This window comes from Megalobrama amblycephala, linkage group LG14 (genome assembly GCF_018812025.1).
Source record: "Megalobrama amblycephala isolate DHTTF-2021 linkage group LG14, ASM1881202v1, whole genome shotgun sequence".
Classification (NCBI taxonomy): Eukaryota; Metazoa; Chordata; class Actinopteri; order Cypriniformes; family Xenocyprididae; genus Megalobrama; species Megalobrama amblycephala.
The window spans coordinates 34,724,565-34,796,653 of NC_063057.1; the positions used below are offsets into that span (position 1 = coordinate 34,724,565).

A 72,089-nucleotide genomic window follows, 5' to 3' on the forward strand; every position below is an offset into this window, starting at 1 on the left:
AATATAATTATAAAACCGGCAGATAAGGGAAATGCCGCTGTCATATTAGATAAAGCCCAGTATATCTGGGAAGGCCAACGACAGCTGGTGGTCACTGACCACTACTGTGCCCTCCAGGAACCGATTTTCCCCAAAACAAGAGCGTTTGTAGAAGAAATATTAAATGAGATGGTCGAGAAGAAGATCCTCAGAGGGGCGCAGAAAGAATATTTATTGGGGGACAGCAATCCGAGACCGAGACGTTTTTATTTACTCCCAAAAATACATAAAGAACCCCAAAAGTGGGGTAAACTGGGGGAAATGCCCCCCGGCCAACCCATTGTCTCTGATTGCAGCAGTGAGACCTATCACACTGCAGAGTACATTGAACATTTTTTAAACCCCATCTCGACGCGCCACCCGAGTTATCTCAAAGACACATATGATTTCATAAATAAAATTAAAAATATTATTATATCTCCTAACACTCTATTATTTACTATTGATATCGACAGTCTCTATACAAACATCGAGACTGAGGCCGGCTTAAGGGCCGTGGAAAAGTGCATGCGGCAGTACCCGGACCCAAACCGACCTGATAAATATATTTTAAAATTATTAGAAATTAATTTAACTAAAAATGATTTCGAATTGGACTCCAAATTTTATTTACAAGTGAAGGGCACTGCCATGGGCAAGAAATTTGCCCCATCGTACGCCAATATTTTCATGGCTGAATGGGAGCGCACTGCACTTTCCACGGCCCCTAAGCGGCCCCACTCTTATTATCGGTTCCTAGACGACATTTGGGGAGTGTGGACCCATTCGATGGCAGATTTTTTAGAATTCACTGATCACTTGAACGGCCAATTAATACAAATGGAGTGAAGTACAGTTAACTCCACATGGAGTTACTGTAAAATAACTATCCTTTCCTTTCTATTCTCTTCACAAATATTTACATCTATACAGAATCTTTTCAAGAGGTGGAGATCATTTCTCTTCTTTTTCCCTTCTTATATCTATGAATATGCATGATCATCTTTGTTTTGTATGATGGACCGGAGAGTGGACAGTAGGCTATCGATGCGGGCATTCCTGATCCTCAGTTTCTTACACATGTGGAGCGGCCAGTTGAAAGAATGGACAGTGCACAACCATATTCGGGCTCCTCTGGAGCTCGATTATTGGATTTACATAAACTGAACCTTAATTTTGTGTGGGAGGTGCTCAGAGCTCAAGCTCCTTCAGTGGCATGGTGTGGTGACAACTAAAAGCATCCTTATTTTCTTTATCCATACCTCCTGATCTTGGGCTTCACAGATGTGTATACCTTTTTGCATATGCATTTGTGGCACCAGTCATTGAAAATTCACAACTGTCTGTTTTCTAGTTGAGGAATGGGAGGAGAAAACCCAGAAAGAGAACAGAGCTTCTGTGGCGGTGAAAGAACATAAAACGGCAGCATCACTAATTGCAAAAGATGACCAGTTTATATTTAAAATTACATTATAACAGCAAATTAAATATTGTGGATATAGTCAAGACTACTGATCCGTGTGTTTTTGTTTTTATTTCATTATTAATACAATTTATTTTCCCCAGTGGTTTGGTTTGGTCTGTACTTTACTTGTCAGTATCATCTCTTGCAAAATCTCAAGTACACAAATTTGCTCATAGTCCACTTGGCATTTTCTTCATTTGTTATTCTTTGATCTTATAGAAGTGGGTTTGGTAGGGCTTCCAGCCGAGAGCAAAGAGTGAATGAATGTGAAATGGTGTATCCACATACACCTTTTGTTACAATTATATTACAATTACATTTGTAATATCAGGGTTGCACAAATAATGATATCTCATAGAACATGTAACCATAAGGGCTAATGCTTGTCATGATTTGTCTTTATAGAACATTTTTGTCAGCATCAGCTGAGTCACGAGTGGAGGACTGGATGGAGAAACAAGGGTGGACATATAACATCCCCCAGGGTTCTCTAATACTGAAGCAGTGGAAGCTCTACAGGACCGTTGACTCTGCCCTTGACAGCAGCTTTGTGACAAATGGCCAACCGCAGCCTTGAGAGGCTTGTCAAGCAAAATCAATTCAAGAGTTTGTGAACTTCACAAGGAATTGCCTGGGGTCAAGGCATCAAGAGCCACCACACACAGACATGTCAAGGAATTTCAGTTGGGATTTCGGTTGTAGAGGAAATTGGATTTTTAGGCTTATATAGACTAAATTGAGCCCCATTACACCATGCCTACTAGACGCTTATTCTCATAAGTGTGCTTACCTGAAATATATAGTGTTTAAACTTATGTCCACAAGCTCTTCGCTACAGATATTGCAGCCCTCAGCTTCACAGCGTCATGGGGCTCAGATGTAAGCCCCACCAGTATGCAGAGTTTAACTGCACAGTGGATCGACACAGATTTCGCTGCAGATATGCTGCTGACATTGTTGATTGTCTGCTTGAACTACTACAAATGAAAGTTACAGCACACAATGACTGTCATCAAAATTAAACACATGAATATTGCTTCATTAGACACTAGCATTGTAATCGGTTTAAAAGTCCAATCTGAATGAAAATGCTCCATAAACAACTGGAGGGTGGTACATATATGTTGGAAAGCCTTTATGCACAAAATCGATTCCTAGCTGCTCATTGTTAGTTAATGTGTTAAATACAGTTAATAAGACATCACTGTAAAGTGTTACCTATTATATAATTGATGAATAAATACTTCTTGGTCATACATAAATTATATATCTATGTTATCTTCATTTCTCCCTCTTTCACCCCCAGAGTCAGAACACCCCTGATTATGAACCCAACTGCCTTCCCACAACCCTCATCTTAATTCGGCCCTGACACCTGCAGAGGAAGAGGCCCTTATTTCTTATTTTTTTGGATGGCAGACCATGGCTTCACAATTACAAGATCCCTAGTCAAAGCACATGCTATTGAAATCAAAGAGAGTGGAAGATCCAAGAGCACCACTGTAAATCTGAGAAAGGGCCAAGTGATATCTGGTGGTCCAGGTTCAAGCCCACCATTCTGAATTGACCTCACAGATGGCAGAATCCCAGGACAGAGCTAGAGTCCATGGTGCTACACTAGAGGCCATTGAAGGTTTCTTCATCCAGTCTGAGGTCTTCTATGTGAAGCACGGTTTGGAGGACAAGTCACTGCTTATCTACAACTGTGATAAGACTGGCTTTGGAGACAAGCCTCGGTCCAGGGAGAAGGCCCTGTGACAGACTGAGAGAAAAAGACATCTACCAACAGACAACCAGGGAGCACATCACTGCACTGCTGTGTGAATGCCTCCCAAGCAATGCCTAGAGTGGATATCGACAGGTGGTGCTCTCTGCCGTAGAGCGATCCCACCTGGCTCAGGAGACCATTGACAAATGGGTCCAGTGTGATCTGTGCCATTTGTGGTTCCACTTAGAGTGCACAGCTTTAATATATTATACTAACCTGGGTAAATGTCTCCATTTCAATAGCCCGGCAAGAGAGTGAGGGTCACAACAAAATGAAGGACGGAGCTTTTTTCAAGAAAAACAGTGCTACAGTATGAGTAACATCTCAGTGAGAGAATACAACCATAAACCATGTCTCAGCACACAGGAGACATTGAAATTACAACCATCTCAAGGCAACTCTGTTCCCACAACATCCTCCATCACTCAAAACTGTGAATTAATCGGCACACAAATAACAAACACTTACATATGTCCGTTAAAACATTGGTAGATAACATATCTCTATCCAGTACAAAAATACTTTGTGCAAAATGTCAATCACAATTCAAATCAACTGCAATAAAAGTTCAAACCTATGGAAATCTGACACCAAAATCTACCTCTGGCAACATTTTTAAAGCAATCATATAGCATTGTCAGGACACTTGTAGATTTAAAACGTTGCAGATCTGCTGCTGACATGGTGATTGTCTACTTGAACTACCACAAATGAAAAAGTTACAACACACAATGACTTTGTCATCAAAATTGAACACATGAATATTGCTTCACTAGACACTAGCATTGTAATTGGTTTAAAAGTCCAATCTGAATGAAAATGCTCCATATAATAAAAATGCCCAAACTGAATGAAACTGTAATTGGTTTGAGAGGGGTGGGATAAACCGAACAAAAAATAAAAATTCTGCCATGTAAACGTGTTAATCCGATTAGTTTGCATCTACATCATGAGCACTCAAAATAGCTCTTTGGCTGAACATAATTTAATCATAGACAGCGGTTCCACATGACTGAAGCAAGTAATGCCAAATAGAATCAACCATGTACAACTAACTAGAATCAGTGGTGTTCATTTAACTTGAAAGATAGTGATGTCCAGTTCACGAACGAATCGTTCTTTTTAACCGGTTCTTTTCAGTGAACCGGTTGAACCAGTTCACCAAATCGGTCTGAATCGTTCCAAACAGTTCGCATCTCCAGTTAGCAAAAAAAAAAAAAAATCCACAAATTACTAAAGTTACTCACTTTTTGATGTGCCTGACACTACCTCTCGAAATAAACCAACATCCCGGAGTTATTCAGTTACTCCAACAGTACACTGACTTAATCTGCTGTGAGAGAACTGATGATGATGATGAGCACGAGCAGCAGAGCAGATGATATGATATACACGGCCTGTCACCGTTCTCGTTCTCGAGTCAAGAACCGGTTGCAACGGTTTTCGGATCATCAGTACACAACCGAGAACCGCTTCTTTCGGACATGTCCGATTTGAGAACCGGTGAGCTGATGATACTGCACATGCGTGTAATTTTACAAGAGAACGAAATGCACGTTAGTCAAGTTTAGTCATCGGACAGTGAGATAATATAATAATACATAATATAATGTTTATTGTGCTTTTCCAAATACACCATAGCAGATTAATAGCATAAAATATTGTAACATAATACTGTACATAATAAACTACATGCCAACATGAACATAATATTTTGTAGGCTACACAGATCAAACTAATGTTCAGAAATAGTTCTACAAATTAATTTTTCTAAATTAATGTTATTTAAAAAGCAATACAGTAAAAGTTGTGCAGTTGTGCTTAAGTTATTTTTATTTATTTTTTTTAAAGATTAGAAACAATTAGATTTATCAAACTAAACATTTATTTGTTTCATAAATAATCCATGGACAGCTTATATAATTTCTAAACAAGGTGATATAAAGATAAAAAATTACGTAATCAAACTACAGCGAGAGCAAACAAGCGACTCAATCTCGTTCTCGAGTAGAATCGGTTGCAACGGTTTTCGGATCATCAGTACACAACCGAGAACCGCTTCTTTCGGACGTGTACGATTTGAGAACCGGTGAGCTGATGATACTGCGCATGCGTGATTCAGCGTGTGATCTGAAGCTACCGAACAGTAATGCTGCGTTCACGTCACCTCGTATTTACCGGAATCTTGAAATGACAACACATGACGTTATATTCGGAGCTGTTCACGTCCTTTTGGTCCTTGGACTGGGAATTATGCGTTTCCATGGCACCACTATCAACGCCTAAATGAATCTACAGTGGTCAGGTGGTACAAGCGCCCACGTGGTACATCTGGGAGCTTTCAGAAAACTCCCAGCTTACAAGCTGTAACTACGATCTCTACGAGGACGTGAATGCTTTTTACAAGCTAGAATCTCGTAACTACAGGAATTACAAGGCCGCGTGAACGCACCTTTACATCACAGCACCTGTTAACTAGGACAACTAATGCTAGAGGACTCGAATGAGGGGCCAGTCTGGCGAAACTTACGTTTATTTAATTACAAATAAATCATAAGGTAAGAAGATAATGGTTTCTGTGCTGATGAAGACTAATTTATTCACTTTATAACTGTAAAACTTTGTTTGCACATCACTGCCTGTATATGTGTTTGGATGCTTTAGATGCAAAACTAAATTGTAATAAACGTTTCAGATATAATGTTTTAGTTGACTGATGTTATGGTTACTAACTTTATATAGATGAATCATTTCATCCCGGCCCGCGATAGACGACGTCATCGCGGATGACGTCATTACGTCGGAGCGTAAAAGAACCGGTGAAACGTTTTTTTCAACCGGTTTTTTGAATCGAACTGTCCAAAAGAACCGGTTCGCGGAAAAGAACCGAACATCCCATCACTATTGAAAGATTGACTTTTATTTCAACTATGATGGTAAATTTACATATAAATAATCACACAATTAATGCATTCTGTTTAGTCCTGTGACAAACTAAAATGAACTTTACACATGATATTATTTCAGAAATGATACTGACTTCCTCCAAAGCTCTACTATAATGCTTGTATTAATATTAATACAATTTGAATTCTTGTTAGCTAAATTCTTGTTCCTCAACCCAAGCACAAGCGCCACACTTCACCACAATGGTAACCCCTAAAACCACTAACAAACTTTTAAATACCAATATAATAGAACATTGAACATTAACAAGTCTCTCCATTTTCTCTTCTTGCTTAAAAATGCAAATACAAAAACACTTTTTCAACATTTACTCTCCCAATTCAGCTACTTTGCAAAGCATGATGGGAAGTGAAAGTCCTGTTTGACTGGGTTATTCAAAATGGCGGCAGCAAAATTAAACTGGAGTAAAACTGAAACACCACATTAAATAAATACATCCGAAAGAAGTCAGTTTATCATTACTACGGATCTTCATCCACATGCTTCTGCTTTTCGTCGGAGGGAGGGGTAGTATTGAGATGCACTAATTTCTTTCTTTCATTTCTTACAGACTTGACAGGAAAGCGCGCGCACACACACACACACACACACACACACACACAAAAACTTCAGGATCTCCCACCAAGTAGGGTACATTTTGCTTACTCTGAGTATTATGAATTCAGACATCTTTTGTCACATACAGTTTTTTGCCTAATATATAGTAGGGAAATATGCAATTTCAAATGCAGCCTTTATTTTGGGTGCTAGAAGCGGTGTTTTTACTGCTTAATAAATATAATCACGGCACAACAGTTCACATGCTCGTCGTCTCTTAATTAGGACTTGAAATAGATAAATATTAAGTCTACTCTTTAAAACAATGAAAAGAAGATATGTAGGACAATAGTATGCACATCAACCTGATCACTTCATTTATCAATCTGTTCATGTGAACACTACGTTCGGATTCATCAATCGGAATTCACTCCGACTGAAACAAATAGTGTGTGTATGTGAACAGCCACAGAGCTCCAAAACAGATGAAGATGACTGTAGAAACACAATATGCAGAGCTATAGATAAATAGAGATGGAATACAACAATCTGATTCAGGATTAATTTCTTTACAATATGGCTCAAACCATGAACAACAAAAGGAAAATTGGCTGCTCCCAACAGCACTAGATCTATTGTTTAGGACACATTTATATTAAGGTCTGTCCCACAGACACAAGATTAGCTGAACACTTTTAGAAGGCTGACACTTCATTATGGGTCCTGAAGAACTGTGATTCACTACTGTCTATAAGAAACTATTCTCTGATCAAGAAATTTGATCCAGCTGATGTTTCCGAAGAAACTTCCACCCAATGATGACTACAGGAAAAATACAGGAACATCTGACAAAAGCACTGAAGATCATCAAGTAAACATCTCACATGCAGCTCTTTTAGTGAGGAGCTGATCTACAGGGATGTGGGAACGAAGAGAAATATAAGTTTGAAGAAGTGAACATATTTACATTCACATATTAGACTTTTCCCCGTCTCTCAAATAGGCACAACTGTCTCTTTAAACATTTGTTTTTCTTGTTTGGTATATTGTATGGAAAAAACTAAGCTTCAGTACATTTGTTTCTGAATCCCTGAAGCTTTTGTTCTGCACTGAAGATTTTTTGGGGGGCATTAAACTAAATGGACTTAAAATGCATTTTTTGATTGGAAACAACTTGAGGTTAAAAATTAAATAAGTTACATCATCAGCAAACATTATTGACAAAAATAACAGACAAGTTGTGCTGCACACATTTCAGATTCATCCACACGCTGATTAACACAAGAGCTTTTAAAATCTCTCTCTACAGCAGCACAGCTGCTCACAATAATTACTAGTGTCTTCTCAATGGTGTAGAAGAGACACCAGAAGTATCCAGCAATCGATCCCTAGGTGTGTTTAACCAAATTCAGAACCGCATCCTAGCATACTACTCTTACTATTTCATCCATAGAAAGATATTGTAAAATTAGTAGTAGTACTATCTCAATGTTATATTGTGACATGTTTTTCAAAATTAAACTGATAATAAATACAGACCCCACTTTATTGGTATTTAAATACATAGAAGTGCTGTATTAAACCGTGCAAATTGAGTTGGGGTACTCTGCTGTTGTTTAGCTTTTGGTTAGAAGTTACTGTGTCGGCCTGGAGTTACGGTACTCTGCCTTTTGTTTTACTGTCCATTAAAGTTTGCGGTGTTTAAATTACGGTGTAGCCTGTGTCATACATCTGCCACTGAAGCAAATCTGACACACACAATACCTGAATAAAAGTGTAGGTAAAACAAATAGTTGAGAGGTTGTTTTTACTAATAGCGTTTAAGGATGGACCGTTGCTCTCGATGGAAAATGATGGTTGATGGAATTGATACACAGACATCAAGCTCAAGGTAAGAAACTGTGTGACACAAAAGATGAATTAGACAAACAAATTACATAGATCACAATCTACTTCATTTAGCTAGCTAGCAGCATATAGCATAAATAGGCTAGTCAGCTGAGTAAGCTACCAAACCGCTCCATTTATCAAAGCAATTGTAAATCATTGAAAATAAATGCCATGATCACTAGATTTTATACAGGTGTCACTATAATGTTTTCGTAAATGATGGTCAAAGTCAAGTTTTAGCTCAATTTTTTTTTTTTTTTTTTTTACTAAAACATCTAATTGCCCAATATCTAGTGTCCTGCCTATAATTAATTTGGCTGGACAACTAAAAATCTTTAGTCATTTTTCACACAATTCACACAAAGCCAGAGCTTTCTCTATCCAATCTTTTTTTCAAACAGTGTTGTCTCAAGAAATATATAAAAAAAAAAAAAAAAAAAACACAGACCACATGAAATCTGATATTTTTTATTCTGATTTGGTACTAAATCAGATACATGTCTGATATTTTGCAGTGTGACCTCAGTCCAAACAGCCATATCAGAATTCCTGCAACTTGGCATTTGTGACAGTTCTGAGCAGATGGTAGTCACTGCAAAGATTTTACATATTGGTGGTTGTTTGGTCACTCTATGAATAATCAGAATCAGAAGAAAAAAGGTCTTAACACTTATTATTTGTAGCTTCAAATGAGCTAAACATATTGTAAATATTTAAAATATTGCTCTTTCTCCTCATCCTCCTTATTGCCTGTTCACAAATTTGCTGGCTTCTGCAGCACATTCCCTTATAAATGAACACAAAGGCTGACATCAGTGGTCACTTTTTCTTGATTGCATGCAGGTCAGTTCAGGATTGTGACCAGTTTGCACTGATATCGAGATTTAATTTTTTTTTTTTTTTTTTTTAAATAAAATATTTTAAATAAAACTAACTTTGGGCAATAAATCCAAATTGAGCATTAAGGCTTGCTGTGTGAACACAGACTGCAATTTTGGTCAGTGCCTCTTTTTTTTAATGTCTGAGAACGTTTCTCCCGATGATTTTTTTTTCGTCTGAGAACGTTTCTCCCGATGATTTTTTCGTCTGAGAACGTTTCTCCCGATGATTTTACGTCTAAAAACGTTTCTCCCGAAGCCTTTACGTCTGAGAACATTTCTCCCGTTTTTACTCTGAGAACGTTTCGAAGCCTTTACGTCTGAGAACGTACCCCGATGATTTACCTGAGAATGTTTCTCCCGAAGCCTTTAGGTCTGAGAACGTTTTATTTTACGTCTGAGAACGTTTCTCCGAAGTCTTTATGTCTGAAGTTTCCCCGAAGCCTTTACGTCTGAGAACGTTTCTCCCGAAGCCTTTACGTCTGAGAACGTTCCTCCCGATGATTTTACATCTGAGAACGTTTCTCTCGAAGCCTTTACGTCTGAGAACGTTTCTCCCGAAGCCTTTACGTCTGAGAACGTTTCTCCCGATGATTTTACGTCTGAAGCCTTTACATCTGAGAACGTTTCTCCCGAAGCCTTTACGTCTGAGAACGTTTCTCCCGATGATTTTACGTCTGAGAACGTTTCTCTTGATGCCTTTACAACAGAGAATGTTATTTCACCCGATGCCTTTACGTCTGAGAACATTTCTCTGATGCCTTTATGTCAGAGAATGTTTCCCCCATGCCTTTACATAATGCATGTCAATGGTAACAAAATCAATGAGAGTAAAAAAAAACATGCACAGACAAATCCAAATTAAACTTTGCGGCTCATGACGACACATTTATGTCCTAAGACACAAAACCATCGGTTTGTGTGAGTTACTTTTCATAAGGGCAGTTTTACAAATGAAAAGGACACACAAAGATCTTCACATACCTTAGCTGGAAGTAGAAAAAACAATAGGCACAGCTTATGGTTTATGTTGTATGTGATCCTCTCCTGGGTATGTAAAATCATCAGGGAAAAAATTATCGCTGCAGACTCTCAACAACTTTAGTATGTTAATTGGTGTATTGATATCCACCCGAAGAGCAATCAACCATAACTTCAGGTGAGCAAGCTCAGAAGTTGGGAATATGTGGAAAGTCACCACTCCCGAATGAGTTCGCACGAGAGAACGTAATCTTTTAGTTTTAGGTCAGTTTGAACAATCTGGATAAGCGCAAGTAAGTGCCATTTTGATTAATTGTCGTACCTACAATGTTTGTGCACTTTGTAAACAATGAGTGACGTATGCACGAGAGGTCACTTCTGACGCTTGCGTAAACTACGCCAGTCACGTACACACCTCACGCACCGGATGCCGTGCACAAGGCTTTTGGACATGGAGGTGTATTAGAGATAAAAAAATTATATAAATACTGTTTGGTTTCTCGCACAAACTGATCGTTTCATGTCTTAGGACATCAATGTGTCGTCACAAGCCGCAGGGTTTAATTTAGATTTGACTGTGCATGGTTTTTTTTGACTCTTACAGATTTTGTTACCATTGACACGCATTATACGACTTGGATAAACAGTTGGATAAACATCAAATTTTAATTTTTGGGTGAACTATCCCTTTAACTTGATCCCTCTATGTCTGAGATATTTGAGATGGATTCTGGCCAAAAAAAAAAAAAGACCTGACAGCAAGTCAAGATTAAGTATAAGAACATTTTGCAGGCTGGTAAGTGACTTAATTGGTGAAAAGAAATTTACAAATTAGGTGAATAGTGTCTACTGACATTTTATTGTCTGTACTGATTTTAGCATTTTAAAAAGGCTCATATTCACACTGAACCATGCCCGTAACACAATGTATTAATCACTATTTTTTCTCTCTAAAGCTCCGAGCTGACAAGTGATGAAGCAAAATAAAAAAAATAAAAAAAAAAATTCCAAAAATGTTGTGTACATAGTTATTGATCCAGTGAAGTAGAACTAGAATTTGGGAAGATAACCACACAGTGTGTGCTACCAATACCAAATAAATTGCATGTACTCATGAAAGAGTGACATACATTATCCTTTATTAAAGGATACATTTATTCTTTATGTATCCATAAAAACTTTGACAGCAATATGAACAGCAGTCTTCATAATAACAGTAAAATAACAGTAGGCATAATTAAATGAATGATAGTATATCTAGTATTTTAATGCAGGATAATTAAAATGATGCTACATATTTACAGAAGACCATTACAGTGACTGTAAAACACATTAATTTCTAGTAGGATTGACAGCAGAACTAACCTGTAAATCAGTAGGATTAATATTAGCCTGGTTGTTTGCCTGCACTGGAGCAGGCTAGCTGCAAATAATTAATTTCCATAGTAACTTAATTTAGCTTAATTTAGTCAGCTTTCATGCAACTGAGTCAGGGCTAAATTCAGCCAGGATAACTGGAAAATCCCATCTTAATCCTTTATTAGTAATCAGTGTTCCCAGGTGTAGGTCATATATAGAAGCCTTATATTAACCCTAAATTTAAGCAGGAAGGGAAAAAGGAAAGTTTGAGTGGAATGAATACTTGTTTTTGTTTTTTTTGGTAGTGAAAAGAATTGTGTGTCTAAGAATATTTAAAAAAGAGAAAATGTTTCAGTACAAAGAAGAAAAATATATTTTTTTAAGTAAGAACTGAGAAAAAAAGATCTTTTGTTTTGATTTGAAGTTACAAACCCAGTGGGCTGAGTTGGGTAATCTCTTCTGATGTTGAGTTTGAGATTTGGTCCTCTCCCAGTACAAATCCTTCTTTGCATAGACACACATTGACTCTTTAGGAAAGAGCTTGCACCCACTTCTTGGCATAACCTGATTTTGCAGAATTCAACATGTTCCTGGGTCAACTTTTGTTGATCCTGGGATAACATTCAAATCAATCAGATTTGAGGGATAAGTTTACAGATTATGTCAAGTTTAGGCTTAAAATCATGAATTAGTGTTAATACATCAGTGTTATTCACCTATCATTTCCCTCTGAATAGGGTTAAGACTAAATTTTAAGACTTGAATGTTGTTCCAGAATCAACAAAATATGTTGACCCAGGAACGCATCTAACTCAGTAAAACAGGATGTGCCACTACTTGACCGTCACAACCCATCATCAATCCTAACATTGAACAAAGTTAAATGACTTGAAGTTATTCATCTGTCAAATTGTGATGTATACAAAAGACTAATGTTGATTCTTGAAATTATGAGATGGCCCAACTTGAATCGAAGACCTTTTTTTGGGCATTCCATCTCTTGCAGTTTTGAAGAAGTATTGGTAGGATGACCTCCTTCATATAGTTGAGTTAAAGTACATATTTCTTGATCCTTACTGTTGCTTGTTTCAGAGGGGAATTCTAGGAATACTGATCCTTCTGGTGACAAGTAATTTAAAAGCCAACAAGGTGCTTTAGTAATTTAAAGCCCTCTGATCCTAAAAGTAAGGCATCTTGGTCAACTTTTGAGTCCATCTCACCCAGTTCTTTGAGTGATTGCAAGACTCTGAGATTAGTTAAATTATAGATAGAGGTGGATGAAAGGGGTCAAACCAGGAAGCTGATCACAAATTTCAACTGGTTGTAAGCACGTTGGAAATCAAGACTAAAAAAGAAGTCAAGCTTCTGCAGTTAGATATATGTGGTGTGGGAGTGGCCTCCTTCCTAACCACAAAAACATGTCCGCCTAAAGTTGTCTTTACTGTGAAAAGTGGCGAATCCCATTTCCCTACCACAATATAGATCATAGATTGATAATGTAGTCCAACTGAAGTGGAACACACTTTCAGTTGCTTAAAAACATATTAATGGTTCAAGTCTGATAACACTGTATTAAACATAAGGAAAAAGTCACTAAAAATAAAGCCATAATCACTTTGTGAAACATTTGTCCACATTACCACATAGCTATCTGTGGATAATGAAAGTGTTGGTGAAAACAATTTCCAATAAGTGTGGAAAGATCTTTCTGTACCACTTCATATTTTTGTGTTGTGTAGTACTGTATCAGCTGATCAGACAGGTCAATGCCCCCATGTATTCTTTGTAGGAGGTTACAGGTGTAGGACATTGAAATGTCTTTGTCTTCCATGTATCTTGTGCTTTCACCCTTCTCTGCAGTGTCTCCATTATAAGCAGAATGAATGGTGGAACAGACTGATACCTCTTGTGTATCCATCCACTACACAAATACAAAAGGTTCATCCTGAATCCATTTGATGGATCCCCTGGCAGATATTTCACAGAAAAGTCTACAGTGTATCCATTTGACAAGTCTGCAAGAACAATCAATTTTAAACCCCACCTGGTTGGCTTGGTTTTTTATGTACTGTCATTCTAGTGTTTGCTTTGCATGCCACCATTTTCTCATCCACAGCTAAATTTTGTCTAGGATGATAGCTTTGCAAGCATGACGAATAGTGTGCATAAGGGGTTTGACCCTGAACAGACAGTCATGTTCAGCTCTACCCCTCTTTCTGTCATTCTCCTTGTCTGCATCTGGGCTACTCAATTGTCCATCATCTGTCCCTTGCCATAACAGTAGCTTGAAAAGCACAGAGAAAATAATCTTCTACCACCATTAGTCCGTAACAGATCTTCACCATGGCCATGTAAAACAGCAGCACAATGTAGCGGTACATCACATTGATGCTGAAATCCGTCAGTTTATATTTGCAGCCCTTTGGAGTTGCCTTGGCAGCCTGAGCAATTATGGTTAAAAAAGCACTTTCTGGGAAAAAAGTTTGAATAGACTCATAGGAGAATGTGAGTCAGCAAAGCTCAGTTGTGGTCCAGTTTCCTGTGCAGAATCTGTGGAACCATGTCAACATCAGTCTATGTTTTACCATGACAGAAGAACTGCTTGTTTGCCTTGGTTCTCTTCAGAACAGGTGCTTGGAAATTTTCATTGTCGCATGCAAGTTTGATTCTTTACCTTGTTTTCACATTCATTTTGTGGGAAAATGACATCCCTGTGGTATTTATGGTGACACATACTACAGGTCCATGGCATCCATTTTGCTTCCCACAGGGAAGATGGAGTAATTTTATGAAATTGTATGTGCGAATAGCCTAATATTACGTGCAACAAGTTGCACCATTGAACATTTCAGTTGATTTGGAATGTCCCTCACATGCATGTTTTTGGCAATGGCATATTGGACAAATCCACAATTCGCACCAAGGAAAACAACCAGAAGAATATTCACATTTTTATGATATACGTGCATATACCTCATCTTGAGCAATTTGTTCTCCTTTGTCGTCTTTGCATTCTGTTCTGCAATCTCTATCCTGCTTTCTGAAAAGTAAACAGTAAGACAAACTCTGGATGTTTTAACTAACAATTTAAGTTTTCCTTTCTTGCATACAGTTCACAGCCTTTTTGTAATGCCATGAGTCCTCCTCAGTTGCACATGTCTTAGCACAAATAGTTAAAAGGAAAGCATCAGCATTCAGTAGAGTTTGCTGAAGAGCTACATCAAGTGGCATGACACTGCTTCAGTAATGCCCAGCACAAGTCTCCTTGGTAATTCATGGACTGCAACGTGATGCCTATCCATGACTTCCTGGTCATTTATTTTTCCCTGGTTTCTTAAAGATTCATAAAGGTGTTCACAGGTTTTCATGGTCTGCCAGGTTTTTTTTAAGACTTTCTGGCAGAACCTCAGCTTGACTTGTTTTAAGAGGAAGCTGTGCAGGCTCTACCTGCAGGATGGAGTGGAACCCGACGGTTTGCACAAAGGCACTTGCCAACCATCATGCCAAGTCTGCCTTTTTTTATGTGTAAGCGACAACCTCAGCCATACTTCTTTTAAGAGGGAGTGCTATCAAGATGAATCTCTGAGGTTTAGAGAAGAGTGACCTGTTTGTGAGGGTGCCTATATCATTTACCTGCCACCACCATATGGAGAAACATTCCTCAATTGGGTTAAGGAAAGTGGGGTATAGGGGTAAACGTAGTATGATAATTTGAAGATGTGCCTGAAAATCATGCTTGTGCCATTTGAGAGTGGTAAAAATGAAAGCTATCCCACACTATTACAGCTCTCCAGACCTGATTAGCTATAATGAAGGCTATAATAAGAGCTAAAAATAAGAGCTGCATTATATGACCCAATACAAGGTCTGCATCCTACCACACCCTCTTCCAAAATAGCTGCACACATGGTGATATTGACTCCATAATGTCCAGGTATTCAGATGGTTCTCCTCTTTCCTTGGTCAGCTTTGATCACCACATACTCCTTGGAATGGTTTCACAGATGATTCGATGGAGTTGGGATTAGGTTTTGGATGGAGTTGGTATTAGGTCATGTTCATTTAAGGCTTTTAAGTAGCTGTAATGAATGTGCCTTAGGAAAAAAAAAAAAACATTTTACTGGTGTATATCTTGAGACAAAACAATAGCACTGACATATTTTTATATGTCCAGTCCAACTGGGTCATGTTTTGTGGTAACTGGTGTCAAACTGAACTTATCCTGAAATTTTCATGGTATAACTACAAAGTTCTGTTATGAAACTCCTAGATGGCGCAGACTAATAGATCCTTTTAAATGAATGTGCTTGTAATTACATTGTTAGCTATGGGGCGCAGCTGATTTGTTCCTGCTGTATCAGTAGCCAATAAGCTTGCATTCTCGACCTTCAAATACTTGTGTAGCATTTGCCTTTAGTGTTGCACATGCACGGTTTCAGAAACCCTTCACCTTCCCTAGCTCCACCTGTATAGATCTGCTACAGGAAATTCATTTTTATTATATTGTACAGTAGCAGCATGTCTTACTTGCTCACAGCAGTGTGTCGTGTATGTACTGGCAGTAGCGAGCCCTGTACTTGCTCAACAGCAATAATGAACAGCAGTAGCAGCAATAAAAGCAGCAGCAGCTTAGCAGATATATACTGCCAAGACCAAACATATCAACATTGTCATACCCATTACAGAAATATCAGGTTCCATAACTTTGCATCAAGAGTAATTCAACAGTTAATTTTGAGTAGTTGCATCAACTGATAATTAAATCACTGTAATCAAACAAATAGACAGTCATCTCAAATGTAATGGTTTTTAACTTCATTAACGTGAATAATTTGTGTTAAATTAGTGACAATCTTTAAGAGGAATGGAATTGAAATGGATCAGAAAAAAGCACACTAAAAAGTACACATCTAATCAGCCAAGGCATGCAGTGTGAAGGTTTTAACACTTTATTCATGTTTGATATGATTTACAAATGAGAAGTTTAGAGCAGTCAATTTGCAGTTAAGTTAAACATTGCTTATACATAAAATAGAGCAGAAGTAAAAAGATGCCAAACATAACATGCAATTATGGGAATATGCTTTAGAGAAAAACTAGTTAAATTCTATTTGCAAAGGCAGCATTTTACATTACAAATGCATATACAAGCTCAACAAAAGCATAAGAATTAAAAGTAGGGTGTTTCTTAGTTTTTAACCCAGCAGTGGGATATGCTTAAGCAGTTTGGAGAATGGAAATTCATCACATGCATTATATACTTGTATGTAGTTGTGTATGTGTGGAAGTATGCATGAAGTTATGTGTACACAGGCATGTATGAATTCATTAATGTAAGTATCAAAATTTTTGAATTGGGTTGATGAGCTGTGTGGTAACTTCTCCATTAATTCTTGTAAGTCTTCAACTGATGGAAATAGTGTGCCGGAGAACTGTGTAGGTGATGGTGGTGTACAGGTTATTTGAGGTTTGACATGGTGCAGGGTATGAGGTTTGATTCCTCTTGATATGTTTGTATTGTCCTGGAGTATTGCAATAGTTACGGGCTGTAGAGGAAGCAGGTAATCTATGACTGTGTGGTAGCATGTTCTGGAACATCAATAACAGATCTAAGAGATCTAACAGATTGTTTTCAGTATGCATAGTTCTAATGTCAGTTGGTGTCAATTCTGTGTGTGTGTGTGTAGTGGGTTATGGATGATGACTTGAAGAAAGTGTTGCATTTTTCACAGATGACTTTTGAGGTGGATAACTGCATATCTGGGATTTTCTGGACGTGCAAAACCTCAATGCTTGGGCCAATTATATCTGCAGTGAGGTTATGATAAGTGGAGTGTTGTAATGGGCATGTGTTATCGTGACAAGTGAGCTGAATCACTTCAGTGTCATCTGTTGAGATACAGGTTCTTCCTTTAAACTGACGAATGGATACATTTGAGATGCTAACTTGATTCATTCAACACATATATACAACTTGAAGGTGAGTATTTCTCATCCACCTTTGAGTTTTTGCATTTACTTTCTGTTATGAAGTGCTTATTGTCAGTATTTCTGAGATGGGGATGTCTTTCTTTTGTGGAAATTGTTAAATTTTAAGTGTAGTCAATCTGACTTAAAGAGGATATTGTTGATTTGTGGGTGTATAGGCTGCCATGTGCCCCTGATGATGATTTTGTGATTGGAGATTCAAGATCAACAAATGCAAATGGAAAGATATTGATTTTAGTCTTGCCTTCATTCTTTACTGCTTTAAACAGAGCATAGATTTCTGGTTTGAAGTCTACAAGTTTCTGAACTTTGTGTTTTTGCTGAAGTTCTGCTTAAAGTATGGTCGTTTTGATCCCTGTTTTAGTCGTGATATGTTGTGGATGTATCCCACTACTGACGGGGGGCTTACCTTCCAACCAGTCCTAGTAATTGCTGGAAGTTTTACATGGTAAGTAAGGTAAAGTATATCTTGTTACAGTGAGGATGCTTATCCTAACTTTTAAGTGATCATTACATATTTATTTGAAACAAGAGAATAAAAATTGGCTCATTTCATATCTTTGTTACGACCCCAGGTCTAGGGTTCAGGCGATGAAACATGGGAAAATAATCAAGCAGATTACTTTTTAAAAGGATGTTCAGATTCTTGTTCTTGTTATTGTGAGGTTAGAGGGAAACCCAGGTTTACCTGCAATAATAACTTTAGGGCTAGGCGAGGCCCAAATTTATTTTCTTATCTACTTAACTTGGCAATAACAGCAGAACAGTACATAAAAAATAAACGGCATCTTGCCCCTACAGTATTCATGACTCCAGCAGTTTGTACTTAGGTTACATGCACTATATTGCCAAAGGTATTGGGACACCCCTCTAAATAATTGAAGAATGGGTCACTTTCAGGAGCTCAGTGAGAAAGTATAAAGTAAGTATTGTTGTGGGGTTGCTGCGCTGTGTGATAGGTCCTCCGTCATTAATTCCTCTAAGTCTTCAACAGATGGAAATAATGTGCTGTAGAACTGTCTAGGTGATGGTGGTGTAAGTGTTATTTGAGGTATGACATGGTGCAGGGTATGAGGTTTGATTCCAAAGGGCAATAAAAGGGAAAAAAGGTGTTTAGTGTCAAGTGAAAAGAGCCATATTTACAAAGGAACAACTCTGACAGGCTGTGGATCCAATGAGATGATATAGATATTCTACTGCAAAGTAAAGATGTCAAGGATCACTACCTTGTAATGTGTATGCTGCATACTTCTGATATTTGCCATATTGCACACTTGGGTGCATAGATTAGATTATTGATAATCAATAACTTACTTGATTTGTCTCATCTGAGTTGCAGTATGGGCACTATTTTCTACATAAACTCTTGCACCCATGAGATTAAAAAAACTTAAAAGTACTGCACCTTGGTACAACATTACTCACGCTATAAAGAGAGAAACTCGTAATCTTAGAGCACAAATGGAAAAAGCTAATTTAGAGGTCTTTAGAATCACATGGAAATCAGTGGCATAACTTTGTTTTAAAAAGTTGGTGGGACAAGAATGTGTATGTGTATGTGTATGTGGGTGTGTGTGTGTGGGGGGGTGATAGTTTGATAGTTTCCCTACATCTGCTACAATACAATATGTCGTTAGTCTCGAGAGTATGTACATTAGTTATTAAATACGATGATCTGCCATTGATAATTATGTCCTGATGGACTAGTGGCAGTATATCCGTTTAGGGTGCAAGAAGTTCTTGGTTCTAATCCAACCATGTATGATATTTTTTTTCTCATTAAAACCAAAGATGTTCATCAGTGACTTTATATCAAGAGCAGGGACACGTTTGTGTATTTTGTTTTGTGATTTCAACGTAACGAATAGAGAGTCTCCACAACAGCGATAGATTGAAGCGCTCATCCGTGTGAAGACTGCGCAGTGTGCACGAGCACCGAGAACCCTGTTGCACGCGCCTCTGATAACAGCGGCAACGAGCTCTCAACATGATTTCAAAAATAACACATCCCAGCGCCAAATCGACTATTATTAACACAAATTGATAATCAACTAGAGGTGTTTATTTTGTATTAGATATCCGTGAGATGTTTCAAAAAGTGGTGGGGGCAATATCAACCCTTTCAAAAAGTGGTGGGGACACTCTTGGCCCAAAGCCCCGGAGAGCAGGAGATGGCCGAGGTGGGAGAAGCAGGCGAGCCCGCGGCTCCCACTAGGCCGCCCTGCGCGGCATTTTCGGAGTTGCTGGAGGTTATGGAACGCGCCCCGAGCAGACTGCAGCTGCCCTGGGAGCGCGTGAGGAGGGAACCCGCTCGCAGCAGGTTAGACGATCGTTTTCTCTCTACCCATGACCCGGCAACTCTGGCGAGCCTTCCATTCCTTCCCGATCTTCATGTTGAGATCGAGAAGGCATGGAAGAACCCGTTCTCGGCCCGAATCCATCAGCATCAGCGAGCTAACTTCGCTGATGTTGAGGGATTGGACGAGAATGGGTACGTGTCGATGCCTCCTGTAGAAGAGACGTTTGCGAACTATCTCGCTACGGGGAGTGCACCGACACTGAAAGCTCCGGCCCTGCCATCCAAAGCGTTGAAGGTGACGTCACGTTTGAATGGCAGGGCTTACGCCGCTGCAGGTCAGGCTGGTGCGGCGTTGCACACTATGTCGGTGCTTCTGGTGTATCAGGCTGATCTGCTTATGGATCTCGATCAGGGTCAAGGTCTTTCCGCTGAGGCGGTCGCCGAGTTGCGTCGGACCACGGATTTCGCTCTGAGGGCCACCAAACAAACTGCCGCCTCGATCGGTCGATCTATGGCGGGCATGGTGGCCACGGAGCAACATCTGTGGCTCAACTGCGCGGACATCGGGGAGAAAGAGAAACGCTTTCTCCTCGATGCCCCGGTTTCGCCCACTGAACTTTTTGGCACCTCCGTGCAGGCGGTGGTTGAGAAGTTCAGGGAGGCGAAGATGCGCTCCGCGGCGTTTAGATCTTGCATCCCGCTCAGATCCAGCTCTGGGCCCAGACAGCCGGGAGGTCCCGGGCTGTCTCGAGCCGAGGCTCAGAGGCAGGCCCAGAGGGAAAGTGTTGCCGCTCGTGCGCCTCCTCCTCGGAGTAAGTCACAGAGACGGCGAGATGCCAGAAGGAAGAAGCAAGATCTGAGGGAGGTGATCGAGGAACGGCGCCAGCAGCGCCGGTAATCGATCTCCTCTCTCGCGAGGGCTTTTTTCTCACCCTCGCTCTTCCTTCGCCTCCCGGTAGCGTTTGTTGACATCTATATGCTGCTGGCTTTACAGTCGGGCTGATGTTGTGGGCCTATGATGAATATATTTCTGACGGCCCGCCATCTGGCTTGATAGTGAAAGTGCTTTTGGGCTTATGGAACTTTGGATTTTCCCCTCCGTGTGACGAATCGGGGAGGAATCTGCGTTCTACGAGCCGCAGGAGGTAAGCCAGGTCCATTTTTATTCTCAATATAGACCTTGCTTTTCCTGTATAGCCTCCCGTGCATATAGTTGTCATTTGTTCATGTTTTTAAGGGGTTATTTGGGCAAATAACTGTATGTTTGGCTGACTGTTACTAGCAGGCCCTTTATGGCCACTTTGTTGTTTAGCGTTGGTGTAGTTTCTCGGCTGATACTGTGTATAGCTAGAACTAGCTTTCGCTATTTCAGTTGTTTATGTGTTGGCCGGTTTTTCGGCCACCTAATGCTGTCGCTCGCGCTGCTGTGTGTTTGGGAATTTGTAGCCCGAGTGTAGCTTGGTCTTCATACAGTCCTTAGCTAGCGGCTAGGCTAGAACTAGGTTAGGTGTGTGTTTGTTTACATCCCCCTGTTATGACTATCCCCCTGCGGTTGTATAGTTCCTAGTTCTGGCCTCCTTCTGAGGAAGTTGCTGGCCGTTTTTGCCCATATTTCCCCTTCATATGTTTATGCAGGCGTGTTATGTGAGTGTGCTTGTGCTGCCACAGGTTACACCTGTTTTCTGTGATAGCAGGCTTTAACCGGCCTCTATCTATGAATACGGTGTTGTTGTTGTACTCCCCGGGTAGGGTTTGTGTTCACTGAGTGCATCACCTGTTGGATTGGACACTCAGGATGAGTGTAGGGAATTTTGTTTGCCCGACCTCTCCCGGTCGTTTACACCACAACATCTGGGGTTCATTGCTGTTTGATTGTTGGCTATTTGTTTTTAGCCTCTCTGTTATGCAGCTTGTTTGGATACAGCGCTGTTGGTCTACGATGCTATTACGCTCACGCTGTTTAGCATAATTAACATTGCCTGCTGGAATGTGTATGCCTAGGCTCAGGTTGTGTAGCTAGTTCCCTTAAATTTGTCATTTTAGGTTATACTGGCCCTTGTAGCTAGGGCCCTGTCATGACCACGGGCTGGTGCCACATGGTTCTTTAAGTAGCAGGCCGTTCCAGGCCTCTCTTATAGCTTCCTGTTGGCCCAGCTACGCTGGTCGTGTACGGGCATCATTCCATGATTGAGTCATACGTTACTCTGTTGTTGCCAGATGTTTATGGAAGTCGTTGGCCCCCTTTGGGCCTCCTTTCATGTTTTAACCTAGCATGTTGGCACAGCTTGTTGGGTTTCTGTATGTCTCATACCCCTTGGGTGTTGTTAAATGCACTAGCTATTGCCGCACGCTTTAAGGTTACAGGCCGCTTTCAGGCCTTCCTTTGCTAGCATGTCGGAGTTTAGCTTGGTACTCCTCTCGCTGAGAGTAAAAGATGTTTTTACTGAGTATGTGTGCGTTTATTCCCTTTAGCTCTAGTCGAGCTAAAATATTTACCTGTCTATTTAACGGGTTCTATTTTTGCTCCTAGAACTTTAGTGGCCGCTGGCTGATGTCGCGTGTGATGGGTAGGCCGTAAAGGCCTCCTGTTGAGCATGCTGACCTTTGACAGCAAATGAGATGGTTTTGCCGGCTGGCCGGGTTTCGGGTTGACTATGACCTCCTGTGTAGTCGGTCTGTTCAGCCTGAACCCTGATAACACTGCCACGAGCTGATGCCACATGCCTGCTGAGGTTATAGGCCCACGGAGCCTTCCTTAGCGCATGATGGCGTATGTTGTACTCCTCTTGCTTAACCTGTTAACCTGCACTGGCGCGCTGATGCACCGAAGCTTCTTTGTTTAAATTAGCTCAAATTTACTGTTAGATTTAATGTAATTACCTTGACAAACTATACATCATTAAAAAGATCTAAGACTCGAGCTTTAATTTTTAATCTTTATTTTATTCTCAACATCGTATAGTGACCGTTATTTGTTAATATGCGTCGGGAGTTATGAATATGAGAAACAGAGTCGTTACCTTTTCATTGAAATATGAGCGTCAGCTTCAGCCATTGAGAAAAAAAACTCTGTACGATCATCATGAAAAAACTCCACAAAATAACATCCCTTGGGGCTTTTAGCTTAAAAGCATGCACATTTGGAGAAATATTGATGGACTGTCATACGTTTATGTCAATTTTCTATACAGAGGAGTAATATATATTCAATTTTTACCCAAAACATGCTGTTGTCATTATATGAGCGCTGTATACACTGACTACTGTGTGTTCAAACCATACCAGCAGCCGGAGGGCGCTCTGTGCACTTAGTCCACAAATAATACATCATGAACAAGAGGCAGTCATGTGACATACACGGAACTGACAGAGGCTACCAGACATCGCTATAATCATTGATATAAACATACAGAACGTCACTTTTGAAAGTAATAAATACACGATTGTGACGATATGTGGTTTATCTGTGTTCTTCACGCCATGTCAGGTATTCATAATAGTAGATTATATTTATAATGCAATGCTAATCGAGATAGCTTTTCTCATTGTGCAGAATAGCCTAAAATTATATATTTTCTGTCTGATTTTTGATCCAAAGCCACACCACGTCACAGAAGGTTATTTAAAACAATCGACTAGTAAGTTTGGAGAAAAAGACGTGGCTTTAATCTTATAAATTGTCGTGTTTTGTTGGTGTGCTAAGCTAATATGCTAACGAGCCCAGAGATGCACCTGTTCTGAGCTAATGTAAATAAATCATTTTGAATCGTAAAGCTCACTTTTTTCTCTCTTTTTTTTTCGAAGAAGGGCATTAGATACAGTTTGAAAGAAGGTGAAGTGAGAAGTTTGGTGAATGAAATGAGGGATTAAATCATCTTGAATAGAACATCAGTAATTATAACAGGGTTGCCAACTCTCACGCATCTGGCGTGACACTCATGCTTTCAGCATCAATCTCACGCTCTCACGCACACGCAAGAAATGTCACGCCAAAATCCATTCTTCTCCCCTCTCAATCCGTTACTTTCTGTTGATGACTAGACCACAGCGCCGTATTAATGACAGGAGAGGAGTTTAAGGCCCACAGCTGTTACATCTCCCTACAACGTTCTCACTGCAGTATTCTCTGATCGTTGATTGGCTGAAAACCTTGCACCTGATACGTCAGTTGCGTGTGAGAAGTTCAGAGAGAGTTCGGAGCATAGGTTCGGAGTCGGAGTCGGCACGTGTGAAAGTTTGGAAGACAATGTAAGCAATAATAAAATGGTGAGCCTTGTCATACAGACGTAGCCTTGCCTAATCAGTCTGTGTGCCGAGACTAAGTTACAGACTTCAACTATAGTTGCAAATGTTGTCTGACGTGCGTTATGATGTGGGCTAGCTAAATTGCTCAATAAAAATAGTCTCATGTAGGGTCTGAAATTAACACCCGCCAAGCGCCAAATGCGGGTAGATTTTCCGTTTGGCGAGCAAATCTCAAAAGGCTATCCGCCACACTGGCGGGTTAATGTTCATACCAAAATATGAAATTTTCAGCGCGCACGAGCAGAGAGAGAGAGAGAGAGAGAGAGAGAGAGAGAGAGAGAGAGAGAGAGACAGAGAGACAGACAGACAGACAGACACCCGGCCGCGCGCACTCAATATACAGAGCGGCCAAATCGTCAAGCTTCCCCGTACTTTTTGACAAGCGTCTTTGACAAAGCGGCCAGAGCTTCTTTGCAGCTCAAGTCGGCGGCGGTGTGTACGTACAGTTAACGCTCTATTTGTTGAGGGCGCTGAGGAAAAAGGATATGTGAAGCTCCTGCCACTGGAAGAAGCGGTCGCCGCCCATTTGTGGCCGCGCGCCCATCAAAGCCGCGCAGAACGTCTTCAGCACTCCCGGATCGTGCACACTCCGTCGCTGGCGCGGCTCCTGCTTTACACACCATGGCCGTTATTTTCTCGAGAAAAGGAGTTTTCTCATAGCGTTTGCAACGCAATACTCGTTCCCTTATCTTTCAGGGAACCGAGGTTACGTAAGTAACCGAGTACGTTATATACGTTTTGTTATATAACAACCGATATGACAACTTTAGCACATTTATCAGCTATTCATTCATTCAGTGTTTTCCATTAATGACCCTCTGCTGCCGCCACCGTTTCATAATGAACTGAAAATTTAAAACATACTATGTTTGCCAACGAACTAAAATCGAAACTGTGATATGGCTTTGTGCCTTTATAAAACAGCAAAAGACAGTGATTAAGTATATATACAGTCTGTCTGTGCTGCGTGTTTTAAAGAGAAGCGAGCGCATTTGCGCACGCGATCAGCTGGTGATCTGGTGATCAAAAAAGCTCAAGGATAAATCTTTTAAAAAGAAATGAGTACAAAACAAAAGTATTGTAAAAAAAAAAAAAAAAAAAAAAAAGTTTGAACCCTTTTTAATGTCCAGGTACAAGTCAATGCTGTTGAATTTGCACACTGTACATGGGTTGAAGCTCTTAATTTTGAGTTTCCAGAGTGCACCAGATTGATGCATTTAACCTTAAAATGTACAAAATTTTCTTACGGGGGGGCATGCCCCCAGACCCCCCTAGCGGAGGTACATCCAACAAATTTTTACAAATTACAGTGTCAAATAATGTACATTTTCTGAACAAGAATACGACAACAGAAGCTCCTTTCATGTCAGTAAAGCTATTAATAGAAAATTGAAATGTCTTTGGACAAATATAGATTTGGGCTAAGCCCCTAATGTTTACAATGTCTGGCTCTGCCCCTGTCAGGTAACAAAACTGACAAAAATTTACCAGGAACTTTTAGACCCTGGTCCCTACGGTCAAAACACATGTAGTACCAAGCCAAAGTCCCTAGTCCCTGCGGTGGAAACGCGGCTCTATTATCTCATCTTTATCTCATGTCCCAAGACCATTTCAAGCTAGCAGTTAAGTCTTTCATTAAGAAATTACAATTAGATCAAAATAAATGAGCAAATTACAGACCCATTTCAAATCTTCCATTTATGTCGTCTTTTATCTATGGAAAAAAAAACCTGAATTCAGGAAGTCTGGATTCAGGCCCATCACAGAACAGAAACTGCTTGTTATAATTGCAACTGAATAGTTGACATAATAGACATTTGTCACATTGTTGTGGTAAAACAATTGAATATAAATATTTATAGAAAGCACACATATGATGTGTGTGATTTTATTTCAAATGTGATTTTAAAAAGTGTAGAGACATTTATAATGCACAGAATTTTAAACAGTGTATTAAATTATCTTTTAGAATGTCTGCTTTAGTAATAAACTCTGGACCATATTGATTTGCCAGGACACTCTACCTTCAGGAACAATGAAAATTGTGTAAAGCTTTTCATGCTCATCATAAGCTTCTCTGCATCCCCTATTTCCCACCTATGTTTCTAATAGATGGTAGCACTTCCACTCTTTCTTCTGTCTCATCCAGCCACCTCTGATTTTCTGATGGATTTATGAGGTAATTGTGAAGGAAGCATGCTGCAGTGACTATAGAGTCTGTATTTCATTGCTTTACATTCATCCTTGTATGGAGTACCTTTCACCTGGATGATAGAATGCCAAAAGCACACTCCACAACCATTCTTGCCTGTGACAGTCTGTATTTGAAAGTTATTGTCTTGCAGGTATGGATATCCGGTGAAGGGCAGAAGACTGAAGACAGAAGACGATGGGAGGAAGACGCAGGTGAGTAACTGGTAAGTAGTCCATGTAAGTCTGACGAGACCAGACGCAGAGTGCAGGGAGTAAGCGTCTTTTAAGGGTGTCTGCTGATGAGGTAAAGGTGCAGGTGATCAGAACTCCGCGGATTGTGAACGAGTGGGTGGTACCCCCTCCTCCACGGGCAGCTACTGACAACCGGATGGGGCAATGACGATGGGGTCTACCTCGATCCTGGGGAGCAGGGCGGTCCAGGTGGTTTGTGTGGAATTCTGTAAGGAGAGATGGGTCGAGGATGTTGTGACTGTTTACCCAGTAGTGTTTCTTCTGGGCCGTAGTCCTCCCAGTCAAAGAGGTACTCCAGCTGGGGACCCCATCGTTGGGAGGCGAGGATTGCCCGCACCCGGTAGATGGCTTCCTCTTCAACGATGTTGGGAGGGGAATGTACCGCATCGTCATCAGAATCTGTGGATGGAGAAGACATAGGACGTCCTGGATCTTCCGCTCAGTCTGGCCATTGGTCTTTGGATGGTAACTGGAAGACTGATGGACACTCTTAGGAGCTTGAAGAAGGCTTGCCACACTCTGGATATAAACTGACGACTCCGGTCGGAGACAGTGTCTTTGGGAATGCCGAAATGATGGAAGACATTATGGATCAATACTTCGGCGGCTTTGAATGCAGTGGGAAGTCCCTTGAGGGGTATGAGTTTACTGGCCTTGGAGAATCTGTCCATAACTACTAGCACACATGAAGCCGTTTGAAGAGGGATGGTCGGTCATGAAGTCTATGCGCAGATGTGTCCATAGTCTTCGAGGTATTGGCAGTGGTACCAGTTTACCTTCAGGAAGTCTCCTAGGAGTGTCGGCAATGGCGCCGAATGTTGTAGCGGGAGATATCCTGAGACATGGAGGGCAACCAGTAGTGTTGCCACAGAAGCGAGCATGTACGTGCACTGCCTGGGTGGCCAGAGCCCGAAAAGGAGTGAGCTAAGTCCATGAGGAGCTGACGGTTATTATAAAGGAAAGGTTATCCTCTGGCCATGAGGATAAATTCCTATGAAAGCATCAAACGTAAAGTGATTGTGCAAGATTGAAACGTTAAAATGACCTGGTTTTCGTTGAATGAGCAACAGAAACAATCGAGCATGAATGTGTTTAATATATGAAAACTACTAATACAGAGGTTATGCGTCTAAATGTATATACAAAAATATACACATATATACAAGAGCGGAAGACAGGAAAAGAGAGATGGTCAAAGAATGGCAAATAACAACAGTTAACCCTTTGAAAGCCAGCACAGAAATCAGTTTAAACGAATTTTAAGAAATTAATACTTGCATATTGGTTCAAGTCGATGTGCAGTACTGTTTTTCTTCTGACAGAGTAACAAAAGTGTCAGAGTGTCTGTTTTTTCTGGACCGGTCAGTGCCGATCCGTGATTTACAAACACAGTTCAGCAGGCTAAAAGCTTTCTGAAAATTCCAAAGTTGATTGACTTTGCTGGATCTATCCAGACGTTACAAATAGTTGATCAAGTATGGGAAACTCTGAAGAAGGAGGAAGGAGTTAATAGATGCTGTAACTGGATTGTGGGATTCCAAGAGAGGTTGTGCCCATTGTAGTGCTCATCCAGCGAGCAGTGAGATGACAAAAGCCACCCAGGCTCATTCGGAATGGAATAGTTGAGACTGCACTTCTAGATAGAGGGAGCATTGTAGAAGAAACCATGGGACTGGCAGAGGCAGCTGGAGAAGCAGCAGCAGGTGCTGGGTGTTGGAGGATCGTACTGCATTGACCAATGTGGCGAACGGGTCCACAGTACGATCCAAGCCTGTGTCCGAGGTGCTCTGCATGAGGTCTGTGACTCCGTGACACCTTGATTTAGATTTAGTATGATCTACTTTTTTTTTTTTTTTTTTTTTACTATTTCCGTAAAAGATTAAACAAACCGCTTTGTGTTTTTCAAGTCTGTGAGAAGTTTTAAATTGGAACCTTCGCGAATAAGTGATTAATTCATGTGATTTATAACATTTCAAACACTAGGAAATTTTAAAAGACTCAAATAAATATATAGACACTGCTTAACAGATAAAATTATTGTTTTCACCTGAATTAGGCATTTTAAGACATTTTAATGACATTTTTGTAATGAAAAGAAAATTAATAGTTGTAGTTATTAGTCTTTTTTTTTTTTTTTGGCCTGATGAACCAAGCCCTCCATTAAACAAAAATCTTTCTGATATTTAAAAAGAACAGCACAACAACCAACTCTCTCTTTTTATTACTATAAAAATATTTAAAACATTTTTATATATTATTTTCTTCTATCATTCCCTGTCAGATTATGAAATTAATGAAATCAAATAATTAAAAAAATGGAGATGTGCTACTGGTTGAATTGCAATGAATTGTCTGAATTACTTGCAACAGGGGTTCCCAACCATATTCTTGGAGGCCCCCCAACACTGCATGGCTGCATCCGAAAACCTAGGCAACTGACTTGTTGCCTCGATGCCTTAATCAGGCAATGACTTGTAAGGCAGCATTTGTGCATGAAGGCATCTCACAAAACTGATTTCAGACAGACATCTGAGGTAGTGTAACAGTTTAATAATAGTGCAAACTTTGGTGAGAACTAAACAAATATTTAATAACTACAGTAGTAATTTTTCACTAGAAATGACATCAAAAGTGGAAAATGTTTACACACAAACTGACCAGCAAAAGAAAATTTTGGATGCCATCCTTATTTTTTAGCTCAACTGTCACAGAATGGAGCGCACAGGATTGTGGGATACCAAAGGAAGGGAAGGATACATCTATGCTGCCTTCAAAAATCGATCAGATGAAGGTATCTCAGGAAACAGGAAGTGAAGTATTTTCCATGTCTCCTTAAATCAAATGCACCTGATTCAGATCATCATCTCATTAGTAGAGACACCAAGACCTTAAATGGGTGTGTGAGACAAAGGAGAGATACAAAATATGCAGTGTAGGTGGGGCTCCAGGAACCACTGACTGACAATACTATAGAACTGAATACAACATGAAGGCAGAAAGGTGATTGTATCAGTAGATCATGGCTCTAGAAGTGCCAGCAACATGGGTTTGATCTCCAGGGAATGATCTGATCAAATGTATACACTTTTGATTTGGATATGAATGAGTGTGTCAGGGCCTCAGCAATCTCACTGTCTGCAGTGTTTTTTTCACCAGCGCTGCAGTGATGAAGTAGCTGAAGTACAGCCGGCTGTAGATCTCAATGTTTATGATGAACAGAGGGAGCAACGGCCACAGCAGCACATACAGAGATGAGTTTAACACCACTTCTGTCACCTGAAGCCAAAACATCTTTGGGAGTGTCCTGAAATCACTACACAAACACAACAAAACAGATCTAATGTCAGGCTTTAAGACTAAAGGTTTGTTCTGATGATATTAATCAGAATATCTCTTATGTCCCTGAATGTGTGTGAATCTTCTTGCAGGAAATAGGTGACAACAAAATGCCAGAAACAATAGAGATGAAGCCATGAAGCTTATTGCAAGACAATTCAGTTCACAGCAGTAACAGAAATTAATTTTTACAATAAGTTTAAATTGACTTTTACCTTTGATGGACATTTGACCTTTTTTTTTTTTTTTTTTTGCATCAAATTCTTACATTTAATCAATAAAGTCAGTTGGAATAATAAGATAATAAGGCTGTTACTAATCAAATGAAATCTGTCTCAACAAAATCCATCTTTGCAATGCAGAGAGAACGCATAAGCTTCATGTGAAGTGTTGTTTAGATATATTTACAGACAGTCTAATGCAGCTCAGAAGGACATGAATGCATTCAACCTGCAGTTATAAATGCATAAATGTTTTGATGTTTTAAACATAAAACGATGACTATTTAAAAAAATGAAATGAAAGTTGAAATGTAAAATTAAAACCACTAGTAGATGGCATCATGTCACTGTTAATCACTGAGATTTAACCGATTCATTCAAACAGCTGATTCATTCAGGAATTAAGCATGTAAGCTTGTTCGAAATGCATCGGCGCTACAAAGACCAATCAACGTAAAACATCAAAGTACCGCAAGAGAGATTGGATAGCATATGACTCCTTATGCTTTTGAATTGCTCTCGTGGTACTTTGATGTAATATGCCTTTCGATCTACACAATGGCAATGCATCTCGAACAAGCCTTTTGATTGCTTTAATGAGAGAGTCATTGAATCATTCATTCACTCAAAATGTATAATTTATTAAGGATCGAAACACTGCAGTGTGTTGCTGTTTGAAACTATTTTCACTTGCGAAATAGAGCGAAAACAAGTAATGTTGCATCTAAAATATAACTGAATATTAACTTCTTGTTATTAAAACTATTGTCTAAATTAATATCACATTTGTAATCATGCTGATATTTGGAGAAAAATGGCAGTGTATATTGTTTAATATTTAATCAATATTACACAATCAGGCATAACATTATGATCACCTTCCTAATATTGTGTTGGTCCCCCTTTTGCTGCAAAAAAAAAAGCCCTGATCCGTCAAGGCATGGACTCCACTACACCCCTGAAGGTGTGCTATGGTTTCTGGCACCAAGATGTTAGCAGCAGATCCTTTAAGGCCTCCATGGATCGGACTTGTTTGTTCAGCACATCCCTCAAATGCTCACTTGGATTGAGATCTGGGAAATTTGGAGGCCAAATCAACACCTCAAACTTGTGCTCCTCAAACCATTCCTGGGCCATTTTTTCTTTTTGGCAGGAGCATTATCCTGCTGAAAGAGGACACAGCCACCAGGGAATACTGTTTCCATGAAAGGGTGTACATGGTTGGTGACGTGTCAAAGTAACATCCACATGGATGGTAGGACCCAAGGTTTCCCAGCAGAACATTACCTCTGCCACCTTTCTATCAGAACCAGCATTAGCTTCTTGAGCAGTTTGAGCTACAGTGGTTCATCTGTTAGCTTTGGCTGCCCATGACCCTGTCACCGGTTCACCACTGCTCCTTCCTTTGAGCACTTTTTGATAGATACTGACTTGATTAGGTGGATCAGGTATATTTGATTAGGGTTGGAGCAAAACTACGCAGAGCTTTGGCCCTCTAGAAATTGAGTTTGAGACCACTGCACTAACAGGTGCTGTGATGAAGAGATAATCAGGTAGATAACCGACCTGTCAGTGGTCATGATGTTATGCCTGATCGGTATATTTAAAAGATATTTAAATTTTGTGGGTATTCGTACACATTGTTAAAACAACAATTACGATATTATTTTAGATGTTATATATCAAATACACCTAGATCTGAATTCATTCACATCATAGTCTTTGTGTACCTTATCTCTCCCCCACACAGTGTCCAGTAGAAACAGACGTCCACCATCATCAGTAATGCTGTGTGAAAGGTGACGACGCCTGCTGTCCAGTAATCAACGCCCAGTGAGTGCCAGGAGAACACAGACAGCAGTTGATAGGGCAACAGGAAGTATAACAGCAGAAACTCCACCCACTGTTGCCAATCCTGCTGCAGCATAAAGAAAGAGTCGTTTACTTGGAGCATTATAATTGGTTTAAAATCCAATCTGAATGAAAATGCTCCACATAAACACCTCAGTCAAAATATATTGAAATCAGTTTGAGAGGGATAAACCTTTCTATAGAAAAAAATTCTGCCATGTAAACATCATCACATCAAGATGACAGGTGATGTCAGAATGCACAATGGTGGCGGCAAAACCAAACTGGAGTAAAACTGAAACAACACATTTATTAAATACACTGAAGGAACTGAGTATCATTACTACAGACCTTCATCCACATGCTTCTGCTTTTCAGAGGAGGGAGTGGTAGTACCAAAAAGGTCAGCTTCCTGCTCCCGACTTTTCCTCATACCTTCCAGCAGTAATATGCTACAAATTCACGCTGTTGCTTGATTAAGAGCAACGCACGCATAAGAAATAATGGAACTCCATGTTGAAAGGACTAAAAGGTAGCAAACGGGACATACAGTGGGTACGGAAAGTATTCAGATCCCCTTAAATTTTTCACTCTTTTTTTTATATTGCTTTTGCTAAAATCATTTAAGTTCATTTTTTTTCCTCATTAATGTACACACAGCACCCCATATTGACAGAAAAACACAGAATTGTTGACATTTTTGCAGATTTATTAAAAAAGAAAAACTGAAATATCACATGGTCCTAAGTATTCGGACCCTTTGCTGTGACACTCATATATTTAACTCAGGTGCTGTCCATTTCTTCTGATCATCCTTGAGATGGTTCTACTCCTTCATTTGAGTCCAGCTGTGTTTGATTATACTGATTGAACTTGATTAGGAAAGCCACACACCTGTCTATATAAGACCTTACAGCTCACAGTGCATGTCAGAGCAAATGAGAATCATGAGGTCAAAGGAACTGCCTGAAGAGCTCAGAGACAGAATTGTGGCAAGGCACAGATCTGGCCAAGGTTACAAAAAATTTCTGCTGCACTTAAGGTTCCTAAGAGCACAGTGGCCTCCATAATCCTTAAATGGAAGATGTTTGGGATGACCAGAACCCTTCCTAGAGCTGGCCGTCCGGCCAAACTGAGCTATCGTGGAGAAGAGCCTTGGTGAGAGAGGTAAAGAAGAACCCAAAGAGCACTGTGGCTGAGCTCCAGAGATGCAGATGGAAGAAAGTTGTAGAAAGTCAACCATCACTGCAGCCCTCCACCAGTCGGGGCTTTATGGCAGAGTGGCCCGACGGAAGCCTCTCCTCAGTCCAAGACACATGAAAGCCCACATGGAGTTTGCTAAGATGGTGAGAAATAAGATTCTCTGGTCTGATGAGACCAAGATAGAACATTTTGGCTTTAATTCTAAGCAGTATGTGTGGAGAACACCAGGCACTGCTCATCACCTGTCCAATACAGTCCCAACAGTGAAGCGTGGTGGTGGCAGCATCATGCTATGGGGGTGTTTTTCAGCTGCAGGGACAGGACGACTGGTTGCAATCAAGGGAAAGATGAATGCGGAATGCGAATTCAAAAACCTTCTCCAGAGTGCTCAGGACCTCAGACTGGGCCAAAGGTTTACCTTCCAACAAGACAATGACCCTAAGCACACAGCTAAAATAACGAAGGAGTGGCTTCACAACAACTCCGTGACTGTTCTTGAATGGCCCAGCCAGAGCCCTGACTTAAAACCAATTGAGCATCTCTGGAGAGACCTAAAAAAGGCTGTCCACCAACGTTTACCATCCAACCTGACAGAACTGGAGAGGATCTGCAAGGAGGAATGGCAGAGGATCCCCAAATCCAGGTGTGAAAAACTTGTTGCATCTTTCCCAAAAAGACTCATGGCTGTATTAGATCAAAAGGGTGCCATTAAATACTGAGCAAAGGGTCTGAATACTTAGGACCATGTGATATTTCAGTTTTCTTTTTTAATAAATCTGCAAAAATGTCAACAATTCTGTGTTTTTCTGTCAATATGGGGTCAATTTAAGGGGGACTGAATACTTTCCGCATATCACCAAGTCATTCCGATTGAAGCGCCGGCACATGTAAACACCATATCGGATTAGATAACATCTCATGTAAACACTCCACCGAATCTTTCAATCAGAAGGATTTTAATCGGAATGACACAAAAGTGTATGTGTAAACATGGCTAGCAACGCACCAGTGGCTTCTTGGACTGACAGACGGTTTGAATGAAGGGAAGAAAGGCGTCATTGTAATCAAACAGGTAGAGGTAGAGCAGCGTCAGACGTGGAAAGTTCCTCAGACTGACCAGCAGAAACAGAGTCATCCCTGGATTCACATCCTACAGACAGACAAAGAGATGATGCTTAACCTTAATCCTACTGTGCCTAATGAATGAAACACACACATGCACACACACACACACCTTGTATTCCCAGAATGTCTGTGGCCGTGTGACTCTGGTCTTTTTGAGTCTGTGCAGCTCCTCCAAAATAAATCGTCTGTGAGACCAATTCTCAATCATGAATGGAGCCGCAGACAGATCTTCATTGCTGAGAGCAGACAGTGATCTGAGACAGACACACACACGCAAATGTTACACAAATTCACGCTGTTGCTTGCTTGAGAGCAACACTTTACATAAAAATAGCACGCATAAGAAATAACGGAACTCCATGTTGAAAGGAATAAAAGGCAGCAAACAGGGCATAAGCTAATGTGCGCGTGTCACATATTACTGCTGCAATTGAGGTTAAACCATGGTCAGAGTTATCTGTTTCACTGATGGCCTGACGCCGATTCTACATGCTGAATTGACCAAAAAAACAACAGAGTCTGACTAGAGCCACCTTGGCCAACACTTGATGACCAACTGTCACATTTCAAATGTTCACTTTTGTTTCATTCCAATTAAAATCATTCTGTTTGAAAGATTTGGTGGACTGATTACATGAGACGTTATGTAATCCGATATGGTGTTGACGTGCCAATTTTACAATTTATGAAGCAAAGCTAGTGCTTCGTTTGAGCAAAATAATATGATCCAAAGCGCATTCATGGAACTACTTCCGCTCTCAATTCAGCCCTGGATTTTAGGGAAATATTTTTTTAAATGAAGAGCTAAAGTATGTGTTTTTGTGCAAATAAAGCACTCGTGTTACTTCATAAAATTAGTGTTAAAGCACTGGAGTAACATTTTTATTTAATGATGTCTTTCCTACTGTGCTGGATCTTGAATGTGTAAGTTGTTTTTGATCTCTATAAAGGGACAGAAAGCTCTTAGATTTCATCAAAAAGATCTTAATTTGTTTTCCGAAGATGAACGAAGGTCGTACAGGTGTAGAACGACATGCAGGTGAGAAATTAATGACAGAATTTTTGGGCATTTGTGTGTGTGTTACCTGCCATCAATCTGCTCACGACGGAATGTTTCTTTATACTGATTGGTCCAAACACCCAGATGCTCCACCCACAGCGTGACATCTTTAACGCTCCACGTGTTGAGCGGTTTACTGAGCAGCATCTCATGACTGGGTTTGGCAATGAAGGCGCGATACACCAACACCATCATCTACACACACAAACACACACACACACACACACACTTACTTAGCTATCTTCTACTTGTATTGTTTTTGTATATTGGTAGGTTAGTTTATAAAATGTATAACTAACAGCTTGACAAAGTGAACTCTCTGGAAAAGTTTGCATTGAAACCAATGGAGCTACGATCAACTTAAGGTTACGATGCTTTTGGGAAACGCTGGTTGGTAAAAAAAAACGCTGTTTTTTTTTCCTCAGGTTGTATGTTAACTCCAGTAAAACTTCACCCACACAGCATAGCGACACTATGTTTAATACTGTAAAGCTGCTGCTTTAAAGCAATCTACTGCGTAAATAAACATGACATGACTAGAGTCTGAGTCTAGAGTCTGAGTCTAGAGTCTGATTCTCAGAGCTGATCAGACATATCCACATCACTATGATCGGATGCTTTCTTGTTTCCTGTCATTTTTCTTGTGTGTTTATTTTGTTATTGAGAGGAAAGCACATATTCATCTAAACATCGCTCACAGCAGGTGTACCTAGTTGTTTTGACCTTCTTCTTACCCCAAAGTGAAGAATGAAAAAGAACGTGAGTACATCAGGGCCTTTAAGTGGCACAATTACTCTGTGTGTGTGTGTGTGTGTGTGTATTAGACTCACAGTCAAGCAGATCAGCACCGTCACAGCTCGATCCTGAATCTCTCTCAGGCTTGATCAGCAGTAGGTTCTGGTTCACTGGTTGCGGAGCTGCATGATGCACCGGTCTGTTCCCGTGCCACTGGAACACATGAAGAACAAGGCTGAGCACGGGATTTCTCAGGACGGCCTGCTTCCGTCGGCTCACGTCAGCCGGAAACAGCTTCTCCACCGCATCCCTGACACACAAAAACACACTCATTGTATCCTTGTACATCTGATTGAGAATATGAACATTAGACAGTATCTATGACCAAACTTAACTATGTCATTAGAGCGACTGTTAAAACTTTAAAGTTACAGTTGCAAGCACTGAATTCAGTGTATATAATACATTTTCACTCCTGTAAATAACTGAAGCGTGTGTGAACAGAAACAGATCCAGCGCCACATCTCTCACCGGAGGACGATGTTGATTTTGGGAAAGTCCTGCCATGTCGCTCGGCATTCTGGGCAGTCGGTCCGGACACAAGGAAATGCAGACATCCACCATCTTGCAAGGCAGTGGCGGCAGAAACTGTGTCCGCAGGTCAACGTCGTGGGATCGAAAAACACTTCATAGCAGCAGTGACAGGTAAACTCAGACGCTAACAGATCCGCCATTGACTCTTTAGAGTCACTGAGATCCGACTCTGTGGCGATCTGCATGTCCTGCACACTATGTCAAACACACACACACACACACACACACACACACACACACACACACACACACACATATAACACCACAGAACACACACATATTCACACATACACACACTGGTTTGTTTTTGTGAATTGGGACATTCCATAGGCGTAATGGTTTTTATACTGTACCAACCATATTTTCTATCGCCCTACACTACCTCTACAGGTGCCCATCACAGGAAACTGTTCACATTTTTACTTTCTCACAAAACTTATTTTGTATGACTTATAAGCCTTTTATAAAATGGGGACATGGGCTAATGTCCTCATAAGTCACCCTCTCCTTTTAATAACTATGTCATTATACAAATTTGTATCCTGATATGTCACAAAAACAGACACACACACACACACACACACACACACACACACACACACACACACACACACACACAATATAACAGGACAGAACACAAACACACACAGAAATAACACACAGAGAGCCTGCCGTGAGTGATTTCAGGACAGGTTTAGTCAGGTTCATGTCTTACTGTGGTTTCAGCGCTAGGCGTCAGCTCCTCGTCTCTCTTCAGGATCACATAAGCTCTGCCACTTCATTCATTTTAAACATTCAAATCAGCTGTGAACAGAAGAGAAAGAGAAACCACTTTACGTTGGCACAGTACCTGCCCAATACAAAAACACACGTGACTTTTTTTATACTTGCTGGGACTTTCCATTGATTTTCAAGATTACACAAATTCTGTCACCCAAAACCAACCCTTAAACCGAACCCTCACAGAAACACTCCTGCATTTTATGTTTCAAACATTAAATTAAAATATTAAGAGCTTTATTAATGAATTACATGGACAGTTCTGGTTTCATTCATTTCATACTCGGCATACACTAAACAAAAGTTTCGCTTTCACTTTTAATGTGCTTAGTTTGTAATAGCCCAGCAGGAACACAACTTCATATGACGTTGATACTTGGTTACATTTCAGTTGCAACGTCAGGTGACCAAAATTTATTGTCAGCTCAAAGTTTAATGCCAACCTTAATTTGACATTCATTACCGACATCAGCTGATGTTTATATTTTGTTGTTTTTAGGTTGTGAAGTAATCAAAATCCAATGTCATATTGATGTCAAATACTGACATTTAGTTATGAGGCATAGTGACCAAAATCCAACATCTCCTAAAAGTCATAATGGTAATAATGTCCACACAACATAGGCTAAATTTCTAACATCATGGATTGAGTCTTACATCAAGGAATCAGTGCACCCGGATTAAAACGCATATCTTCTATGAGATATTGTTCCACAGGGGTACCTTAGGGATCTATATTAGGGCCCCTACTTTTTAGTTTGTATTTAAATGATCTCCCAGATGCTTGTCCTGACATATATATTCAAATGTATGCAGATGACACTGTAATTTATGTACATGATAAAACAACTGAACAGGAATCACAAAAATTATCTGTTGTCATGATTAAAATCTTGGACTGGTTTAGTGTTGTCTAACATTAAATGTTCAGAAAACTGCCTGTATGTATTTTAAGATTAGAAAGAAGGAAAAGATCCAATCAGATATATTAGTTAATGGTGAAAAAAAATTCTAAAAATTCTAAAAAATTAGACACTCATTTAACATTTGAAAAACATGTTTTAAAAAGAAAAGTCTGTACAGTGACACCTCAACTTTAAATATAAATTTTAAATGTATACAGAGTCAACATTCAACAGAAGCTGCAAGAGTGTTTTTGCATTCCTTGATCTTTTCTCATTTTTCTTATTGCATTAATTCATGGTCACAAGCAGGAAAATCTACTCTTAGACCTTTACATATCTTATATAAAGGTGTTATAAAAGTGTTTGATAAGAAACTTGACCGATATCATCGTCTTATAATTATAAGGTTGTTTTTTTGGGGGGGGGGGGGGGGGGGGGGGGGGGGTTACTTTTAACAATTTTGTTATGTTTTATAATTGTTGTTTGATGTACAAAAGTGGTAATGATCTTGCACCTACACCCTTAAAGGCATTTGTCTCTGCATACTGATAATATAAGACAAATAAGAGCTTCATCAAGAGGTGACTGTAAAGCATATTTTAGAGTTGCCGATTTTGGTCAATCAGCTTTTTCTGTAGGAGCTGTTAATAACTGGAATATTTTACCAATTCATTTCAGACAGTGTACTACTTTTGCACAGTTTAAATTACATTAAAAAAAATGGTTAAAAGATGATTCAGGTTTGTGATTATGGAATATATAATATCTTTCTATTCTAGTTTATACTGTTAAGTGATGGGTTATATGTCACATATTTTGTATTTGTGGGGGTATTTTATTGTGTATGTATTGTATTTGTGGGGGGATTTATTGTAGGCCTGTATATTTTTATATCAATAATTTGGTCTTAGTATACTCCTACCCAGGGACAGCAGATTAAATTTAGCTCTGTAGCTAGTTCTGGGGCAGGTTTTTTTTTTTTTTTTTTTTTTTTTTTTCTGTCCATTGTTCCTGTCAAAGAACATTATAAAATAATAAACACACAAAGTCCATTCAGTGTGGTTTTTATTACTCCACTAGTTTTAGTTATCTTGTTCAGATAACAGATGACACTATTAACATTTTGTTTGTTGGACTGCATGTGTAACGACTCGTCACTCGAAGTGGGATCCATAAGAAAGATTTATTAGTAATCGTGGTCAAACAGGTACACAGTAAAATCAGCAGTGTAAAAATTGCAGTGTTAAATGTTATTAATTCCCAAAGAGTTGAATTAACAACCTACAGTGCTAATGAGTTCTGCTTTTCAGTGTAGTTACAGGGTGTTAAATTATGTGATTTTATTTTTACACTTAAAGTGTTAAAAAAAAAAAGCGCCAATTTGTCTTGACTCCGCCCCTATATGACTGTTGCCTTTTAAAAAGATGAGTCGACAACGCCATTTTCTTCATGCGACTGAGACGGTAAGTGTGATTGCGTTCTCTCTCTCTCTCTAAAATTAAAAAGTAAATAAAATTGTGTCAGCATTATTAGTAAAAAATATAAATGGAGTTGGACAAATTTGAAAATTACTAACTGCGCGTGTTTTTGTCAGGAATGCTCCTTAAAGTTCAGAGTTTAAGTTTCTGACGTCGATTCCAAACTTTCGGATTTCCTGGATGAAGGTAATTTTATAAAATATATTAGTAGTTAGTCCTGTGCTGACATTGTAATGGGTATTTTTAGTTCCTTGGATTTTGGTTTGTTCACAGCCTTCGTGAAGTTCGGCATTCCCGCCTCCAGTCAGGCCGAGGCGAAGCTTTTCGATGAGTCTGGAACTGAAGTGGACGAGGATGTCTTTGGGGAAGTTCTGAAGCAGCCAGATTTGGGCGTTTTTCTGCTCAGATTGGAGAATTTGTCAAATGGTAATTTTATATTTACTTTGAAAGCGAAAGTCTGTAAAAAAGTAGAACTGAAACGCGTTTTTTTTGTGACTCATAACGTCACTCATTTAAAAAGTTATAGGCCCCGGGTATAGGCCTACTTCATTTTCTGTCGTGAAACGTTAATGCTGTAAACGACATGAATTTTGTTTGTGTAAGTTTCGTTTCGTTTTTATACTGAAAATCATATCTGTTGTGTGTCTCGTGTCGTCATATATGCGTCAGACACAGCCGCGCTGCTATCAAGTTTTCTTACATGAGAATTACGTTCATGCGAACATTGTAAAAGTGTTTTAAATCTTAAACTGTAATTCCCAAAAGTTTTCCAATTCCAGCCGTTATTTTAGTGCGCACTGGCATTCGAGGTGAAATCGTTCTTTGCTATCATACAACATGTTATTAAATGTAGAAATACAGGGTGCGTCTCAATCAGCTCCCTAGCTCCCGACCCGAGCTCGTGTACACGAATTCGGGCACTGGTAAGGACAGTAACGGACACTGGCTCACTACACATTGGGACACTTATGACTGTATTTCGTGACAATACGTGACAAAAAAATCAGATTAAATAAATGCTAAATAAATGAGCGTTTCAGTCCTCCACATGAATGTTGTCAAGGTCATTAACTCTAACAGTAATTTAAAATCCTTAAAAAGTTTATATTAATTATCCTACAAGTTGACATCAGTGCTATATTATTTTATTTAGTTTATTTAGTTTTCAGCTTATTCAAAATTGAGCATAATCAAAATTGTTTTACCATATTGAAAGTCCAAATTTAAGTTGTAGTGCTTTAATTTATATTTCGTTATTGAATAATGTCTCAACTTAAATTTTTGAAACCTTTTTTTCAATAGAATTAGCAAATACCCCTGCAGTGTCCAGTGAAGGAAGCTCCTCTGAGACCGCAAACTATGAATCTGATGACAGTTATTCTGAGTGGCGGAACCCCTTCAAGAAAGCAGCAGAGAGCCGAAGATGAAGCTAGAATTGTGAGTTGCATTTTTTATATATATATATATATATATATATATATATATATATATATATATATATATATATATATATATATATATATCACACAGTCATTTTCCACCTGGCTACCACCGTAAGTATATTTCAAAACTTTTTGGAAACATTGCTAACTCTTTAATAAATTATACTAAACCACAAAAAGTTAATAAAAGAATCTGGCAAAGTCGACATCCAAATGGGGTCAGAACAATTGGATCTCAATACGTCTTGTGTGAGTTTACACATGTACTGAGCTTTGTGACTACACAATCATGTTAACAGAATGGTTCTTGAGAGGTTGTTGTTGATTGTACTATGTAACTGTTTGCAGCTGGTCCAAACAATTCTGCAGGCTAAACCTGGTAGGGATGCAATCATCAGAGAGTACCAAAAAACCAGAAGCTTGACTGACAGCACCAGGAGGAAGATGATCAAGATTCTTACTGCAGATAAGACTGAAAATCATAGGTAACACTTGATTCAAGTATTCTGTATTCTACATCCAGGATTGCCTTGGTCATGGAAAACTTAAAATATCAAGAAATTGTAAATTATTTCTAGTCCTCGAAAACGTAAAGGTTGTATGTTTGTCTGACTTCAGCAGAACACAAATGAAGATTTTATAAAAATCTGTGCTCTGTTAGATCTTTAAAGGTTTAGTTCACCCAAAAATGAAAATTCTGTCATTATTTACTCACCCTCATGTCTTTCCAAAGTAGGGATGTTAATTTTCATGACCGACATCCGACGCTCATTAACCGACCATTAACTGTTAACTGATAAGATTTGAATGTTAACTTAGTTTTAAAGAAAAATAGATTTGACAAGTGTCTGTGACAATCACTATATAGTGCAATACAGTGCAGTGTCCGTTCTCGGAGCATATAAGCCCTGCCCGCGTGAGCCGTGCCGCTTTCAGCAATCGTTAGTTTATTTAGCTTATCTGTAGTTTATTAAAAGCTTATTTATTCTGAACGTTTCGCATGTCCATATTAGACCAATTGCGACATTACACTCCCTTGGGTCCGCAGCAACACACCTGCCACGTGACCATTATATGAACGGTTCTCGACATAATCAAATGCAAACAGACAGACGCGAGCCAACATATTTTTGTACAAAGATTATTGCGATTTATTGGATGGGAGGTGCTACATATTCTGCTCCTTCATCAACTGAAAACAGACTAGACTAATCGATTCTTGGGATTTAAGAATCAATATCGGTTCTTAAAAATGAGAATTGATTAAAATCAAGAAATCGTCTTGTACTCATTACACTGCCTTTTATTAGAGAGAAGAATATGTTCAGCCCCCTCCTTCCGAAGCTTTGAATATTCAATGTGGATTACCATCGAAGCTTCGAAGCTCAAAAAATAGTATTTAGACCAGCACTAATGTGTGTTATTGTAAGAACTCTATTCTGGCTCACGTTTTTCTGTGCATCGTGTGTGTGAAGACATTCACAGACAGCACATTCTCTTTTTGGTGTGCTTGAATGGTTTAAAAGCATTTGTATGAATAAGAGCGTGATCATGTAATGTAACGTGTTTCTTCATTTAATTTTGACAGCACATCTCCACCTAAACATATTAGAGAAATGTATGCCCAAGGAATTGTTTCCGTGTTTCCAAATCTTCGTGATGTAAGTGAAAATATTTCTTTGGAAAAATAGTTATGGGTTTGTTGGTCACTTTTGTATTGCTGAAAACATTTTTGTTTTTCAAAGGAACATTATTATGATCCTCAAAGTGGACAAGGGTACTTCACTTGGAAAATAAAGAATATTCAGAGGAACAGTGCACCATCAGACAACCGTAGATATTCCCCCCAGTCTTTCAGTGGTGGCCCAACTGCAGAAAGAGAGGCTTCATCCAGCACTGAAGTTATCCTGACAGAAGAGCAGTGTAGAGAAGCTGTTTCTCTAATGAAACATACATCAGAGGTAGAAACCGTGAAGGTCAAAATGAGGGAGACGTTTCAGTATCGTCGCAAGATGATTCAAGACCCAAGGAGATCCAATGATGTGCTGACTGAATTTCCCCGTTTCTTGGACATTAAAGGCCTGGTATGATTGGTTAGGGTTAAATAAATGTTATGGGCTTCATTTAAGTTAAGCTTAATTGACAACATTTTTTCTCGACTTCTGTTAAACCTAGAATATTCCACAAACCAATGTTCTCTCAGTGAAATGGGTGAAGTATAATGGAACTGAATATCGTTCTACAGTACCTTAATTATTTGTGGTGAAGTAAACCTTGATTTGCCAGTGTTTTATAAAATCAAAGACATTGTTAGAAACTAATGCGTGTTACTGGTGGCATCATGCCTAAAAACTGTTTATTTTGACAAACATCTGTATTCCTACAGAATTGATCCAAGACCCAGTGATTCTCTGAAAGTCTTCAATGTCAATGAACTAATTTATTACAAACCTATTGATTTACAGATGTCATATGGGTCTGCTAATTTCTTTTGGTATGTTGTACCTTACTGCAATCTTGTTCAAATCGGTTCTTAAATCTTCATGACAAAATTTGATGAATTTGTGTGTTTTAAGTTTTAAATTTATGTGCAACACCTCATTAATGTGATTAAGTAACATTCTGCCATGTTTTAAAGCCGCTTTTCATCATGTTAAATAAATACTTGAATTTTTATATCTAAAAGAGTCTTGATTTTATGTTTGATCATGTACAGTACCACTCTAAAACAGTGTAAAAATACACTGAAATGACACTTGGTTATTAACACTTTCAGTGTAATCCAAATGAATTAAAACAACACTCAAAGTGTTAAAAGCACCATAGTGTAAAACTAGTACAACACAGAAAGTGTAAAACTTTACACTCATGGTGTAATTTTTTGGCACTATATAGTGCTTTTTTAACACTGTAAATTCAACACTACAAACAGTGTACTTTTTACACTAAATAGAATGGGACCATATATGATCCGAAGTAGTGTTAAAATTAACACTTTAAGTGTTAATTTGACACTGCCTTTTTTACAGTGTAGTGGTCAGATACCGGCAGATACAGCAACAGAGAGCAGACAGATTTGTAGTCGTAAAACAGGCAGGAGATCAAGACAGGTGGAGAACAATCACAGATCAAAACACAAAGCAAATAGTCCAGAGGCCAGGCAGCAGAGAATTGTAAATGGGGAATCAACAGGGTCACAACAGGAAGGCAAAACAATAAAGACCGCTCAGAAATGCAAACCGTAGTAATACAAGACCTCGTAAAGAGGACTGGTGCAGCGACAATTTATATAGGCCAGTCAAAGAGCTGCAGCTGGGCAGCGTAATCAGTACCAGGTACAGGGCTGATGGGAAATGTAGTGTATGTGAGTGAGTGTCAATATTCGGGAGAAGGCGCCCTCTGATGGCCAGAGGAGGGAATCACAGAGTTTGTCTCTGTGACAGCATGAGTATGTGTACATCTCTTCTTTGAGAGTTGTCAACATTCAGTGTTTATAGGAATAAATAAAAATTAAGAATTTAAGTGATAGTCCTTCTGTTTGAGAGTGTTTGTTTAGTGCAACTTTCTAGCTATCTATTATGTGGGATCACACAAAGTGTCAACATGAAAAGTAATCCATGATGTTTTACACTTAAAACTATTACAACTGAATCACCCAGCTTCCGCCAGACCACCTTCCATATTCAAATTACAGGAAAACAGAACTGGCATTGCGTCAGTTCCGCAAGTTGAATAGGGAAGACGTAGGACGTACAGTGTAAGTTTTTTGAAGAACACGGAAGGTGGGTGGAAACTGGATATTTTACGTCATAACTTGTTAAATATTGATTTTTATTTTTTTTTTTACACAAATGCATCGCTTTGCTTCAGAAGGCCTTTATTAACCCTCCGGAGCCGCATGGAATATGTTTATGATGGATGGAAGTGGATGGAGACACTTTCTTCAGCTCATACTCTAGCGCATTACTGCCATTATAAAGCTCAGATGCGTCAGGATATTTATTAATATTTCTTCCGATTGTATTTGTCAGAAACAAGAATGTCATATAATACTTAGGATGGCCTGAAGGTGAGTAAAGCTTGGGGTAATGGAGGGATTCATTTGGAAGTGAACTAATCCTTTAACAATTTTCATTCATCACAGAATATATTATTTCAACTTCTATGTTCTCTAATCAGCTATTTTATATGACGTCCTCTTATTTGAGTTTGTTTTGTTTGTCCTGACCTAGCTCTGTAAACAAAGTTCCTTTGGAAAAATAAAAAAATGAAGTTCTATTGTTTTAATTAGAATATATGTAAATACTTATTTATCAAGCCGGAACTGGAACTTGGGTTGCCCAAAGCACAACCTCACTACATCTTGGAGCACTGTCTACAAAGGTATTGGCTTTGACAGTTAGAAGAGATTTAAATACTATAAATTCACAGAAGTCTAATTTGTTAAACGATAACTACGAAGGAAACAATTAATTTGTCTTTGCTAGGATTTGTCATTGTATCCAAATTCACAGTCCCTCCTTTCCTGTGGATACCTTTATATGACAGACATATCTGCATTATATGTACTCCACTAAGACTCTCTCCACACAGAACCTGTGGAAGGTAATCAATCCTCTCTGGGTGATCAGGATAGGACTGAAACTTTCTCACACGTGTCACCATCTGTTTTTATCAGACAGAATGAAAAGAGTGTGTGCTATGTTTGGGTCCAGAGTAAGTCACAGGCATCTGAAGAAGAGGAGCGATACCCTATAACACAACTCAGCAGTGAAAAAATCGTGTGTGTTTGTAGACGTACACTTTAATAGTCCTGCTGTGATCCTGATTTTTCCTCCATGGTCCACACTATAAACACACATTAATGTAGATTTGCATCATTCATACACGTTCAATATGCCAGTATTACTGTTTGACATACTTGAGTATCTGCAGTGAGCAGTTTGGATCATTCAGTTTGTCAGAGAGCAGCTTGACTCCTGAATCCCCTGGGTGATTGTAGCTCAGATCCAGGTGTGAGGGGTTTGAACTCAGAGCTGAAGACATAAAACCACAGCCTTCCTCTGTCACCATACAGCCAGACAACCCACAGATCAGAGCAGAGCAGTGTGTTGTTCTGAGATAGAGAGAAGTGCATGTGAAGCTGTATCAGCTCCTGTTGTCGAAGGACAACTGCAAACTACAGTACCCAGACAGTGAGCGACACGTCACTGACTGCTGCCTACACCTGTCTAATCAATTCAGGATGTATTTTAGTAACTACTTAATCCCTGTCCTTAAAGTTTAAAAATGCCTCACTAACATGCAGACCAATTTATATTATTTAATTTAATAAACATATCTATAGCACATAAAATGTATATTTAACAAAACGCAGGAAAAAAGTCCCTCGATTTTTTTTTTTCCTGCATGTGTGAGGCTCAGTAAAAAATGAAACAATCCCTAGACTTTCAGTGTTTTCAGTCTGTGAGCTTGCTTAAATCGAAACCTTCGCAAAATCATTGATGTCCAGTGGTGCCAATTTCACGATTTTGTCACTAGATTTAGTGAATTCCCTGCCCCTTTTTTTTCAAAAGTTTAGGGACAAATCTTGTATATTTTCATATTTATATAGATCAGTGAATTTGTCATCTAGTGATATTTAGCTACCAGTTTTAGCTACTTTAAATTGAAAGCAGTTGGCAACACTGATGATGTCTGTTAAGCAGTGTCTACATATGGTTTCCACCTGACCTACCATCGGTTTTATGCATTTGAAGACATTGGCACTGTGGCACTTTTTTATAATGAAAAGGTAATTAATAGTTGTAGTTATTATTTTTTCGTTGGCCTGATGAACCAATCCCTCCTTTAAACAAACATATCTGATATTTAAAAAAGAGCCACACAACAACCAACTTTCTCTTTTTATTAATATAAAAATATTTAAATAATGTCTATATATTATTGTCCATTACAGATTCTTAAATGAATGAAATCAAATAATAAAAATACAGATGTGTTACTGGATTGAATTGTACTGAACTGTCTGAATTACTGACAATACTATAGAACTGAATACAACATGAAGGCAGAAAGGTGATTTTAACAGTAAATCATGGCTCTACACGTGGTTATGGGTTTGATCTCCAGGGAATGAGTTGATCAAATCTATACACTGTTGATTTGTATATTCATGAGTGGGTGGGTGGGGATGTGTGTGTGGGTGTCAGGGCCTCTGCGGTCTCTCTGCCTGCAGGAGTGTTTGTTTCACCCGCACTGCAGTGAAGAAGAGGCTGAAGTACAGCTGGGTGTAGATCTCAATGTTAATAATGAACAGAGGGAGCAGCGCCCACAGGAGCACACATAGAGATGAGTTTAACAACACTGCTATCACCTGAAGCCAAAGCATCTTAGGGAGCATCCTGAAATCGCAACAAAACACAATAATACAACTCTGTCATGTTCTTTATAGATAAAGAATTAAAGATTCATTCTGATATTATTTACCAGAACATGTCTAATAAAAGTGGAAGTTTTTGAAAACTGAACACGAATGCATTTATCCTGCAGTTACAAATACATAATTGATGTTTTGATGTCTTAAAACAATGAATACTGTTATTTGAAACTATTTAAAAAATGAAATGATTAAAATTAAAACAGTCAGTAGGTGGTAGCACGTCACTGTTAATCACTGAGATTCAATTGATTCATTCATACGGCTGATTAATTCAAGAACTAAGCATTTGACTGCTTTTATGAACGAGTCATTGAATCATTCATTCAACCGATTCACTCAAAAAGAATGATTCATTCAGGAACAAAACACTGTTATGTGTTGCTTTTTGGAACTATTTTCGCTGGTGAATTAGAACAAAAACAAGCAATATTGTGTGTAAAATATCACTTAATATTAAAGATGCTGTCGGTAACTTTTGTTCAAAATTTACAAAAATTATATAATGAGCGAGTACGCCGTGAATCATTTTCCAAATCGCGTATTTGTCTTATCCTGAATCACTGTGGTACACCTATAATAAGTGTTTATATTCAGACTATTTTAGACTGGTTCGGTTTGCATGCAGTTCTGTTTATCAACTGCTAGCGCACCAAAAGTTACGAACTGCAGCTTTAACTTTTTGTTACTGAACTGTTGTCTAAAATTTATCATATTTGCAATCATGCTGATATTTGGAGAAAAATGGCACTCTTTGTGTAATATTGTAGATATTATATAAATTTTAGAAACCCCTAGTTCTGTATTCGTTCATAGCTAAGTCAGTGTGTACCTCATCTGTCCCTTCCTCCACAGCGTCCAATAGATACAGATGTCCAGAACTGTCAGTAACGCGGCGTGAACAATGACAACACCTGCTGTCCAGTAATGTACGCTCAGCCAGTGCCAGGAGAATGCAGTCAGCAGCTGATAGGGCAACAGGAAGTACATCAGCAGAAACTCCGCCCACTGCTGCCAACCTAGCCAATCCTGCTGCAGCACAGAAAAAGTGTCACGACTAGAGCCTGTTAGAGTATCACTTATGCCCGGTCCAAACTACACAATTTTAGCCCGATTTTGTTGTGGGGTTCATAAATGACAATGGGATACAAAATTCAATCGTTTCAGTTTGTGTAGTGTGTCAGTGGACGACAACTGATGCAACATCTGTGATGCTTCATGGGAGTCAAAATTGTATGATCTTGACACAGTGACTATTGTAATCAACAAAAAAATAGTGTAATCAAAACCTGGCATAACACACATGGACAGACAGTGACGTACCTGAGGCTTATCGGACGGACAGACGGTTTGAATGAAGGGCAGAAAGGTGACATCATAATCAAAAAGGTAGAGGTAGAGCAGCGTCAGACGTGGGAAGTTACTCAGACTGACCAGCAGAAACAGAGTCATACCTGGATTCACCTCCTATACACAGACAAAGAGATGATGTTTAACAATCTTACTGTGTGTAACGGAGGCCAGCTAGTAGTCGCTGTGCGAGTAAAACCTCACTCCTCTGATCTCAAGAGATGCTCTAGCAACTGATGCTGGAGGTTGCAGCCTTTAGCCTCCTTGTTAGAGCATCCGACTCCCATGCCGGAGACCCAGGTTCAAGGCCCAGGCAAGTAGGACCTGGGTGAGGGGTTACAACGTGCCTAATGAATGAAACAGACACACACACCTTGTACTCCCAGAGCGTCTGTGGTCGTGTGACTCCAGTCTCTTTGAGTCTGTGCAGCTCCTCCAGAATGATCCGTCTGTGAGACCGATTCTCAATCATGAACGGAGCCGCAGACAGATCTTCATCGCTGAGAGCAGACAGTGATCTGACACACACACACACACACACACACACTAACATTACACAACGAAAGTAAATACATAGTGTAATTTATTGCTGTGATGCAGTGCTGAATTTTCAGCATCATTACTCCAGTCTTCAGTGTCACATGATCCTTCAGAAATCATTCTAATATGCTGATTTGCTGCTCAAGAAACATTTATGATGATAAACAGTGTTGAAAACAGTTCAGATTTTTATGGAAATGGTGATGCATTTTAGTTTTCAGGATTTTTAGATGAATAGAAAGTTCAATTTAATGCACCCTTGATGAATATAAAAGTATTTTTTTAAAAATCCCCTTGATCCCAAATTTTGAACTAATTTATCCTTACACAAATTGCTCAAATATAATTTCCAAAATATTTACAATTAAAGCCCTGAACATACCAAGCCGACGTTTGGCCATTTTGTGTCAGACGCTGTTTTTTTTGCCAATTCAGGTCAAAGCGAGTGCTTTGTTTGAGCAAAAAACATAATTTACCACTATATTTACAAAATAATATTATACAAAGCACGTTCATGGAATTACTGGTCTCGATTCAACACTGGAATGTAGGTAAATATTTTCTTAAATAAAGTGGACTCAAAAAAAAAAATGAATTGTTGGATTTACTTAAAAAAGCAGTGTCAAGTGGTTCCATGCAACTATATTGAGTAATTAGTACAAATAACAATTTAGCTGTATGAACAAACAAAATTCAAGTAAAGCTGACAAAATTTCTTTGAGTAAATACAAATCATTTGAATTTGTCACTGTTACATAATATTTTTATGTGCATTTTACTTAATAATATGTTTATTACATGAGGTAAACATATTTATTGACTTAATTTCTCTTATTAAATTAACTATTTGCTCTACAAAATAAAATTTAAAAAATTATTGAACAAACTCATTTGAATTGAGAGTAGGAATTCTATCCTAAACATGCATGCATGAGTGCTCACAGCCTAAACACAGGCGACAGTCTTCTTCATAATGGTAACAAAAATATTCAAAAACATTACAGAAACTCCTCTAAATATCCAACATAACAGAATATTAAATGCTAATATAAACTAACAACATCTTTCCCTTTACTGAAAAACATAAAATAACACTTTAATCCCTAAATTTACTCTAATGCAGTCATTTGCAAAGCATCTTGGGAACTACGGATCCACTGCCCTGTTAGTTATGTCAACATTAATGTGTGTGTTTCACTCAGCAATGTTAAGTTGACCGAACAAACACTTATTAAGTAAAGCTGACAATACTCAATTTTAGTAGAAACAACACAGTTAAATTACATTCATATAGTTACATGAGTTTTTTAACAAGGCAGTAATGTGAACAAGGCTGGTTTGAGTGAAACTAACAACAATGAAAGTTCATTTTTTTGAGTGAAAGTATGTGTTTTTACGCAAATAAAGCACTCACGCCACTTCATAAAATTGATGTTAAAGCACTGGAATCACATGGATTACTTTAATGATGTCTTTCCTGCTGTGCCTTGAATGTGCAAGTTGTGTTGGATCTCTACAGAGGAACAGAAAGTTCTTGGATTTCATCAGAAATATCTTAATTTGTGTTCCGAAGATGAACGAAGGTCTTACGGGTGTGGAACGACATGAGGGTGAGTATGACAGAATTTTCATTTTTTTGCATGAATTAACCCTTTAATAATTGTTTACATGTTGCATTATTTTAGGTGCACACATTCACTTTAAAAATGCTAAAAATACATTTGTAATATTTTCTCAAATCTGTTCTGCTGTCTAATGAATGAAGAAATGCCATATTGTGTTTTTAATGTGTGTGTGTGTGTGTTTGTTACCTGCCGTCGATCTGCTCCCGGCTGAATGTTTCTTTATACTGACTGGTCCAGACACCCAGATGTTCCACCCACAGTGTGACATCATTAACGCTCCACCTGTTGAGCGGTTTACTGAGCAGCGTCTTATGACTGGGGTCGGCAGTGAAGGCGCGATACACCAACACCATCATCTACACACACACACGTTTACTTAGTTATCTAAATAGTAACATTGCATAGACTTCTATTGTTTTTTATAAAGATAATTATACATTTTATAACCTAACACTAACCAACATCATAAACCTTCCCATTACAGAAAACTTTGCCTTTTTACATTAAAAAAAAAAAAAAAAAAAAAAAATCTTTCTGGAAAAGTTTGCTTCTGGTTGGTAAACACCCCTGAACTCTCATTGGTCAGTGTGGTGATGAAGTAATAGGTTTGTGTGTCTATGAGGCACCTTCTTCTAACCCAAAGCAAAAAATGAAAAAGTACATCATGATTATTCTGTGTGTATATATGTATGTATGTGTGTGTGTGTGTGTGTGTATGAGAGTGTGTGTATATATGAGACTCACAGTCAAGCAGATCAGCACCGCCACAATTCCTTCCTGAATCTCTCTCAGGTTGATCTGTGGTAGGTTCTGGTTCACCGGTTGTGGAGCTGCATGACGTACCGGTCTCTTCCCGTGCTGCTGGAACACCTGGAGAACACGGCAGAGCCACGGATCATTCAGGACAGCCTGCTTCCGTCGGCTCACGTCAGCCGGAAACAGCTTCTCCACCGCATCCCTGACACACACACACACACACACTCGTATCATTATACATCTGATTGAGAATATGAACATTAGACAGTATCTATGACCAAACGTAACTATGTCACTAGTGTGATTAGTAAAACTTTAAAGTTACAGTTGCAAACACTGAATTCAGTGTATATAATGCATTTTCACTCCTGTAAATAACTGAAGCGTGTGTGAACAGAAACAGATCCCTCACCGGAGGAGGATGTTGACTTCAGGATAGCCCTGCCATATCGCTCGGCATTCTGGGCAGTCGGTCCGGACGCTGGGACGCGGGGACGCCCACCATGTGGCCAGGCAGTGGCGGCAGAAGCTGTGTCCACAGGTCAGCGTCGTGGGATCGACCAGCACCTCATAGCAGCAGTGACACGTGAACTCAGGCTCTAACAGATCCGCCGTCGACTCCTCAGAGTCACTGAAATCCGACTCTATAGCGATCTGCACGTCCATCACACTCTGTCAACACGCACACAACACACAATATAACAGCAGAACACACACACACAAACACACAGAGAGCCTGCCGTGAGTGATTTCAGGACAGGTTTAGTCAGGTTCATGTCTTACTGTGGTTTCAGCACTAGCCGTAAGCTCCTCGTCTCTCTTCAGGATCACGTCTGCTCTGCCACTTTAATCATTTTAAACACTTAAATCAGATGTAAACAGAAGAGAAAGAGAAACCACTTCACTTTGGCACAGTACCTGCCCACTACAAAAACACACGTGATTTTTTTTTCTTATACTTGCTGGGACTTTCCGTTGATTTTTGACCGAGATTACACAAATTCTGTCACCCAAACCAGCCATAAACTGAACCCTCACAGAAACACTCCTGCATTTTACATTTTAAATATTAAGAGCTATGTGAATTACATGGACAGTTCTGGTTTCCTTCATTTCATCCCCAGCACACACTAAACACACATTTTCACTTTCACTTTTAATGTGCTTGGTTTGTAATAGCCCAGCAGGAACACAACGTCATATGATGTTGATACTTGGTTACATTTCGGTTGCGATGTCAGGTGACCAAAATTCATTGTCAGCTCAACATTTAACGGAAGGAATCAGAAAATAACATTTTTACAGTAGAGTAGTTTTCTGAGATTTTAAACATGCAGAAAAATCTGAGAACTAAAACTAAATTAACAAACTAAATTAAACTAAATTAACAACCTGACTGATATTTTAAGTATTATATCATTAATGACAAATTACATTATTTCTCAGTTTTTATACAGGAAAATTACTATTATTTATACAGTATTTTTTCTGTTTTCTTAAATTAGATACAAATTTATGTCAAATTTAAAAAATAATCTGTAATTAAACATGTAGCACATTATATTAAAGGATTATGTCCATACTAACAACTTAACATTCTTCTTTATAATTTTAAAGTACATCTTATTAGTTTTAAACTCCGTAATTCTGGATACAAACAGGATTGGGAAGGTTACTTTAAAAATGTATTCCGTTACAGTTACAAAATACTTCATAAAAAAAGTATTCAGTAACATAATCCAAGTACCACAATATGAAAGTGATTTAATCTGATTACTTTTGGATTACTTCAAGGTCACATGAAGAAAGAAAGAAAGAAAGAAAGAAAGAAAGAAAGAAAGAAAGAAAGAAAGAAAGAAAGAAATGGGGGGAGGGGGCAACTTTACTATAAATAAATTGCATTTTTAAATGTAATTTTAATTATTTCTTCCCAATTTCTGCAAGTTTTTTAATTTGACATGTTCCATACTTTTGAATGGATCTCAACAATAAAAATATTTTTAAAATCTGATAAATTATCTGTTACACACACACACACACATATATATATATATATATATATATGTGTGTATATATATATATATATATATATATATATATATATATATATATATATATATATATATATATATATATATATATATGTGTATATATATATATATATATATATATATATATATATGTGTATATATATATATATATATATATATGTGTGTGTGTGTGTGTGTGTGTGTGTATAAAGGGCTATTCAGACATCTAGTGGTTATAGTATGGTATTACAGATTATTGATTTAGTCCTTTGATAAAGAAAGTGTTTGCACTGTACAACCATGTTGTTTGCATTTTCTTCTTTGAAAACAAAATAGCAACAAAATTTCCATGAATTGAAAGCATTTTCCCCGCGGGCAGCATCGTTTCAACTAGCAGCAGTGATTCAATCTGCGACTGAGGAGATTGTAGACGGGTGTTATTTGCACATGCACCAGCGTCATCACTGGCAACAGAACCAAGAAATACTGTATAATCAAGCAGCGCTTAATATGTGTTATTATAGCAAAATAATGATTTATTTAGTTTTAAATGAAACCATTGTAATCCTGATAGTATTCCCCCATTTTCAAAATGTAACTGTAATCTAATTACTACTTTTTTTGACGTAACTGTAACAAATTACAGTTACTGGATTTTTGTATCCTGATTTACGTAATGCTGTTACATGTATTACGTTACTCCTCAGCCCCGGATACAAATATAGCAATTTTTTTTTCATTTTTCATTATATCAAACAAGTTGTCTATGAATATTTTAGAATGAGTTTTCATTGTGTAACCTTTGGCTAAAAGCATTGAAAGAAAAACCTGACTACGCCACCTAGGTTATTTCTTCACCCAGGAAAATAAGATTTAAAGAATTAAACCAAAAGAAATTACAAATAATATGAAGGACCCTGCTGGTTCGGATGGGATTAAAAACAGAGACGTGACATTCCAAAATAACACAAATTTATTTCACCAAAATCACTACAGTTTACCAGTTATTTACCCACAATTAATGAGACTAGATTAAATCCACTTTAACAGAAGGGACAAACCACACAGCAAATAAGTGCATAATTCTTAAAGCAAGTGATAAAAACAAAAGACAAAACCAAAAAGACAAATATACTCTCCCCTTCTGTTAAGCTTCAAACTCACAGCTCATCATATAGTCACGTGGATAAACATGGTAACACACTTGTACAAACAAAGATAAAAATAAAAAAAACAATCAAAACACAATAGGTAATTCACCATTAACATTTACAGATCGTCCAAGCTGCTTCACTGAACAAGAATACAAAGCATGTTAGTATAATATAAGCTACTTGCACAAGTGCTTACTCAAATATATCGGTATATTATATGTATTATTATAAACAGGTTTATAAAACAGATCTGAGAAATAGTGATTTGACGTTTGACACAGAGGCTTCGGAACTTGCATCAAAAAAACGAAACATCTCACATTGAAGCACGTCATGTTGTTAGTGTCCACAGTGTTGAAAAGCTTCGAGTAATGAATCTTTTTACGATACACTTGAGGGGAAAGCCTTGGTGCTTCACAAAGCTTCATTTCGCCATCACTAGACAGAGGTGCTGAGATGAATGCACTGGGCTTTCTATGGCACACATTTTATCTCTTTTATTGTATGATTTTGCACAACCTGCCCCAGAGACACAGACATGAGCAATCAGCGTATGAATCTCAACAATGGTGACAACAAAATATTCAGACAATCAGACCAACTCTGGACATCACAAAAAGCTACTTAAAGACAGAACAAAAACCACAGGAAAAATAAAAGCAAATAGGTAGAATTAAAGAAAATAATAGGACAATTCAGCTGCATCATTTATTCATGCTGTGATGCATGCCGGGAGTTACTATTGTTCCCATCATGCATTGCAGTATGACAGTTTTGATTGTCACCTTTGTTGAGATTCATGTGCTGATTTTTGATGTGTTTGTGTGTCATATTAAAATATTTTGTTTTTTAATCTACATCAATGCACTTTAGCTATGTAGCCATGTCCCTGCACCCCCCTCAAATTGAGGGTTACCCATACCAGAGGGTTAAACAAACAAATAATATTCTGGAGAAATAATGTTCTTGAGCTGTTTTAACTAAAATCTTCTATTCTTTCCTTGACCATGCAATAAGACTAAACCTGACTCAAATGACAGCAGATCACCAACCAATGTGCAAACACTTGTGTCAAAAGTCTTTGATCATCATATGTCCTCTTAGCTTTAGAACAGAAAAGGTCATTTCTTTTGAGGTTTAACCATCTTTTCTGGAGAATTCGAGACTGCAGATCAGGGATGTGTCCATAAGTCTTCTTTGTTTTGACAGTGTAGAGACTGTATCATCTGGAATAATTCTTGTACATTCTCTTGTACTTGAAACAAGTATGTAATATACAGTATATTGCTAACAGCTGCAGTTGTGTTTATTGACATTAGATTGCAGGTTATCAGTACATTTGTTTCCCCACAGTGATGAATCACTGGCTACAGCCTTTCAGAACATTAATGGTAATTTTATAATTTATACACATACAGTCACTTTGCAACAAGCATGTGAATATGGCCTAAAATAATCAAACTTACTGTTATGCATATGTAAGTAGGGTTCTGGCCCCAAATTCAGGTGGAGTAAAAGATGAACGCATGCTGGCATACATGAGTATGTGATTCTGGAAAGACTCAAGTTCAGCTGTTGATCTGTGAATAATAGCAGTGATGGTATAGTAATTTGTACTGATGGTTAAAAACATACAAATTACCAAAAGTTCAGGTACTTATGAACTTCATTAAGCCACCTCTTGTTACAGATAATGTTTTTAAGAGACTTATGAGCCTCATACAATCCACTTCTTTGTCCCGTCCATGTGCTCATGCTGGCAGCTCCTCAGAACCCACCTGTGCTCATTTATTACAAGCTCAGCGAGTCCTAGCCAGAGCTCCTGGGAAAGATAAATGCACATAGCATTTCTACCATAAAGATGATAACATTGTCCAAGTTTTTTTCGATTCATCCATTTTGCCCCACCAACCTTAGATCTGTGCTGCATGTTAATGATTTATAAAATTGTTATTAACTTATTTCTTGGGCTTCACTTTTTTAATGTCTTTGTGAAATATTGTCTTGGCCAATTTTTTTTCGCTATATATTGTTTACATCATGGACACACCTAGACAAAATAAGTAGTCCTTGGACACACTGACACTCCCGCACGCAACCAGGAAATCGGAGATATGCACACATATTTACTCACATACGTTTGTTATTTTACTTCCATAAATGCTATACATGGTAAGGTTTGATTCTTAAGTAATATGATCTGATGCTCAAGACATCCAGGATGTTATTTGACCTATGCCTATAAATATGACCCTTTCTGATAAATCTGACTATATATATATATATATAATATATCACCAATCACATTCCTGTACTGTCATTGCAGACACAAATAACCTTCAAGACGGGGTTTTACTAATGTACATACTAAAATGTACATCAAACTATAAAAAAAAAAAAAAAAAAAAATCAACCTAATATAAACTGCACTGAAATTTAAATTAAAAAGACAATACCAGTCTTAAACTGCCTTTTTATCAACTGGAGATTTTACGCACTTTCAACCCCAGTCGTACACAAAATATGAAAACATTTAGGAGAATGTATGGGTGTCACATAAGTTAATTTTAAGTTTTCCAGATCTTTTTTAAGTTCTACTACTAATACTTGTAATGTATAAAACACTCAAAATACATTGGTCAAAGTGTTTACTTTCATTTGTACATAAAGGCTTAGTTCACCCAAAAATGCCTAATTACTCTTTCAAAAAACTTGTTCAAAACCTTTGATGGAATATCCCTTTCCAATCACATGCAGTCTGTCTGTTAATCAGATGTGTAATTTAAAGTACCTGATGGCATTATTTAACACATTTAGAATAAAATAAGTCTTGCCTATTAGGTCTGTAAGACGGTCACAATGACAAATCAGCTGGAACAGTGCCTTCCAAGTCTTCATGCTTAATGTCAGTAGGGTAACCAGTGGCCACATGAAAGTGTTCAAGATTCTCAGTTAAAGTAAAGGCTCCTTTCACACCGTAAGTTTGACTCAATTCTGGGTCCTTTCTCACTTCCTGTACCTGCCTATCATGGGAGTCTTTGTCTCTAAGTTGAAAGAAACCCAAACATAGTTCTTGCTGCTGAGCTTCACCACTGCTTGCCAAACAGAGGTAAAAGAAGAACTTTTCAACAAAGAAGCTCTCCAGGAATCCTGCAAGAGAGTGGGCACCTAGATTATCAGCAACAAGCTGTACCTCTCAGAGTTTTACCTAGTTTATCCAGGTAAACACCGTTTTGCTCAAATAACTTTAGATCATAGATGAGAGGTTGCAGAAGTTTTTCAACTGCATAGTAGAGCAAGCTGGATTGAGTTTGAGGATTGACCTTTATTTGCATGTATACTGGGAATGACCCAGTGTACAGCACATGTTTTGTGTTTCAGCTTTGATGTTCCTAGAGAACTGGCAATTTCAAAGTCATCAATGTAAAGGCCAAGAGCAATTGTGAACTTGTCCCTTGTAAGAAGACAGTTTTCATTCAAATATTTCCCAAATCGATATACAATCCATCTTCATGTAGTACATGGACCTTTTCTGACACAGCTTGGTTTAATATGTCAGTTTTTTAAGCAAATTCTGTAGCATGGCTTCCCATAGTATAGGGACATATGCAAGTGACTTTTCCCACAACATATTCAATGAGTTTTACCAGTACCACTCTCTGCGTACATACACGGCTCTCCTTTTTCAGCAGTTCCTAAGGGTCCATCTTTGTGATATCTTATGATTTTGACAAAACTGTTCTTTAACGTCTTGCACAGAACTCTCTGGTTTATGCAGAACACTTAGCATTTATAACAGAAGAGATGCCAAGTTTCCTGAAGATCATTATCCCTGGCTTCTTCTCTCAGCTCTTCTAACTCCTCCATGTCATCAGCATGTGGTATTTGCTCTTGAACATCATCACTGTCAGGGCTTATGTAATCATGACCAATGATCTCTAATTTGAATCTCGTCCATTTCTGTTCCTTGTGTACTTTTACTGCGATTTGAAAGTGTTTTGAAAATAGACACAGCTTTCAAAGTTACAGTCTTTGTAAGGGCACATGATTTTATGGTTTTCATTTAAACACACAGCACACAGGTGAATGAAGTAATTAGAACAATCCTCAGCAAACCCACACAACAGACAGCTAATCTTAACTGGTACATACATCTGCACTTGGCTGTTGATCCAATGTTTGGGGTGAATGCGGGATAAGTGCTCTTTTAAAGGAATTGAATGAATCAAATGTACATAGACATTCCTGATACAAACAAGGAAATGTCTCAGTTCTAGCATAACTGCCATGTTTGAGTCTATGAAATTTAAATACTGTATCTGTGATCTTTTTTCAGTTAGCAGCATTACTTGGATCAAAGGTCATATTAACCCCAGGAGAATACCAAAGGTCATAGGGCAACATCGGTATTCCAAATATGAAAAAGCCATAGGTTATATCGATCCCCAGAGAATATGAAAAGGTCAATGGTGAACGTGACATTGGCGGGCGTGATGTGGTGGTCAAGGTCAAAAGGTCACCATCAATCATTTTGACAGATGGTACTCTTTATAGACTACTGACTCCCCATAGACTAATTACCCATTTGTTGCTTCATCCAATCCCTTGCTCTTCTACTTGGCGTTTGTGTAGTAGTTTATAGCTTACATACACAAGAACACATGCTTTTATTTACAAAATGAACCTACAATAGCAGAAATAAGTCACTTTAATGAAAATGTGGTTGTTTGTGATTTCACTTTTTTAATTTTAGTTAGTGTGTAATATTGCTGTTTGAGCATAAACAACCCTGCCCCCGAGAACATATGGGCTGCTTCAAAGAAGAGGAAGAGTTGTTGTAGTAGAGCAGTGGTCACCAACCTTTTTAAGTCCAAGATCCCTGAACTCTTTTATGAAAGACAAGATCTACCTATTGAAGAATTACAAATTGGCCAATTCCATTACTGGTTGCAGATATATATTTTTTTATTAGCTATTTCAAATTAGGGGTAACCGCTGTATTTTAAATAGAATCCAAACAGAGATGCTACTCACGTTGCATGAGTGGTTGTTTTTGATTTGAATTTGATTTAATTTCAAGATTTAGAGATGGGGCCAACCCTTGCGAGGACTTCAGATGATCCAAACTTTGGATCAACATGCACCATTCCAAATTTTGCTATATATCCTAATCATTGTTTACATTTTCATTACTTCAATTAGCTCATTGTTTCTACCTTAAATTAATACATTGTTAGCTAACTGTGTGACTTGTATATGTACAGTGGTGGTCAGAATTATTGGCACCCTTTTATCCAATAGTTTTTGCAACCTCCTTTTGCCAAGAAAACAGCTCTGAGTCTTCTTCTATAATGCCTGGTGAGTTTGGAGAACACCTGACAAGAGATCAGAGACCATTCCTTCATGCAGAATCTCTCCAGATCCTTCAGTTTCCCAGCTCCATGTCTCATTTTGTCCTCAGTGACACATTTTTGTGTTGGTTTTGATGTTTGTTTTGGATCATTGTCCTGATGGAAGATCCAACCATGGCTCATTATAGGATTTCTAGCAGAAGCGGTCAGGTTTTGATTTTTTATCTGTTGGTACGATCCATGATACCATATATCTGAACAAGATGTCCAGGACTTCCAGCAGAAAAATAGGCCCACAACATTAAAGATCCAGCAGTATATTTAACCGTGGGCATGGGGCACTTTTTATCCATGTGTGCAATGTGTCCTATCTGGTGGATTTGCTGCCAAAAAGCTCATTTTGTAGTTTCATCTGACCATAGAAGCCGGTCCCGTTTGAAGTTCCAGTCTTGTCTGACAACTGAATACACTGGAGATTGTTTCTGGATGAGAGCAGAGGATTTTTCTTGAAAACCTCCCGAACAACTTGTTGTGATGTAGGTGCTGTTTGATATATATTTTTTTTACGCTTTCTGAGACTTAAGACTTAACTAATTTCTGCAATTCTCCAACTGTGATCCTTGGAGAGTCTTTGTCCACTCAAACTTTCCTCCTCACCGCGCATTAGGACGATTTAGACACATGTCCTCTTCCAGGCAGATTTGTAACATCTTTAGTTGATTGGAACTTTTTAATTATTGCCCTGATAGTGGAAATGGGGATTTTCAATGCTTTATCTATTTTCTTACAGCTACTTTCTATATTGTGAAGCTCAGCAATCTTTTGCTGCACATCAGAACTACATTCTTTGGTTTTTCTCATTGTGATGAATGATTAAGGGAATTTGGCCTTTGTGTTTCCTCATGTTTATTCTCCTGTGGAACAGAAAGACATGGCTGGACAATTTCATGTTTATGATCACCCTGGTGTGCTAAAAAAATGTAAATATGAATGGGAATATACTTCAGAGATATTTTACTCATAAAAAATTCTAGGGATGCCAATAATTGTGGCCAACATGTTTTGGAGAAAAACATTTATTTCATAATGTGATTCCCCCCCACTTTCAATTCTTTTGCTTTAATGAAAGGTTACATTTTTATTCATTTTATGAATTAAAGATCAAAAGGATAAACAATGCAGATTTATTTTTACAGTCATCTGTGATCATATTTACCAAGGGTGCCAATAATTCTGACCACCACTGTACATTGCTGAAATTACAATAATTAGACACATCCTTTTCTGATAACAGATCACTCTAAATTGTAATGTTGACATGCATTCTCTGTAAAGCTGCTTTGAAATGATATGTATTGTGAAAAAGTATACAGTATACAGTACAGTATGAGCCACACAACTACCAACTTTCTCTTTTTATTAATATAAAAATATTTAAATAAAAAATATTTATATATATTATTGTCCCCGCATTACAGATTCTTAAATTAATGAAATCAAATAATTAAAATACAGATGTGGTACTGGATTGAATTGTATCGAACTGTCTAAATTACTGACAATACTATACAACTGAAAACAACATGAAGGCAGATAGGTGATTTAAATCATGACTCTACAAGTGCCAGTGTGATCTCCAGGCAATGAGCTGATCAGTCGATGGGTTGGCGACCACTGTAGTAGTGTTGTTATAGATATACTGGTGACTGTAGTGGGCCAAGCTACAGCAACTGTCTTTCTGTTTACCCGTCTTTCTATCTCTTTACTTGTCTGTCTGAATCTTCACTATATATTCCATTTTAACTGTCTTTTTCAGTGTTGTTTGTCTCTTTTTATTTGTAATCGCAAAATCATTGTACTTGATCAACATGTCAGATAAGTTTGGTCTTTTGATGACAGATAGTTAATCTCCACATAGTTTCTCTTCCATGTGTTTTGTCTTAAACTAGTTTTTTTAGTTTTCTGAAATGGTACTTGATTAACAGGTTTAAGTTCTGAAGAAACCTCCCAAAGTCCTTTATAAAAACGCAGAGCTGAAAGAACTTTCAAAATAACTTCTGCTCAAGACAGTTCAAGTTCAGTGGAGGAACAAGAAACATCTACACTGTCATCATTGTTCATGGTTAGTGAATACTACTTCATAACATACTGACTCATATAGATTTGAAAAGTGTCATGTATTTTGTTTTGTCATTGCTATTGTTTTTTTTTTCCCATATTCATCTTTTTTAGTGTGTAATGTTGCTGTTTCACAGTTTTAATATACTGATATACATGTGATTTCTTTTCCAGCTGATTACGTTCATGGCTATAACCAACTCTAATTATGTGTTATGTATTATGGACAGTTGATGTAAAAGGGCTCTTTGACACTTTGGGTTAGTTCACCCAAAAATGACCCCAGGGGGTTAACAAAGGCCTTCTGAATTGAAGCGATGCATTTTTGCAAGAAAAATATTTATACTAAAACTAATTATAACAATGAGTTGAGAGTCCTAATCCGATTGCAGCTTAATATCATAATCCAAATAACACGTTAAGATTCAAACTACTTCAGATCTTTTTTTTTCTTCCTGCAGCTGTGAATCAGTGAAAGGTGATGGCGTCTTTTAAAGAGCTGATCAAGAAATCACTGAATGAACTGGTAGAAGATGATCTAAAGGAGTTTCAGTGGCACTTGGAGAATGATCATGAGTGTATATCAAAGTCTGATATGGAGAATGCAGATAGGTTAAAAACAGTGAATAAGATGGTGGACCGTTTTGGACCAGAAGAATCTGTGAAGATCATGGTGGAAATCCTAAGGAAGATAAACCAGAATAATCTGGCTAAGCAGCTAGAAAACAAACTCAAGCAAGGTGACAGATCAAAGTTAAAATGAAATTGTTAAATATGCCTTTTAACTAATGAATAGTTGTACTATTTTTCTTTAATATACAAGTGTCTGTGTAGTTTACACGTTTCTGATATATTCTCTCTCACACAGCTCAGGCTGAGGGCAGTATTGAGGATCCTGCCCCTGTTGGAGCCATTTCAAAACCGATGTGGGGTAAATAATGATCACTGTTTGTGCAGAGAAACCCAAGATTTTAGTTTATTCTTACTGATGTTGCCTTTAAGAATGCAAATTTTTTTCACTTGGTTCACCTGTTTTCACGCAATTTGTCACGTGTGATCACAGTGATTCTTGCAGGCATGTTTCTTAGAATTTAAAGAAGTGTGTTGTGCTCTACACAAAATCCACCAGAAACATACTAGCTCAACACACAGTAGATACTGCAGGCCAGATCACATACTCTTGGCCATTTCATGTTTTAAATGATTAGTCTTGAATCAGTTTTTCAATGGGCCTAGGTTTATAGATCATTTCATTAAAGTGGTTCCCAAATTTTTTACAATGTCGTACCCCTGGGGCATTTAATATGCTTCTGTGGACCGCTTTCTTCCACTTACACTGCAGGTACAATATTTGCCCCCTTAAATTCATTTACAGGTGGCAAAATTTATAAAGGCAAAATTTTTCTAACCCTATTAATGTATGTTATGTTTCATGTCATATTTTAAAAATTCCAAAAGTTTTATTATTAATAAAATAAAGCAATAATATGTGGCGGCAAGTCACTGTCTGAATGAGTAAGTCATGAAGTGAGTGAATGAATTTATGAATGAGTCAGCAGTGCTTCCCACAGGTTTGAAATATACTTGCGGTGGTAGCCGGGTGAAAAATTCTCCTATTATCCACGGCACAAAAATGGTCTACTACATGTGACAAACAACAAATAATGTGTGATTTTGAACAGTATTTTTATTTATTGAAATTAATTTAATTACATGGCATACTATTACATTTAATTACATACTATTATGCATTATTATGCATTGTAAATTATGCAAAATTACAGCATTTAAATGGTTCTCCTTTTCCTATGTTCTCCTTGCTGTCATATAGTGTCTCTCTCTGAATGGGACACAGATTTTACTAGTAAAATTTATAAAATGAACAATATGTGTCAAATAATGTTCTTAGTCTTTTCTTCCTGTGGGGAAGACTACAATAACTTACTATGAATTAAATTGAAATTAAATTAAATACAATTTATTGTGTAACCAAAATACCAATAATGCCCAAAAGGAAAAGAAAAAAACTTAGGATGACATTTAATTATAAACAAGCCCGAAATACACCGGGACTTTTATTTTGAAATGTCTGTACTATTGCAGGCTGATCGTTCAGATTCTTACAACCATATAAATCATTTTATATAAAGGCCATAAAGTAGACATTGTCATAATTCATCAACTTGAGTTCATTAGCAATTGACTGGCATAAATCTGCACTTTTCATTGATTGAGAATCACTTTGAAGCAGTCTGAAGCGCTGTTGCACGATCTTGTAGAACGTGCAACAGCGCCGCCTTGTGACTTTGCAAAATGCAGCACCTGTGGGAATGTTAGCGGGAGTAAACAGTTCTGACACACACATACCGAGCAGGTACGAAACGACTAGTTAATCGATCGCGGATGGTTTCATTATCTTGGGCGGATATAAAATTATAAGAGGATAAAAATAATAAAAGCAAAAATGTGTCTCCAAATATACTTGGGCGGCCATTATTATACCTGGGCGGTCCGCCTAAGTAAAATCTATATGTGGGAAGCACTGGTCAGTGAATTATTGACTCTCCCAATTCATTCAAAGCTGCATATTCGTTCACTAATGAGACACCACTGTGTGTTGCTTGGAGTCGCAAAACAGTTCTGCTTTGGCTTTCGGTGGAACTATTATTTAGTTCTAAATAGATCAAACAATATTGACAATACTGTGTTTAAAATGTACATCACTTAATATTACATTTTTGTTGGTTGACCTGTTGTAAAATAATCAATGTCACATTGATTGTCACGGAACTGTGTAGATAATTGGGGAAAAAATGCATTCTTATTCATTAAAAACAATAAACTCATAGTATTTGAGTCTCAAATCGATCTCTATGCAGTCTGTGTCTATATTTGTTCTTCATGCTAGTAAGTGCTAAAACCCCACTTTTACAAAGGTACATTGTCGAGAACAACAGTAATGTAGCATGATTTGCTAAGGCAGCATAATCTGCAAGCAACCTATATACGTGTGGAAGCAGTCAGTTTTTGACCACAAAAGATGATTTAATTCAGTTGTCTTAATGTCCACGTGTGGCAACACACATGCAAACAAGCACGACAGCACTACAGCTGCCAGCTGAGAGCAGTCGATCCCATGTCACTGTAATTCCATCCAAATACAAGCAAGCAAGCGCCGAGGTGAAGTTGATGTTATAGTGGATGAAAGGCAGGTAGGTAATTCAGGCGCTCCCCTTGGCTAGAAACTGATCATCAGCAGCTACCTCCTCCCATGGCGACCGTTGCTGTGCCTGTACCCACAGCATCACAGGCTGTAGGTCTGGGTCCCGCCTCTAAATTTTTGTCCATTGAGTGACATCCACCTCTTGTAGCTCCCGGAAGTCCGGCTTAGGCCCATCACTTTCGTCCACTTTCTGTCTAAGATCCAACTCTCTTGCTTCTCTGTGCTCACAATACCCGCATTCCTGCATACTACATGGACGTCTCGACAGGGCATCTTTGTTGCCATGCCATTCCTCCACACTATGCATTACAGTGAACTCTACTCCACAATTCCTCGAGCCAATGAGCCACCTGGTCTTCTTAAGTAAAATTGCAGACAACTGCTCTTGCCGTGTGACACAATACCTCTTTTCAGCTATATTACTTTGCTGATATATGCTACTACTTTCTCCCTGTCTGGCCACAGTTGGGACAAGACACCACCTATTCTATCCCCACTTGCATCTATGTCAAGAAAGAATGGGTGCATACACCAGGGCTTGCTTCAGAGTATCGAAAGCTTTTTGACAGCACTCCGACCAGATAAACCAGATGATCCTTCTGCAGGAGCTTGTATAAGGGAGCAGCAATACATGAAAAAACACCTTTCTGTAACAGCTGGCATTTATTGGGATGTAGCTTCAGACACATTGCTCTGATTTTCTCCAGAATTGCCCTAGGCTGTGATAGCTGAATGGAAGGAGCTCCCATGTGCCAGTATGTCATAGAAAATTGCTGCCTAGGAATCCCTTCCAGTAAACTATCCATTAAGTGCTCAAATGTGACAGGGACATTGCAAAACCTCTACACAGACCTCTACCCATGCAGAAAGCCATGGGTCGAATTTTCGGTGTCAGTACCCACTCCTAAAGTCCAATGATGAAAACCAGCAAGACCCAGCCATGAGATCCATGCATTCGTCCATGCATGGAGAGGATACGAGTATTTCTGTGTCACTTCATTGAGCCTCCAGTAATCAATGCAAAAGCACCACTCCCCCTCTTCATCTAAAAGTATACATCTTTGCCACTGACGAATAGGTGCTGCATCCCCTGCAGTAATGTCGTGTTGCACCAGGGAAGTCTGACCCAGGTCCCCTTCATCACAGGCAAAACAGTCCTGGAATTCCACTAACAGCTGCATGTTGTTGTTGCATGTCCAGGTCACTGGAGCTCCTTTGTATTATCTCCCGCAGAGCCCTCATTGTTTCCCCCTCTACCGTGGAAGCAGACCCAGGCCATGTGCGTTGTAACAGTGGCTCTTTCTGGGCCGCACTGTGCAACGTGAACCATTCCCATCATCTAGGTCAGGGGTAGGCAAGTTCGGTCCTAGAGAGCCGCTGTCCAGCAGAGTTTATCTCCAACCTTAATCAAACACACCTGCACAAGCTAATCAAGCTCTTTAGGATTACTATGGCTATAGGAAAGTAAGGGTTTTTTTAGGGTTGGAGCTAAACTCTTCAGGACAGTGGCTCTCTAGGACCAAACGTGCCTACCCCTGATCTAGGTGACATGCCCAGGATCACTGCTCAATCATCAGCCCATCTGTGTGACAAGCTCCTGGTGGCCTCCTCCTTCCCACCTGGCCATTGCCGAAACTCACTGTGGCCTTGGACAGGTCTAACTAACAGCCATGATAACACCCAGGAAACAACTGTCTTGTATACATATGCGCAGATTACTTTTCTTCCTGAACAAGTGCACACCTGAGTTCGTGTTGCTTTCACATTCACACAAATCGCACCACTGTTCGAGTGGAACCGAACTTAGACCACCTCCTCCAGGTAGTCTCGGTTCGATACCGCGGTCCGCACGACAGCTTTCACACTGTGCCCTGTTCCAAACTAAGCTGCCAATGTGAAAACGTCCTCAGATCGGAGAAGTACAGATCAGAAACACTGTTCAAAGTGGCGTCTTAATGCACTGACCAATGCACCATAATCAGCCATCTCAGTCAAGAAGCAACAAGCATGATCATCACAACACCTGTCTGCCATCAGTTCCTCTTCATAAAGCACACAGGTTGTCTGGTCTTATTTAAGACTAGGACGGCTATAACGTCCGATGTGTTATCAACTACCTTTGTGTGATACTATTCTCCAACTCCTCTGTTTATCCTACTCCTGGTATCCTGAGTCATCTGCTTCATCTAGCAAGATCTGTAAGACAAGAGACATTGTTATCAATTCTATGAACTGAGATCAAAATGTGTGTTTGGTGCATCTTAGCCTTGACGGACTGTCTCCATCATCCACTGCATTGGTTGTTTTTTATTTGCAGCTATCATCCAGTCATTCAATGCTATTGTCAATAAACTGTTTCTTCAAAATTTACTCACCACCTCTGAGTCTGTGATACGTGAAAAATATATACACAGCATAAAAAAATTATTGTGCATGAGACTTATACTGATCTATCAGTGTCTCATTGAAAAAGACTAATAAGGAGGTCCAGGAACAAAACTCAATTCAGTCACAATTCCTCCCTACAACTGCAATGTTAATTCTCACAATTTAAAGGGTTGTGTAACAGACGGTTGAGGCAAAGATGAGAAACGGCACACTAGAGGTCTTCACGGGTCCAAAAATTCATACCCGAACCCGAAGATACCCGTAAATGTGCTATACGGAACCGACCTGGCCCGACTATTATTTTGAAAGTTGGACCTGAACCCGTGCAGAACCGAGAAATGCCATAAATGTACTACCCGGACCCGTCTAAGCTGGACCCGAACCAGACCGGACCCGTCTGGACCCGATCAGGCACATAGGTCTATTCCACAGCAAATTGCTATTAATAAGTCAATAAACAAGTTGCGAAAATAAAACGTGTTGTCTTACCTAATATTAGTAGGCTATAGCTTTCTCCCTTGTACCTGACTGTGATGCACTTGCCAAGAAAGTTCATCCGTTATTCCTCTCTTGCTGATTTAAATGCTTAATACACTCATTATTCCAGCTTTAAAAGTTCACTTGCTGTCACAATGACAAATGCGACTTTGCAGTTTTGCATTATTTCGTTGTATCTCGAGACTCGAGTCAACTCACATAATAAAATAACTTTGACTGTTTGCCCTTTTGAACTATAATAACGATTGCTTGTTCAGTGACATTGCCGCTGACGTTAGCATTACTTATTTGCGGTCATTTCTGTGCTTTTTGAGCCGAGTCTGACCAAAACTTTAGATATAACAAGACGGCATAATGTTATTATAAAAACAGGAGAAAGAAAGTGCGCTCGCATGAGACATGCACGTTAGCTGGAGCAACCTGAAACATAAGCTTTAAGCGTCACAGAAGACATTCCTGTGATAGTTCATATTTTGTTAATGATTTGAAATAGGCTATGTTATTTAAATGCGAATGTGCAAGGCTACAAGCAGTTCTTGAGATTTTAAGTTTGTTTGCATTACTGTTGCACACGATAGGAATAGTAAAACGCGATGATCACCGTTTGCTTGCATTAACTCTGCCCGCTCTGCTTCTGATGGCTGGGGTCACTCGTGTTTTTTCTCCTTATTTTGCGGCTCATACTTTTCAAGTTACAAAACACGCACAGCGCTGACTGACTCCCAACACGGCTGGGTGATCTCCGAATCAAATCGGCTCGGGTATACACACAATGTTAATCAGACCCGGGAACCGAAGTAATAGATTAGGACCCGACCCGGACACGGCTGACCATTTAAAATATAGTCCCGAACCCGTACGGGTCCCGGGTCGGGTCCCGGGTCCTCGGGTCTCGGGTCTTCTTTGTAGACCTCTACGGCACACTTAACTCACAAACAAAATACTCCGTAAACTAAGGGGGAAAAAAGTAAAATAGTATTAATAAATTAATCATACATGCACACACAAAATAAATGTGATTATGGCTCACCTACTCTGCCGCTCTGAGAAAAGTTCATTTCAAAAAGACACTTAGAAAGCAATAATTATAATTGTATATACTCAAGTGCTTGTGCATAAAAGTAAATCCCTGCTGGTTTAATCCAAGTCTTATGATGTGACATGATTACATTGTATAATGGACAAAGTGAAATTTGAGTCTGGTTCCCTCTCAAATCAAATTTAGTATATAGTAGTAGTTGTGTCAGTTGTGTCAATAGTAGTTGTGTCAGGATTTGGGCTTTGTAAACAGCAGTGACATTTTTCTAAATATCTTCTGTTTTGGAGGATTTCTGTATGTGTTAGCAATAGATGCAGGGATCATTTTCTCTTGACATGATAATCACACTCTTCATGTCTGTTGATTTCCACAGTCACTTTCACCAACATTGTTCCCAGAACCAGGAACGACTTCCTACAATGTAAGTCACTAAGAGAAACAAGCAGAAAAACTCACTGAGTGTGTTCATGTTCTTCCTGTAGAAGGAGAAAGAAAACACGATAGAAGAGTTTTATTGTTGATTATGTAATTGATAATTAACTGTACTGAGACACTGCTATGATATGATATGCTGATGTGTTTTATCTCCAACAAATTATCATCAGTTCACTCTGGATCCAAACACAGCATATAAACTCCTCCGTCTGTTTGAGAGGAACAGAGCAATTACTAAGTCTGAAGAACCCCAGCCGTATCCTGATCATCCAGACAGATTTGATATGTGTCGTCAGGTGTTGTGTAGAGAGAGTGTGTGTGGACGCTGTTACTGGGAGGTTGAGTGGAGTGGATGTGTGTATATATCAGTGTCATATAAGAGCATCAGCAGGAAGGGTGAGGGTAATGAGTGTTTGTTTGGATCTAATGATCAGTCCTGGAGTTTGGATTCCTCTCCCTCCAGATACTCATTCAGACACAATAACATAGTGACTAAACTTCCTACAAAATCTATCAGCTGTAGAATAGGAGTGTATGTGGATCACAGTGCAGGAACTCTGTCCTTCCACAGCATCTCTGGAGACACAATGAGCCTTATCCACACAGTCCAGACCACATTCACTCAACCGCTCTATCCTGGATTTAGGCTTCATGTTGCTGGATCATTTGTGAAACTGTGTTGATGAATAAGAATAGACTGTAGAGAGATTCTACCCATAATGCTTTGAGCTCATGATAAATCAGCAACAGTGAGATGTTACAGCTGGACTTATGTCACTGAAATAACATGTCAGAATAAATGTGTGTAATAAATCTTCATATAGACAGCGAGATCAGTGTGTCTCTTAATGGAAAACCCTTTCATTTAGTTCCATTGTAGTGTCAAATCATTTATAATTTATGCATTTAGAATTGTGATTTGTATGGAATTATTTGTAACATTTTAAGAAACTAATGAAAATATAAATTGAAAATGACTAAAAATAAATAAATGTTTAATACACTGCATGTTCATATCATCCATGCTCTGGATCCTACCTATGTATTGCCAAGCAGACAGGCGTGCATACAAATAAATAAACAGTCCAGCCAGGGCTGAAATGGAAAATGTCAGGGCTGTGACTACATTGACAACTACAAACAGTTGATCAAACTTTACTGGAAATGCATACACCACCACACACAACACATCATACACCCATACAAAACTCCCATTTTTCTAGGAAACAACAAACTGACACTCCCATAGAGCAATCCTCCACCTCAGCACATGTCCAAGTTCAGAAATATACAAACAAAAAGTTTTGTTCAAAAAACTAAAAAAAAGAAGAAAAAATTCAAACCCAGATCTGGCTAAATGTTTTTTGTTTGTTTGGTTTTGTTTTAAATAATCTTTAATTAACAGAATATTTTCCTTTAACAAATATATATATTGCCAAGGAAAATGGCTACAATGGTTTACAGAAGAGGATTAGGGCCAAGCAGTAATAAAAAAATAAAACCATCTTGATAT

The 72,089-nt window shown here is 38.7% G+C and overlaps 3 protein-coding genes across 7 annotated transcripts; 1 reads left to right on the forward strand and 2 right to left on the reverse strand.

Moving 5' to 3' along the window:
• Window positions 1–28,054: 28,054 nt before the first annotated feature.
• Window positions 28,055–38,578, reverse strand: LOC125246103 (bifunctional apoptosis regulator-like). 2 transcript variants are annotated; one of them, XM_048156959.1, is made up of 8 exons: window positions 37,741–38,578; window positions 36,963–37,220; window positions 36,527–36,741; window positions 35,722–35,891; window positions 34,746–34,890; window positions 34,518–34,661; window positions 32,188–32,372; window positions 28,055–30,213 (listed from the first exon to the last, which is right to left on the reverse strand). In XM_048156959.1, the coding sequence occupies exons 4-8, from the start codon at window positions 35,889–35,891 to the stop codon at window positions 30,012–30,014; spliced, it is 846 nt and encodes a 281-aa protein (XP_048012916.1). In that variant the 5' UTR covers window positions 36,527–36,741; window positions 36,963–37,220; window positions 37,741–38,578; the 3' UTR covers window positions 28,055–30,011. The 2 variants fall into 2 exon arrangements, with proteins under 2 accessions (XP_048012916.1, XP_048012915.1); XM_048156958.1 differs by having other exon boundaries at window positions 32,188–32,375; window positions 37,741–38,577.
• A 577-nt stretch (window positions 38,579–39,155) lies between these two features.
• LOC125246110 lies at window positions 39,156–44,283 on the forward strand. 3 transcript variants are annotated; one of them, XM_048156971.1, is made up of 6 exons: window positions 39,156–40,374; window positions 40,462–40,614; window positions 41,491–41,625; window positions 41,979–42,115; window positions 43,219–43,291; window positions 43,376–44,283. In XM_048156971.1, exons 3-6 carry the CDS (start codon window positions 41,548–41,550, stop codon window positions 43,718–43,720), a joined length of 633 nt encoding a protein of 210 aa, XP_048012928.1. In that variant the 5' UTR covers window positions 39,156–40,374; window positions 40,462–40,614; window positions 41,491–41,547; the 3' UTR covers window positions 43,721–44,283. The 3 variants fall into 3 exon arrangements, with proteins under 3 accessions (XP_048012928.1, XP_048012929.1, XP_048012930.1); XM_048156972.1 differs by having other exon boundaries at window positions 39,156–40,614; XM_048156973.1 differs by having other exon boundaries at window positions 40,462–41,625.
• Window positions 44,284–47,533: 3,250 nt separating this feature from the next.
• Window positions 47,534–53,512, reverse strand: LOC125246098 (bifunctional apoptosis regulator-like). 2 transcript variants are annotated; one of them, XM_048156951.1, is made up of 8 exons: window positions 53,124–53,512; window positions 52,753–53,012; window positions 52,329–52,542; window positions 51,771–51,940; window positions 49,793–49,937; window positions 49,393–49,536; window positions 48,902–49,101; window positions 47,534–48,034 (listed from the first exon to the last, which is right to left on the reverse strand). In XM_048156951.1, the coding sequence occupies exons 2-8, from the start codon at window positions 53,004–53,006 to the stop codon at window positions 47,839–47,841; spliced, it is 1,323 nt and encodes a 440-aa protein (XP_048012908.1). In that variant the 5' UTR covers window positions 53,007–53,012; window positions 53,124–53,512; the 3' UTR covers window positions 47,534–47,838. The 2 variants fall into 2 exon arrangements, with proteins under 2 accessions (XP_048012908.1, XP_048012909.1); XM_048156952.1 differs by having other exon boundaries at window positions 48,902–49,098; window positions 53,124–53,511.
• Window positions 53,513–72,089: the final 18,577 nt, after the last annotated feature.

What these genes read in the sequence shown, in the direction of transcription:
- LOC125246098 (XM_048156951.1), bottom strand. Translation starts at nt 53,006, where the DNA reads ATGGACGTGCAGATCGCTATAGAGTCGGATTTCAGTGACTCTGAGGAG. An exon ending in GTCCGTCCGATAAGCCTCAG is followed by an intron (nt 49,102 to 49,392) that starts GTACGTCACTGT and finishes TCTGTGCTGCAG; the next exon opens with CAGGATTGGCTAGGTTGGCA. An exon ending in TGGAGGAAGGGACAGATGAG is followed by an intron (nt 48,035 to 48,901) that starts GTACACACTGAC and finishes TTGCGATTTCAG; the next exon opens with GATGCTCCCTAAGATGCTTT.
- LOC125246103 (XM_048156958.1), bottom strand. Translation starts at nt 35,891, where the DNA reads ATGATGGTGTTGGTGTATCGCGCCTTCATTGCCAAACCCAGTCATGAG. An exon ending in CGTGAGCAGATTGATGGCAG is followed by an intron (nt 34,891 to 35,721) that starts GTAACACACACA and finishes TGTCTGTCTCAG; the next exon opens with ATCACTGTCTGCTCTCAGCA. An exon ending in CTGTGTGGGGGAGAGATAAG is followed by an intron (nt 30,214 to 32,187) that starts GTACACAAAGAC and finishes GTGTTTGTGTAG; the next exon opens with TGATTTCAGGACACTCCCAA.
- LOC125246110 (XM_048156972.1), top strand. Translation starts at nt 41,548, where the DNA reads ATGAATCTGATGACAGTTATTCTGAGTGGCGGAACCCCTTCAAGAAAG. An exon ending in CCGAAGATGAAGCTAGAATT is followed by an intron (nt 41,626 to 41,978) that starts GTGAGTTGCATT and finishes AACTGTTTGCAG; the next exon opens with CTGGTCCAAACAATTCTGCA. An exon ending in TGTTTCCAAATCTTCGTGAT is followed by an intron (nt 43,292 to 43,375) that starts GTAAGTGAAAAT and finishes TGTTTTTCAAAG; the next exon opens with GAACATTATTATGATCCTCA.